The sequence below is a fragment of the Saccoglossus kowalevskii genome, chromosome 21 (genome assembly GCF_978046115.1).
Source record: "Saccoglossus kowalevskii chromosome 21, keSacKowa6.1, whole genome shotgun sequence".
Classification (NCBI taxonomy): Eukaryota; Metazoa; Hemichordata; class Enteropneusta; family Harrimaniidae; genus Saccoglossus; species Saccoglossus kowalevskii.
This window is the reverse complement of record NC_140661.1, coordinates 24979679-25051767: the sequence shown is the minus strand read 5'-3', so window position 1 is coordinate 25051767 and position 72089 is coordinate 24979679. Positions and strand designations below refer to the sequence as shown.

The following is a 72089-nucleotide window of genomic DNA, read 5'->3' as shown; positions in this document are numbered from 1 at the left end:
ATGAGTTTATGTGATTTGTTTCATTATTATTAATTGTATTTACGAAGAAATAGATTTGTTATTTTGGTCACTGTGGGAGAGCTGTGAACACTGGAAAAACGTCTAAAGCATTAATTGACACAACTGATTAGAATGTTTCGATTACAATGAGAGTTTTTTTTTTTACAGATCACTGAAAGCTGGGATAAAACGTACGGAAATTACTATCGTACCGGGGGATGACAGAATGGGGGAAATTGTTTATGTTCGGCGGATATTTTAAAAAGTTTAAATGATACAAAACGTGCATTTAGTACCAAAAAATGAATGAATTTACTGTGATATCCTGCATGAACCTCACTAAAATATTGATTTACCTTATTTGTCATTACTTCAATCCCCACGTGCTCATGTTGGCGACGGCGATAACGAGTGGTCATGTTACACTGTGACCCATACCGAATGAAGCTACAAGATTGTACCCACGAATTTCACATGAAATTGTTTGTTTTTTTCATTTTCAGATTTTAAATTAGTGGTATTTTATCGAAACTTTATCAAATATTTTCAGCGGAAACCAAATCCGCGCGAAAAAGTTGTGCACAAGTTTTGTTTTACTTTCGCTAATTTAAAAAATATGGAGCGTGTCACTATTCACAACTGCATTTTATCCGTCTTTGTTGTAAATCAGATTGAACGACTTCCAATATTAGTCAATGTTTTTTCTAAAAATGCCTTTCTTCCCACTGAATGTACAAGATATATACGAGTCGAATAATAATATTACTACTTTTCTATATGTATTCATTTTAGAGCTCTTTTCGTTTTGAGTTTGTTTTTGGTGTTTTATCAAACATCGATTTTCTTGTAATATTACCTGGGCAACAGTATCTTGTTTTATAGTCAAGACAGGTGTTATCTGGTTGGTCTGCCATTTTACATACAAATCCTACGTCTGGAGAATATTCAGCAATAACTTCACCAGTAGTCAATGCTGGAATACCATCCAGGGTCTGTGCCTCAATCGCGGAAGGAGCAGGACAGATGTTATGTTGGACGTGTACCGTATGTTCCCAATCGCCAGTGCCGCTAGGGTCATCTCTATCAAACCATTCGGTCCAATCACCATCATCACACTCTGTGTGTATAATTATAAATTACTAGGGATGAATCCCCCAAGACACATTTATTTAGTGGGCAAATGGCATAGTTATTTATATCTAAATCAGAATATCTCGAATAATAGGCCATGAGAACAAATGCATACAAAGCTTGGCGGAAGAGGAATTGCACAATCACAACACAAGTAGTGGGTTTATGCGATTTGTTTCATTATTAGTTATTGCATTTACTCTAAAATACATTTGTTATTTTGGTGCGCTGTGAGTTATAATGGGCATTGGAAAACTTTCAAAACTAGTTTTTTAACACAACTGATTAAGATGTTTCGATTACAGTGTGACGTTTCTACAGATTATTGGAGTTGTTTGTGGTACATGGTGACCCATGCCGTGGACTTCTTGTTTGTAATGCTATATGATAATGTTAGACCAACTAACACACAAAACCAAATGAAAATCATTATAAAATAACGCACTAATATTAATTCTTTCTGTAGTCGTTGACCTGAGAGACAAAAATTACCTTTACGATAAATATGCAAGGTTGATGAATAATAATTTTCAAGCAGGTTCGGATTGTACCATTGACGAAAGGGATGGCACGATTGTACCGATTTGAGCTACATGATTTTACTAACAAATGTGACATACCCAATTTTTATTTTGCTTTTTCTAATTTTAAAATATGTGGTATTATTACATGATATATTGCCCGCCAAGTGGATATTGCATGGGTATATCGCATGAATGACATCATTGAAACTACTGCGCAACGATACTGTACATATCGAATTGTTCTTGCACAGGTGCTGCCCCGTTCACTACCGTTTTCTGGGGTGCTTTCAAGGTTTTGAAGGAACTTTAGCCATCCGAAATAACCAGTGAACGTGCCAGAATAGATATTAAGTAAGATGCTCTGTTTTGATGTTTAGGGTATTTAGACCAGACTTTTATTATCCCTTGTTTCGCGAACCCGCCGAATGAACAGGAACCGAAAATGAAATAAAAAATAAAATTTTATTTCAGCGTAATTTCTCGCGCCCGCCGACTTGTAAGCGCAAGAAAATTGCTAAAAAATACTATTTTGATTTTCATTTTTTTACCGCCCGCCGCATAAGAAATCCAAGTTGCATTTTCGTGGGAGTATCATGATCAAAGTATGCCCCCGCCTTCGGCTCTGGCAGGCAACAAATCTTGATATTACATACAATTGGTAATAAAATATTATTACCTGGACAGCAGTATCTTGTTTTATAGTCAAGACAGGTTTTATCTGGTTGGTCTGTCATTTTACAAACAAATCCTACGTCTGGAGAATATTCAGAAAAGATTTCACCAGTAGTCAATGCTGGAATACCGTCCAGGGTTTGTACTTGTATCGCGGAAGGAGCTGAACAAATTTTATTTTGGACGTGTTCCGTAGTTTCCCAATCACCGGTACCATCGGGGTTATCTCTGTCGAACCAGCCAGTCCATTTACCATAATTACACTCTGTGGGTGTACATGTATGATTAATCATTATATAAAGCATGATTTTGTACATGTTTCAAGTTTGTTTTTTCAATGTATGATACATTCTGGCTGCACGAAGCACGTTTTATGCAGTATTCATCAGCTAAAAACACAAGACATACTTTAGTAGTCAATTCGCACCGGGTATTATCAGTACGCTCTTTACTAAGGCGAGGTTCGCAAATATTAATCCTGCAAATGATTGTTTTTAGCTGCTGATTTTAACTATAGCGTATATGTTTCATTAAACGATGGGTGTCCATAGCTTTATTTGGCTATAATCGTTCCATTAAACATCAAGAAAATTCAACTCGTAGAGACATGTACGTATGTATGGGGATGTTGTGATTAATTTAAGCTTTGATACCAGTTTTTCAACATATACCACTTATTACATATTTGGCATACATGTACCTATATAAAATATAGAAAACTCTTAATTCTACAGGATTGCCTTGGTATTTATCGGCCGTATGACAGTCTGGGGTGATAGAGGGCGTTTCTAATAGTTATCACCACCACACATCTGCTCTGTAAATATAAGTAGCTAGTTCCAGAAGGTTAACTGCAAGTATACATAAACCAATGTGTGAGTCTTGTGACACAATTAGAGGCTTGAAAGTAAACGAGTGCAACTGTTAAGAAACAAATTCTCGTGAATAGTAAGAACGAAGACCCGCCAAATATATCGTCAATTGCAGCTGCACCTGTAATAAACAATTCTACATTTATTATATATACTGTATCTTAGAACAACGGTAATGATAAATTATTTCAGTCCGATCATTTATCCATTAAACCGTTAGTAGTTTCAACTTATTACATCAACATTTTATAGGGGAGAATTTAAGGTAATTGGAGTCTCTGAAATATGTGTAATTGATAATTAAAATTTATTCAGAATTCCGCTATACTCTTTTGAACAAAATTGTAGGAAATATGGAAAGGGGAGGTGTTGTGGCGTACACACATTCGTCGATTGACTATAATATTATTCACCACGAATTAAAGCTTGATAAAACTTCATTTAACAAAAAGATAGTGGTCGCTGGCATTATATATCAAAAAACTAATATTGATCTGAATACATTTGAAAGCAGGCATATGCGAGTGCCAACACAAACTTGAAAAGGTAAAATGTGTTCTATAAATTATTATATAACAGACAATTCAAATCTTTAGAGTATTCTTTACAGAATCAGACAAACTCGAATTTACTCGTGTAACTAGCACAAGTAGCACCATTACTGACCACATTTATTCGAATATATCTGTGTTGTACTCAAGATGAAGTTATTACCATCAATATTTCATTTTCCAATATATGCAATATTTCAAATATGTTCTCCCTGGTCGCTAGGCATAAAGGGAAAGTTTTTTGTAGAGAACTTTTCGATTTAGATAAATTTAATGAACCTGTCATTCGATGATATGTATATGTGTGACGTATCTTCGCAATAAAGGGAAATATGTAACAAACATGTACCATGAAGTTCTAGAAACATCAAATTTAACGGTAAACGAGTTATAAAATCGCGGATTATGTCAGCAATAAAAAAGTCTATTAAAACAAAACAAAACAAAACATAAATTAAGTAAAAAAAATATTGTGTTATCAAAATATGACCAAACTGCGATTTAATACAGAGAATATAGGAATTTACTCACAACTCTTCTTAAAGAATATAAAAATGCTACTACGCAAAACAGTTCTCTAACTACCAGAGTGATTCAGGTGAAACATGGAGAATTATCAAAGACTTGATTGGTAATAAAAAGCTCCTAGTCCTAGAACAATCATTTAGGTCTTGAACAGTTATTTTATAAATATTGATTCTAACCTAGCATCAAAAATTGACAAAACAACCTCCATGTGTAGTGATTATATATGTGGCCTCCATACGTATTCCTTTTTACTGTTTACAGCACAAAAAAGTGGCTATGCTATTAAAAATGAATCACTTGAACCATCAGACAATCTACAATTATTCAACTGATTATTCCAAACTTGTTCACGGTTATCCGCCAGAGACTTGACAAATTTATCACATGTAAATCTTCACAAATAGAATTTTAATTAAAAGCGCTCATAATTACAATTAATGTTACTTTGTTTTCTGCAGGACTAGCCATTAAGCAATATCAGATCCCAATTACTCATCCTTTTTGTGGTGTAATTATTGTATTAACTCGAGTTTGAGTATTAAATAAAGCTATTATTAATAAATATATTTTGCATTGTTTTGTATTGTTTGTTACAAAAAACATTTGAAAATAAAGTTACACTAGGACCACGCATTATACAGCAATTGTATATTTCATTTTAAATCATGATTTCAATATTATTTTTACGTTGCTGTTTGCATTTTACCTTAAACTCGTTTGTAATTACACGTTATCTTACCTGGACAGCAGTATCTGACTTTATAGTCAAGACAGGTATTATCAGATTGAACGTTTTTTTCACAAACAAATCCCACAGTAGGTGAATATTGTGAGAATTTTTCACCAGTAGTCAAAGCTGGAATACCATCCAGGGTCTGCACTTGTATAGCAGAAGGGTCAGAACACATTGCATCTCCAAAATAACTTATGGCAAGTGATGTAGTTTCCCAATCGCCAGTAACGCTAGGGTTATCTCTATCTAACCATTCAGTCCAATAACCATCATTACACACTGTGTGTATATAAATTTGAGTTAGTGGCTTTCTAATTCTTGGGAAACTTTTTGTCACTAAGATAAGATGACATTATGACAAAGCCATATAAAGCATTTATATATTTCATTTTGACTATGAATTTGAATATTATTTCTGTACGTTGCTATGTGCAATTTACCTCTTAACTCATCTTGCAATCATGCAGTGTTGTCTTACCTGGACAGCAGTATCTGACTTTATAATCCAGACAGATATTATCAGGTTGGTCCATGTTTCTACATGCAAATCCTACATTAACGGAATATACGAAGAATACTTCACCAGTATCTGATGCTAGAGTACCATCCAGGGTCTGCACTTGTATAGCAGAAGGGTCAGAACACATTGCATCTCCAAAATAACTTATGGCAAGTGATGTAGTTTCCCAATCGCCAGTATCGCTAGGGTTATCTCTATCAAACCATTCAGTCCAATAACCATTGTAACACCCTGTGTGTATAATTATAAATTACCAGGCCATGAATGCATACAAAGTCTGGATAAAAAGGCAATTGCACATTCACAACACAAGTGGTTTGTTTATGTGATTTGTTTCATTATTATTATTCATTGGTGCATTGGTACGATTCTGTTTGCGAGAGTACATTGTGTTTCTTATGTAATGTCTTCAGCACATGAAAACTTATTTACGTATGTTGGATTTAACTCACCAGTGACAGCAGTTACATATCGTAGTAAATGGGTTTGCTGGTATGTTGAAAAGAAAACACGAATTAACATGATTAACTGACGACTGGGCACACTTCATGGGCACATACCATTAACTATATTGACATTTACTTAATATACAATTGATTTGGGTTGAAACGATAACAAAATGAAACATATTTACTTTTTTTAATATACTGCCAGGAGGGCTTATAATAAAGTGTTTTAGCCAACGTTGATTACATTAGTTGGCTTGTTTTTAAATACATCTTTTTGATCGCTTACCCAGAGGAAAGTTTAATACAACACAGTAACCCAGGTAATACTAATGATGTGGCGACTAGGAATGTGGGTTAGGAAGATATTGTATCATAAAATACTAACTATTTGTTATGTTCTATTTGATTTATAATTATAACTGGAACTAAATAACCTATGAATATTAGCCTCATGTAAAATAAGTGAATAATACAAAAGCTGATCGATGGTGAAATGTTTCAGAATCTTACACAAATTATGGCCGCGTAGACCACAAGTAAACCGGTTAACTTCATGTTGCAGAAACCTGAAATATAAAATATATATATTATTTTATAAAAACAACTATCAACATTAAAATTATATATTGACGTATTTTCAGATAATACAAACCTGTATGTAAATAATACTGACGTGTGGTTTAGGTAAGTAAGCACTGAATTGTCTACTGTGAAGAATCAAATAATAGTAAATAAATAAATAAATAAATAACAATTACATTTACTATTACTAAAATAGGCTCTATTATGCTTTCAAATATTGATATCAATTGTTACTGTCGAAAAAGTAGTGCCACATATATGAATACATAAATGTTGATAATTAATTATTTACATATTGGCGTAAAGCACTACCAAATATTTGAACCTCTCTTGACAGAATGTATTTTAAGTGTTGATGTGCGGGGGTCCTCATTTCTTATTCTCACTATGTGGCACATGTTTCTCCGACATTGCTTGCGTAAACAATGATATAACTGGAGTGGTTGACTTTATTATTTGATACTTAAGTATGTTGACAGGGACTGGCCAAATGAAATGAGTATGTGCATGTGGATCTAACAGTTGGCGCATGTTGACTATAAAAGTGAAAGAACTTTACAACGGAGCAAGACGAAGACATATTTACCGTACAATTGCTACGTAAAGCCATTCCAATACGAACATAAATTTATTAGTCAACTATATAGGTGAATAAATTGTGCCCCAATCATTAACAGAAAACACATAAACTTTTTTTATAATTATGGATGAAGACAAACAATTATATTAAATACACATGATGTTGAACTCTTTTCACCTCACGAATTGTATGGAATTTTGTGCTCAAACTACAACGAGCAACTGACTAGCAAAGCGGCTTTTCCCTTTGTCAGATACATGCAACGTTTGTGTTGTGGCTTAACTATTTATTCCAATAAACAAACGATCGAACTAACGCGACTGTAATGTAATAACGCGATATCCATTTTTATTCCATCAAACAACGCGAGATACGAAAACCCCTGTGTACACCTCTCTATATTAGTGGGATCATAGTTAATTTTCTTCGGTAAAATACTTTCCACAAATGCGACAAAACATATGCAAGTTATTTCTATGTTTATTCACAATGTTTCTGTAATTATACAAATAACAAGAATATAGACAATTAACATTTATGCTCCATTACAACACACAAATACAATTTATTATCCTGAGATAGACAGTACGAATACGAATAAAATTTTATGAACTGCATCTGATAGACACGTTTCTTCACATTTGTTACTCTGTGCATAAATAATGAACAATTATTTCACGTAAAATGAATAGATCTCAAAGTTTAATAATGGAAAATGATATCGATTACTTAAGCATGTTATGCGATTATTAAACAAGACGGTTGTTTGCTTAACATGTGTTACTGTTGTAATATAACAATGACACATAAACACGATTTAAATTTGTTTTCAAGTGGCGACACGTATCATAATTGATTGTTTTTGATTGACATCACAATCTTCTCAATCACAGCATCGGGGTAGTTTTTATAGTTGCTATAACGATTGTATTTATTATGAACTTGATACAAACCATACCAAGTATCGAAGTAATTGAGTTGGCAGTTCTCAAGGAGAAGTAGAACACAGAATATATTACTAAACATTTCGAATTTCGAATGAGCAGAAAGCTGGATCAAATTCCCAAAATAAAAAGTGGGGAACATTGGCTTCCACAACATATAACCTTGGAACAATGCAAGCATAAATATTTGTTATACAATGTAGTCTTATAGAGTGATAAATGGACAGATGTAATGAAGCGATTGAGATTATGATAGATAGACAGGGATAATATGTAATGGGCAGTCTGATAAATAGACAGAGATAATAAAGTAATGGGCAATGTGTTAAATAGACAGGGATAATAAAGTAATGAAAGTATGATAAATAGACAGAGAATAAAGTAATGGGCAGTATGATAAATAGACAGTGATAATAAAGTAATGGGCAGTGTGGTAAATAGAGATAATAAAGTAATGGGCAGTGTGATAAATAAACAGGGATAATAAAGTAATGGGCAGCGTGATAAATAGACAGGGATAATAAAGTAATGGGCAGCGTGATAAATTGATAGGGGTAATATAGTAATGGGCAGTGTGATAAATTGACAAGAATAATATAGTAATGGGCAGTGTGATAAATAGACAGGGATAATAAAGTAATGGACAGTGTGATAAATAGACAGAGATAATAAAGTAATGGGCAGTGTGATAAATAGACAGGGATAACAAAATAATGGGCAGCGGGATATATAGACAGAGATAATAAAGTGATGGGCAGCGTGATAACTAGATAGTAATAATAAAGTAATTGGCAGCGTGATAAATAGATAGGGATAATAAAGTAATGGGCAGTGTGATAAATAGACAGGGATAATAAAGTAATGGACAGTGTGATAAATAGACAAGGATAATAAAGTAATGGGCAGCGTGATAAATTGACAGGGGTAATATAGTAATGGGCAGTGTGATAAATTGACAAGAATAATATAGTAATGGGCAGTGTGATAAATAGACAAGCATAATATAGTAATGGGCAGTGTGATAAATAGACAGTGATAATAAAGTAATGGGCAGTGTGATAAATAGACAGTGATAATAAAATAATGGGCAGTGTGATAAATAGACAGGGATAATAAAGTAATGGGCAGTGTGATAAATAGAGATAATCAAGTAATGGACAGAGTGATAAATAGGCGGGGATAATAAACTAATGGGCAGCGTGATAAATAGGCAGGGGTAATATAGTAATGGGCAGTGTGATAAATTGACAGGCATAATATAGTAATGGGCAGTGTGATAAATAGACAAGCATAATATAGTAATCGGCAGTGTGATAAATAGACAAGCATAATATAGTAATGGGCAGTGTGGTAAATAGGCAGGGATAATAAACTAATGGGCAGCGTGATCAATTGACAAGGACGATCAAGTAATGGGCAGCGTGAAATATAAACGGGGATAATAAGGTAATGGGCAGTGCGATAAATAGACAGTGATAATAAAGCAATGGGCAGTGTGATAAATAGACAGATAATAAAGTGATGGGCAGCATGATAAATAGACAGGGATAATAAAGTAATGGGCAGTGTGATAAATAGACAGAGAATAAAGTAATGGGCAGTATGATAAATAGACAGGGATAATAAAGTAATTGGTAGTGTGATAAATAGACAGGGATAATAAAGTAATGGACAGTGTGATAAATAGACAGAGATAATAAAGTAATGGGCCGTGTGTTAAATAGACAGGGATAATAAAGTAATGAACAGTGTGATAAATAGACAGAGAATAAAGTAATGGGCAGTATGATAAATAGACAGGGATAATAAAGTAATTGGTAGTGTGATAAATAGACAGGGATAATAAAGTAATGGACAGTGTGATAAATAGACAGAGATAATAAAGTAATGGGCAGTGTGATAAATAGACAGGGATAACGAAGTAATGGGCAGCGTGATAAATAGACAGGGATAATAAAGAGATGGGCAGTGTTATAAACAGATAGTAATAATAAAGTAATGGGCAGCGTGATAAATAGAGAGAGATAATAAAGTAATGGGCAGTGTGATAAATAGACAGGGATAATAAAGTAATGGACAGTGTGATAAATAGACAGGGATAATAAAGTAATGAGCAGCGTGATAAATAGACAGGGATAATAAAGTAATGGACAGTGGAATAAATAGACAGTGATAATATAGTAATGGGCAGCGTGATAAATAGACAGTGACAATAAAGTAAAAGGCAGCGTGATCAATAGACAGGGATAATAAAGTAATGGGCAGCGTGAAAAATAGACAGGGATAATAAAGTAATGGGCAGCGTGGTTAATAGATAGGGATAATAAAGTAATGGGCAGTGTGATAAATAGACAGGGATAATAAAGTAATGGACAGTGTGATAAATAGACAGGGATAATAAAGTAATGAGCAGCGTGATAAATAGACAGGGATAATAAAGTAATGGACAGTGGAATAAATAGACAGTGGTAATAAAGTAATGGGCAGTGTGATAAATAGACAGGGATAATACAGTAACGGACAATGTGACAAATAGACAGTGATAATATAGTAATGGGCAGCTTGATAAATAGACAGTGACAATAAAGTAAAAGGCAGCGTGATAAATAGAAAATGATAATAAAGTAATTTGCAGTGTGATAAATAGACAGGGATAACGAAGTAATGGGCAGGGTGATAAATAGACAGTGATAATAAAGTGATGAGGAGCATATTAAATAGACAGTGATAATAATGTAGTGGGCAGTGTGATAAATAGACAGATAATAAAGTGATGGTCAGCATGATAAATATACAGGGATAATAAAGTAATGGACAATGTGACAAATAGACAGTGACAATAAAGTAATGGGCAGCGTGATAAATAGACAATGATAATAAAGTAATGGGCAGTGTGATAAATAGACAATGATAATAAAGTGATGGGCAGAGTGATAAATAGACAGTGATAATACAGTAATGGGCAGTGTGATAAATAGACAGTGATAATAAAGTAATGGGCAGTGTGATAAATAAACAGTGATAATAAAGTAAGGGGCAGTGTGATAAATCGACAGTGATAATAAAGTAATGGGCAGTGTGATAAATAGACAGGGATAATAAAGTAATGGGCAGTGTGATAAATAGACAGTGATAATAAAGTATTGGGCTGTGTGATCAATAGACAAGGATAATAAAGTATTGGGCAGTGCGATAAATAGACAGTGATAATAAAGTAATGTGCAGTGTGATAAATAGACAGGGATAATAAAGTAATGGGCAGCGTGATAAATAGACAGTGGTAATAAAGTAATGTGCAGTGTGATAAATAGACAGTGGTAATAAAGTAATGTGCAGTGTGATAAATAGACAGGGATAACAAAGTAATGGGCAGTGTGATAAATAGACAGTGGTAATAAAGTAATGTGCAGTGTGATAAATAGACAGGGATAATAAAGTAATGGGCAGCGTGATTAATGGGCAGTGTGATAAATAGACAGTGATAATAAAGTAATGTGCAGTGTGATAAATAGACAGTGGTAATAAAGTAATGTGCAGTGTGATAAATAGACAGGGATAAAAAAGTAATGGGCAGCGTGATAAATAGACAGTGGTAATAAAGTAATGTGCAGTGTGATAAATAGACAGTGGTAATAAAGTAATGTGCAGTGTGATAAATAGACAGTGGTAATAAAGTAATGTGCAGTGTGATAAATAGACAGGGATGATAAAGTAATGGACAGCGTGATTAATGGGCAGCGTGATAAATAGACAGTGATAATAAAGTAATGTGCAGTGTGATAAATAGACAGGGATAATAAAGTAATGGGCAGTGTGATAAATAGACAGTGGTAATAAAGTAATGGGCAGCGTGATAAATAGACAATGATAATAAAGTAATGGGCAGTGTGATAAATAGACAATGATAATAAAGTGATGGGCAGAGTGATAAATAGACAGTGATAATACAGTAATGGGCAGTGTGATAAATAGACAGTGATAATAAAGTAATGGGCAGTGTGATAAATAAACAGTGATAATAAAGTAATGGGCAGTGTGATAAATCGACAGTGATAATAAAGTAATGGGCAGTGTGATAAATAGACAGGGATAATAAAGTAATGGGCAGTGTGATAAATAGACAGTGATAATAAAGTATTGGGCTGCGTGATCAATAGACAGGGATAATAAAGTATTGGGCAGTGCGATAAATAGACAATGATAATAAAGTAATGGGCAGTGTGATAAATAGACAATGATACTAAAGTGATGAGCAGAGTGATAAATAGACAGTGATAATACAGTAATGGGCAGTGTGATAAATAGACAGTGATAATAAAGTAATGGGCAGTGTGATAAATAAACAGTGATAATAAAGTAATGGGCAGTGTGATAAATCGACAGTGATAATAAAGTAATGGGCAATGTGATAAATAGACAGGGATAATAAAGTAATGGGCAGTGTGATAAATAGAGAGTGATAATAAAGTATTGGGCTGCGTGTTCAATAGACAGGGATAATAAAGTATTGGGCAGTGCGATAAATAGACAGTGATAATAAAGTAATGTGCAGTGTGATAAATAGACAGGGATAATAAAGTAATGGGCAGCGTGATAAATAGACAGTGGTAATAAAGTAATGTGCAGTGTGATAAATAGACAGGGATAATAAAGTAATGGGCAGTGTGATAAATAGACAGTGGTAATAAAGTAATGTGCAGTGTGATAAATAGACAGGGATAATAAAGTAATGGGCAGCGTGATTAATGGGCAGTGTGATAAATAGACAGTGATAATAAAGTAATGTGCAGTGTGATAAATAGACAGTGGTAATAAAGTAATGTGCAGTGTGATAAATAGACAGGGATAAAAAAGTAATGGGCAGCGTGATAAATAGACAGTGGTAATAAAGTAATGTGCAGTGTGATAAATAGACAGTGGTAATAAAGTAATGTGCAGTGTGATAAATAGACAGTGGTAATAAAGTAATGTGCAGTGTGATAAATAGACAGGGATGATAAAGTAATGGACAGCGTGATTAATGGGCAGCGTGATAAATAGACAGTGATAATAAAGTAATGTGCAGTGTGATAAATAGACAGGGATAATAAAGTAATGGGCAGTGTGATAAATAGACAGTGGTAATAAAGTAATGGGCAGCGTGATAAATAGACAATGATAATAAAGTAATGGGCAGTGTGATAAATAGACAATGATAATAAAGTGATGGGCAGAGTGATAAATAGACAGTGATAATACAGTAATGGGCAGTGTGATAAATAGACAGTGATAATAAAGTAATGGGCAGTGTGATAAATAAACAGTGATAATAAAGTAATGGGCAGTGTGATAAATCGACAGTGATAATAAAGTAATGGGCAGTGTGATAAATAGACAGGGATAATAAAGTAATGGGCAGTGTGATAAATAGACAGTGATAATAAAGTATTGGGCTGTGTGATCAATAGACAGGGATAATAAAGTATTGGGCAGTGCGATAAATAGACAATGATAATAAAGTAATGGGCAGTGTGATAAATAGACAATGATACTAAAGTGATGGGCAGAGTGATAAATAGACAGTGATAATACAGTAATGGGCAGTGTGATAAATAGACAGTGATAATAAAGTAATGGGCAGTGTGATAAATAAACAGTGATAATAAAGTAATGGGCAGTGTGATAAATCGACAGTGATAATAAAGTAATGGGCAATGTGATAAATAGACAGGGATAATAAAGTAATGGGCAGTGTGATAAATAGACAGTGATAATAAAGTATTGGGCTGCGTGTTCAATAGACAGGGATAATAAAGTACTGGGCAGTGCGATAAATAGACAGTGATAATAAAGTAATGTGCAGTGTGATAAATAGACAGGGATAATAAAGTAATGGGCAGCGTGATAAATAGACAGTGGTAATAAAGTAATGTGCAGTGTGATAAATAGACAGGGATAATAAAGTAATGGGCAGTGTGATAAATAGACAGTGGTAATAAAGTAATGTGCAGTGTGATAAATAGACAGGGATAATAAAGTAATGGGCAGCGTGATTAATGGGCAGTGTGATAAATAGACAGTGATAATAAAGTAATGTGCAGTGTGATAAATAGACAGTGGTAATAAAGTAATGTGCAGTGTGATAAATAGACAGGGATAAAAAAGTAATGGGCAGCGTGATAAATAGACAGTGGTAATAAAGTAATGTGCAGTGTGATAAATAGACAGTGGTAATAAAGTAATGTGCAGTGTGATAAATAGACAGTGGTAATAAAGTAATGTGCAGTGTGATAAATAGACAGGGATGATAAAGTAATGGACAGCGTGATTAATGTGCAGTGTGATAAATAGACAGTGATAATAAAGTATTGGGCACCGTGATTAATGGGCAGCGTGATAAATTGACAGTTATAATAAAGTGATGGGCAGTGCGATAAATAGACAGTGATAATAAAGTAATGTGCAGTGTGATAAATAGACAGGGATAATAAAGTAATGGACAGCGTGATTAATGGGCAGCGTGATAAATAGACAGTGGTAATAAAGTAATGTGCAGTGTGATAAATAGACAGTAGTAATAAAGTAATGTGCAGTGTGATAAATAGACAGGGATAATAAAGTAATGTGCAGTGTGATAAATAGACAGTGATAATAAAGTATTGGGCACCGTGATTAATGGGCAGCGTGATAAATTGACAGTTATAATAAAGTGATGGGCAGTGCGATAAATAGACAGTGATAATAAAGTAATTTGCAGTGTGATAAATAGACAGGGATAATAAAGTAATGGACAGCGTGATTAATGGGCAGTGTGATAAATAGACAGGGATAATAAAGTAATGGGCAGTGTGATAAATAGACAGTGATAATAAAGTAATGGGCAGCGTGATAAATAGACAGTGATAATAAAGTGATGGGCAGCGTGATAATGTCATGGGGCAAATTCGTCTTGTCTCTATCAAGTCTGCTTCAGGTACAGGATCGGGAAAGTCACTTAAACTTTACAGTCAAATAGACACACACAACAAAATACGTTCTAATAGCTAGTCCTTAGCCACATCGTGAACGTCTCAAGGCAGACTGCCTCGTCTGAGACTCTGCCCAAGACGCTCTCGCCTCATGGATCTCTCTCTGCGATCAAGGAGTAGACAGTTTATCACGTCTCATAACTTAACCAATTACAGGGGAGTACAAATTCTACAAGGCGTAGCCTTCAATAATACAGCAAATCACACCAAGTACTGAATAAGTCATGTTTTTTGATTAATCGTTCACTATATTAATAATTGCAAATGCCAAACTGTCAGAAATAGTAGTCCGGAGGGCGACGGTTATATTGTAATTACTTCCAAATCACTGAGTGAAGCTCCGTCCGAGACCTCGCATGAGCCTAAATGATGACAGATTTAAAACAGCCATTCACTAGTAACCAGCTAACCAAGTCGGCCAACAGATACGCGAAAACTAATTCACGAAAATAAATTGACAAGGATAATCAAGTAATTGGCAGCGTGATAAATATACGGGTAATAAAGTGGTGGGCAGCGTGTTAAATAGACAGTGATAATAAAGTGATGGGCAACGTGATAAATAGACAGTGATAATAAAGTAATGGGCAGCGTGATAAATAGACAGTGATAATAAAGTAATGGGCAGCGTGATAAATAGACAGGGATAATAAAGCAATGGGCAGCGTGATAAATAGACAGTGATAATAAAGTGATGGGCAACGTGATAAATAGACATGGATAATAAAGTGATGGGCAGCATGATAAATAGACAGGGATAATAAAGTGATGGACAGCGTGATAAATAGACATGGATAATAAAGTGATGGCAGCATGATAAATAGGCAGTGATAATAAAGTAATCGACAGCGTGATAAATAGACATGGATAATAAAGTGATGGGCAGCATGATAAATAGACTGGGATAATAAAGTGATGGACAGCGTGATAAATAGACATAGATAATGAAGTAATGGGCAGCGTGATAAATAGACAGGGATAATAAATTGATGGGCAACGTCATAAATAGACAGGGATAATAAAGTAATGGGCAGCGTGATAAATATACAGGGATAATAAAGTAATGGGCAGCGTGATAAATAGGCAAGAATAATAAAGTAATGGGCAGCGTGATTAATAGATAGGGAAATAAAGTAATGGGCAGCGTGATAAATAGACAGGGATAATAAAGTAATGGGCAGCGTGATAAATAGACAGGGATAATAAAGTAATTCGCAGCGTGATTAATGGAAATCGTGATAAATAGACAGTGATAATAAAGTAATTCGCAGCGTGATATATAGACAGGGATCGTACAGCGTTGAACAACGTGATATACATGGATAATAATGTGATAGATAGCGTGATGAATATAGTAATGTTTCAGTTAGTTCATTTGTTCTGTGATATGTAACACTGACATTTATTAAGGTTATATCAGCTAAGGCTCTACATTTCAATAATCGGAACAGCAGTTTAAAATTATTACAGAAACACAACATTAACTAGTTTTACCTGAACAAATGTAGAATGTTTGTAACAAAGACCAGTGAGAAACTAGCATACTACACCTACAAAGTTATAGGGTGATGAAGTCATACTTTTACCGTGTGTTTTCAAATGGCAAATATTATGAATAAATCAAGCTTCAAAAACACCAAGAGTTACATGAAATCATAAAAATAGTTTTCGAAGTTTTTTGACTGTACATTATAAAGATCATGTTAGCTATAATACTGTTACAAACCACCGATCTGACAAACTAGAACATTGTACACGTGTCTGAATAATAAACACGACAATTGATCAATTTCGATATAATCAAGTAATTTGAATATTTTCAAGACACACAACAAAACTATTGTTGAAAGTCAAATGAAACCCAATTGCAAATTGTATATTATGACTCACCCGTTCAGAGATACTCGGGGTAACGTACATCCGCCACTCGGCAACAAGACAATGACGGAATTAACACTTGCAACCTAATATAGGGTCATAAATACCAGCATTTTACACGATTACAGATTATATGCGCTTTTTTTAATTTTTCAGTGAGAATGCATGGAGTATACCTTTTCTAGCTCACAATATTCAATGTATTGCGCCTGATATACAGAAGAGCTCTTAAAATACAAATGTGGCTTGTACGTAATCATAAACATTTTTTTCGTAAAAGAATCAAAATTTCTTGTTGGTTTTTGGAGACGTGGAATATTTTAAATTTGCTGTACAAATATGGATGTGAAGCGGGCATTAAAACAAGACATGATGTCACTGTGAACGAAATAATGTTTTGAGCACGGAATGAATAATAAACACAAACAAAATAAACATACCATGGGTGAATAATTTCTATGACCCTATTTTATACTAGCAAAATACTGAATGTTCTCATCACAAATGAAATGATCTACGAATGAATAACAAACACTTTTTGGTATGATCTAAAATGCTTATCTGTCTCAACAATATTCTATACATTGCATACAAAATACAGTTCATTTTTCTCCCTTAATTACGGTTGTGACATAAGTAATTAAATAACTGTTGCAATATTATCAACCAATCAAAATGTCTCGTGGAATAATTAAAAATTATATCAATTGACTAATTTTTTGTCATGCAGAAACGTTGTACCATTATGAGTGTGGATGCGGGATTATAAATCAGACATGATGTCATTGTAGACGAGTACTATTGTTAGCACAGAATATGCACGATAATGGCTACAGCACAAGAGAAATGAAAAAAAGGACAAACAGGGGTGAACTATTATGGCCCCATTTCTTACTAGCAAAATAATGAATTTTCTCTTCGTAGATCGAATACTTTACAAATAAACTACAACGGATACATTTGTCTCATGTAATTTGCTCTGGAATAGTTTCCTAACTCGCAACTTGATGGATTGAGTTTTATATACTATGAGCTGTGTCCTCAGATAAAGTTTAATTTACATTTATTATAAACAAATCAAAATGTCTTCTAAGTACATGCAAGGAGACATAGAATAATTACAAAATATATCAATTGAATAATTTTGTCAAACAGGCATGTTTTACCAATATAGGTAACTAGATCAGGGATTATAAACCAGACATGATGTCATTGTGGACAAGTACTATTTTGAGCACGGGATAACTAATAAACACAAGCAAAATAAACAACAAACATACCATGGGTAAACTTCTATGACCCTATTTTATACAAGCAAAATACAGAATTTCCGCGTTATGGATCGAATAATATAGGAACGAACAACGAACATACTTTCGTTTTATTTTTTTGGACCTAAAATATTGTTACTAGCTCACAATTTAAGTAATATTTTAGATAATGTGTATTCGTACTATAGAATGCGTGATCATATGCATAAAATAGTTAAAATAATTGTAACACTTGCATGTGAACAGCAGTGTAAGAATATGAAAAAAAAATAGAACAAGCCGAGACCTGAGAACAGAATATAGCTTTGTTGTACTCCACATTAACAATGGAAATATTTATTTGGGAGTATGTACACATACGGCAGCACGTGGATTTAACCACTTTCAACACTTAACACTCAACGAAATAATGTTTAGAGTATGATGCAATTGTTTACGCGTATCTGTTGATCGACTTAATTAGTTGATTACGAGTGAATGGCTGTGTTATGTCTGGCATCGTTTAGGCCATTTGAGGTTCTGGATAGAACTCGACTCAGTGATATGGAACTAATTACGAGATAACCGTCGCTATTCGGACTACTATTTCTGACAATTAATGTAGTGAACGATTAATCAAAAGATATGACGTGTTCAGTACTGAGTGTGATTGGCTGTATGATTGAAGGCCCGCCTTAGAGTCTTGATTCTGCTTTGTAATTGGTTAAGGTTTTGAAAGTGAATAAAGAGTTTTTAGTTGGTCTTGGAGAGTACACAATAACAGACGCAGTCCTGGAGAGTCTTGGGGCGAGTCTTGACGCAGTCTAGAGGCAGTCTAGAGGCAGTCTAGGGTCAGCCTTGCGATAGTCTTGGGGACTTTTCCCCAGGGCGCTGTGTCTTATAGAGTGCTCGACTGACCGACTAAGACGAGAGCTGAAACGTATTTCGTTGTGCGTGTCTTATTTGACTGTAAAGTTTAAGTGACTTTCCCGATCCCGTACCTCAAGGGGACGCGATAGAGAGACGAGACGAGATTTTCCCCTGACACGAGTGGAGAACCCCAGAGAGGAGAGATTTTTCCCTCTGATAAGAGCACGGAATGAATAACAAAACACATGCAAAATAAACATACCATGGGTGAATAATTTCTATGACCCTATTTTATACTAGCAAAATACTGAATGTTCTCATCACAGATGAAATGATCTACGAATGAATAACAACAAACACTTTTTTGGTATGATCTAAAATGCTTATCTGTCTCAACAATATTCCATACATTGCATACAAAATACAGTTCATTTTCCCCCTTAATTACGGTTGTGACATAAGTAATTAAATAACTGTTGCAATATTATCAACCAATCAAAATGTCTCGTGGAATAATTAAAAATTATATCAATTGACTAATTTTTTGTCATGCAGAAACGTTGTACCATTATGAGTGTGGATGTGGGATTATAAATCAGACATGATGTCATTGTAGACGAGTACTATTGTTAGCACAGAATATGCAAGATAATGGGTACAGCACAAGAGAAATGGAAAAAAAAGAACAAACAGGGGTGAACTATTAAGGCCCCATTTCTTACTAGTAAAATAATGAATTTTCTCTTCGTAGATCGAATACTTTACAAATAAACTACAACAGATACATTTGTCTCATGTAATTTGCTCTGGAATAGTTTCCTAACTCGCAACTTGATGGATTGAGTTTTATATAGTATGAGCTGTGTCCTCAGATACAGTTTAATTTACAGTTATTATAAACAAATCAAAATGTCTTCTAAGTACATGCAAGGAGACATAGAATAATTACAAAATATATCAATTGAATAATTTTGTCAAACAGGCATGTTTTACCAATATAGGTAACTAGATCAGGGATTATAAACCAGACATGATGTCATTGTGGACAAGTACTATTTTGAGCACGGGATAACTAATAAACACAAGCGAAATAAACAACAAACATATCATGGGTAAACTTCTATGACCCTATTTTATACAAGCAAAATACAGAATTTCCGCTTTATGGATTGAATAATATAGGAACGAACAACGAACATACTTTCGTTTTATTTTATTTGACCTAATATATTGTTTCTAGCTCACAAGTAATATTTTAGATAATTTGTATTCCTGCTATAGAATGCGTGATCATATGCATAAAATAAAATAATTGTAATAAAATAATTGTAACACTTGTATGTGAACAGCAGTGTAAGAATCTGAAAAAAAATAGAACAAGCCGAGACCTGAGAACAGAATATAGCTTTGTTATACTCCACAATAACAATGGAAATATTTAGTTCGGAGTATGTACGCATATAGCAGCATATTACTACACATGGATTTAAGCACTTTCAATATTTTACACTTCAGTTTTTCACAACTTGTAAAATGAATGTTGAAACTTATTTAATATCTGTATGTATTTATCACGCTGCTGAATACTTTATTATCCCTATCTATTTATCAAGTTGCTCATTACTTTATTATCCCTGTATATTTATCACGCTGCCCATTACTTTATTATTCCTGTCTATCACACTGCCAATTACTTTATTATCCCTGTCTATTTATCATGCTGCTCATCACTTTATTATCTCTGTCTATTTATCACGCTGCCCATTACTTTATTATCCCTGTCTATTTATCACGCTGCCCATTACTTTATTATCTCTGTCTATTTATCACGCTGCCCATTACTTTATTATCCCTATCTATTTATCACGCTGTCTATTGCTATATTATCCCTATCTATTTATCACGCTGCCCATTACTTTATTATCTCTGTCTATTTATCACGCTGCCCATTACTTTATTATCCCTATCTATTTATCACGCTACCCATTACTTCATCATCCCTGTCTATCACACTGCCTATTGCTTTATTATCTCTGTCTATTTATCACACTGCCCATTACTTTTGTTGGAAATCAAAATCACCGAGCTTGGTGACAGTTTAGGATTCGGCCTTCAGCGACCTTTAACCTCTTACCCAATCATATTGGTCCCCTATGTGACCAATCCCATATGGTCGGATGTAAAAAACAGCCAGTCATAGCGCATCCTTACTGACCAATGATAACGGTGTAATAGATACCCTTCCCGCCAAAATTAAGAATGTATACAAGTGTTGTATTTGTAGTGTCTCAATAGTGTTTCAATAAATCTGTTCAACTGTCAATAGCTGGTGTCGTTTTTGTATCTTGTCATCATCCGAAGAATCCTACTCCACAACTTCATTAAAACTCTATTTATCACGCTACCCATTACTTTATTATCACTGTATTTATCACGCTGTCCATTACTTTATTATCTCTGTCTATTTATCACGCTGCCCATTACTTTATCATCCCTATCTATTTATCACGCTGCCCATTACTTTATTATCCCTATCTATTTATCACGCTGCCCATTACTTTATTATCCCTGTCTATCACGCTGCCCATTACTTTATTATCCCTATCTATTTATCACGCTGCCCATTACATTATTATCTCTGTCTATTTATCACGCTGCCCATTACTTTATCATCCCTATCTATTTATCACGCTGCCCATTACTTTATTATCCCTATCTATTTATCACGCTGCCCATTACTTTATTATCCCTGTCTATCACGCTGCCCATTACTTTATTATCCCTATCTATTTATCACGCTGCCCATTACTTTATTATCCCTATCTATTTATCACGCTGCCCATTACTTTATTATCCCTATCTATTTATCACGCTGCCCATTACTTTATTATCCCTGTCTATCACGCTGCCCATTACATTATTATCTCTGTCTATTTATCACGCTACCCATTACTTCATTATCCCTATCTATTTATCACGCTACCCATTACTTCATTATCCCTGTCTATCACGCTACCCATTGCTTTATTATCTCTGTCTATTTATCACGCTGTCCATTACTTTATTATCACTGTCTATTTCTCACGCTGTCCATTACTTTATTATCACTGTCTATTTATCACGCTGCCCATTACTTTATTATCCCTGTATATTTATCACGCTGCCCATTACTTTATTATCCCTGTCTATTAATCACCCTGCCCATTACTTTATTATCCCTATCTATTAATCACCCTGCCCATTACTTTATTATCACGATCTATTAACCACGCTGCCCATTACTTTATTATCCCTGTCTATTTATCACGCTGCCCATTACTTTATTATCCCTATCTATTTATCACGCTGTCCATTACTTTATTATCACTGTCTATTTATCACGCTGCCCGATACTTTATTATCCCTGTATATTTATCACGCTGCCCGATACTTTATTATCCCTGTATATTTATCACGCTGCCATTTATTTTATTATCCCTGTCTATTTATCACACTGCCCATTACTTTATTATCCTATCTATTAATCACGCTGCTCATTACTTTATTATCCCTATCTATTTATCACGCTGCCCATTACTTTATTATCCCTATCTATTAACCACGCTGCCCATTACTTTATTATCCCTGTCTATTTTTCACGCTACCCATTACTTTATTATCTCTGGCTATTTATCACGCTACCCATTACTTTATTATCACTGTATTTATCACGCTGTCCATTACTTTATTATCACTGTCTATTTATCACACTGCCCATTACTTTATTATCCCTGTCTATTTATCACGCTGCCCATTACTTTATTATCCCTATCTATTTATCACGCTGCCCATTACTTTATTATCCCTGTCTATTTTTCACGCTACCCATTACTTTATTATCTCTGGCTATTTATCACGCTACCCATTACTTTATTATCACTGTATTTATCACGCTGTCCATTACTTTATTATCACTGTCTATTTATCACACTGCCCATTACTTTATTATCCCTGTCTATTTATCACACTGCCCATTACTTTATTATCCCTGTCTATTTATCACACTGCCCATTACTTTATTATCCCTGTCTATTTATCACACTGCCCATTACTTTATTATCCCTATCTATTAATCACGCTGCCCATTACTTTATTATCCCTATCTATTAATCACGCTGCCCATTACTTTATTATCCCTGTCTATTTATCACGCTGCCCATTACTTTATTATCCCTGTCTATTTATCACGCTGCCCATTACTTTATTATCCCTATCTATTAACCACGCTGTCCATTACTTTATTATCCCTGTATATTTATCACGCTGCCCATTACTTTATTATCCCTGTCTATTTATCACGTTGCCCATTACTTTATTATCCCTGTCTATTCATCACGCTGTCCATTACTTTATTATCCCTGTATATTTATCACGCTGCCCATTACTTTATTATCCCTGTCTATTTATCACACTGCCCATTACTTTATTATCCCTGTCTATTTATCACACTGCCCGATACTTTATTATCCGTCTATTTATCACGCTGTCCATTACTTTATTATCACTGTATACTTGTCACACTGCCCATTACTTTATTATCCCTGTCTATTTATCACGCTGCCCATTACTTTATTATCCCTATCTATTAATCACGCTGCCCATTCCTTTATTATCCCTGTCTATTTATCACGTTGCCCATTACTTTATTATCCCTGTCTATTCATCACGCTGTCCATTACTTTATTATCCCTGTATATTTATCACGCTGCCCATTACTTATCACACTGTCCAATACTTTATTATCCATGTCTATTTATTTATCACACACACTGATGGATAATTGTCCTCTCTTACACATACTCATAATTCTGTCTCACAGTCAATACACCCCTTTCCAAACAATTTTGCATAGACAATGTCATCCACAACTTGGTCGGTATGTGCACAAAAATGAATACGACCAACAAATACGCTGCGATCCCTCAGAATTCCAACTATTGACGAAACAGATAAAAACCTTGCCTTCGACTTCCAGACACCTATAATCATGTCTTTTCTTGAAATATGGATGTTGCCATCGACCAGCATAATATTTAACATTGTTTTCAGTTATTGTGAAGTTAGCATAGCGACTCAAGTAAAAATCTTTCAATTTATCCTTGGGTGTCAGACTTATTGGCCGGGGCTTAGGCCTCTAATCCTGGAGAAGAGTAAAAATAAAAATTGTTAATCAAGCTAGCCAGCCTACATAATTACATTATTTTATGAAGATTATTCGAATAAATACATGTACTTGAACTATTTTTCATTCATTCATTTATTGTCTTACATCAATAAGTAAGCGGTTTTTATTGTATCTTAAGATACTTCAAAAGCGCAGAATGACCACAGTTTGTAACAGGATCAGCGTCACTCTTTTCATTCTCTCTCTCTCTCTCTCTGGATTCTTCAGTTCAAAATTCAGACTTCTTGGAATAGCCTTTCCACAAAACTCGATAAGGTGTGAAATTTAGTTTATCTACAATCAAAATAAGGGACCGTGATAATAATTGAGACTAGTGCAGTTTACTTAATGAATGACATAGGTTGGTCTGGTTTACATGCGATAGGGTCCATACTTGCATGCGGAGATCCAAAATTGTTTTATTTGGGGGGTGAATATACCATATGTACAGAAACTAACAATACTACACTGCAGACATCTCAGGATACCTGTGACTTGACATTCTTTGTGTGATGAAATTCATAAATTTCTCAAACACAAACATGGAATGAGCCGACAGTGGTCCACATTTATCAATTTGATCACATAAGTGATGTGGAGGATGAAACATCAGAGACTACATAATAACATAAACACATAAGTGAAAAATTAATGTTATTAATAATTGAAAACGTCATTATTTAGGTATGCAAATACCAACAAATGTGATGAATTGAAGTCATTGCCACATTTGAACAAAATGATTTTCCAATATAGAATAAAATAATCACACAAATAGATGTCCTTTTGCTATCCATTTAATTCAAATAAAAAGAAATGCTGTAATTAATAGTTAGTGGTTTAAATTGTTGATGTTAAAATGTTTTCCAAAGTAACATTATAGAAGTCATTCATTTAACAAAGCTACTGTATTTAAACAACCAAGTCAATGTGACACTTTCTGTCGCAGTTGAGTATTGGCGTCAGACCCCCCCCCCAGGGATATAGATTTGTTTGCCTTTAGGTCAATTTTATTTTCTGAGTCCAGGTGATGAGTAGATTCAACCTAGAACTGAATAAATTTAGTGAAAATTTGGTCTCTGATATATAAATTACACTATTTGGTCTATAAAGGGGTATGGTTTTCCAGGTGAAATTGATCTATCGTAGGGTCTGGAGTTTTACTTCCAGGCCGCACACCTCTACCAGCCTGAAAGGCTAGTGACCCCCCCCCCCTCCCCGATGTCAGGTGACAAACTTAATTTTACCCAACATTTCACATGATTTCCTAATGTTAACTAATACAAGCATTACCAATTTAGGATAAAAAATTACCAAATTTTAGTTAAAAATTGTCATTTTAAATTAAAAAATTTTCAATTTAAAGTCGAAAATTACCAATTTAGGATCGAAAATTACTAATTTGATTTAAAAATTCTCATTTTAAAATCGAAAATTTGTACAAGACCTAAAGAATAAATTAGCCCTGCTAAACATTCAAAACTCAATTTTAATGAAACTGGAAGATATTTTTCCATTGATATCAGAGCAGCATCAATAGATTCTTTCAATTCTTCAATTTATTCTTCTCAACAACGGGCATATTTAGGCGTGACATTGCTGTGTAGAACTTAAAGAGAGCTTCTCGTTGTTGAACACGCATGCCCCTCAAACTGTACAGCACAACTCCATCCGTAAAGACCTGCACCAGGAGAGAAAAGTAATAAGTATTTTTGTATGTGCTTATATTGATATGATTTCAAAATGTCAACTTAGACTTCACACAAATCAGTTATATTAATACCTTAATCCACTCAACAGTTTTGAGAAGTTAAACAGTTACCTCGGTCTGTAGCTAAAGTTTAGTGGCACTTTAAAATTGTTGATTCTGAGATCTGCAATCTTCTTCTTCTCAGAAGTTAACAAGAATGGGACAACTGTCTAATTTTTTTCCTACTCCCAGGATTCTTATTTTTTTCTCTTTTAAGACAATAATATACGCAAGCAGTATATTAATAACACAGCATTCAATAATAAAATGAGAGGAATTTATCTGTTATTTTTTTATTTGTTTCCTTCTGTTTCAAATCATGTACCAAACCATGTTTCTATAAATAAAACAATTGTATGCTGTTTCTGCACCGCCAATTCGAGTTTGCATTTTTATTTGCAACCCCCCCCCCCTACAAAAATTCGAAGTCTTTGCACGCAAAATTAACTGATGTTATGGTTTACCTGTTGCTTAATGACACTGTTGTTTCCCCTGCTTTAAACACTAAATGAAATGAAATAAAAACTTTGTTTTCTTCACTTAGTTTCATGCAAATGTTTTTTTCCAGTCATGAATTTGCTTTCATTTTTGTTTTTGCCCTTAGAAATAAGCAGGCAGAATTGGTTGTCTCTACAAACAGACACAAAATTCTGTTAATTACCAGCCCAGATTATGGGCAGGTACATGGATATTGGTACAACCAAAACTGGGACACAGACTGAAAATTTATAATATTACAGTATTTTAAAAAATAAGATAAAGGGTTAACACCACGCACGCTCACCCTGAAAAACAGTTTTGACAATTATTCAATTCAACTTAAAGTGACAGAAATGGTTATTTGTTTAAACTTTATATGGACGAAATATTTGCCAGTGTAATTGAGGATGTTGTGCAAATGGGCGTTATTGTGGCATACCATATGCAGTGCTACTTTACTATGTGGACATTTGCAGCAGGAACTTATTCTAAATATAAAGTTTATAGTTTGCATGCAGTTACATTGCACACCAGCTACAGGAAAGCATTAACAATTATTGTTCTGTTGGTACAGGTCTTTCCTTAACAGTTTCCTATGACCATAAATTTCAAAAAATACCACATGGCACAGTTTGTGGTTGAATTATTCCTCAGTGTTGCTACACTATAAACTCATTCATATGCCTACAATACCTTTCCATCATGCATCCAGTCTATTGGCACACAATTCTGTCCGTTTTCCCTGTATGTGGGCAAAACAACAAAGCCCTCTTCTCCAGTGTTCCCAGAAATATTTTCAATAACTTTCTTTGAAGCTTGAAAACTCCTAAAAAGAAAGAATGTGCATGTGTATTATTGCAGACAGAACTATTTATACTAGCCATGTCTGTCTTGTGTGGTCTCATGGAATATTTATGGAAAATTAAGATCTTTAATTTTCTCTTATTTAATTTAGTGCTTTACTATATTTAATATCCTCAAGATTGGTGGTGCTGCTACTTGTATCGATAGTATGATGAAGTTTGAAAAAGGGTAATTCCATGTCATCATTCAGTGGATGACCCAGTTGGTAAAAAATCCTGACTTCCAATAAAAACAGTCTTGTCTAAGGCTTTTAAATGTTTACCCTCAATGATAAATTAGTGAAAGACTTAGTGACAATAAAAATAAAATTTCTGATTGTAAGTGCCCAGTTAAAACAGTTTCCAATACCTCCTGCAAACATAAATTACTTTTACAGCCTAATAAATATAATAACATAAATTCACCCCTGATTCTGTGGTAAGGGCATGCATTTAAATATGTTGCCGACTTATACTTAAAGCATTTGCATCTAGCAGGCCTATTCATTGTGTATATCTGCTTTCAAGAAAAACGATTCTTTTCAATATTCAGCCGACATTTCAACACCCTCTTGCTTGGACCTGAAATATATAATTAAACAATATTGAAACGCTCATGAAAGTATAGATGTTGTTTCAGGTATATTGTGCTTGTTTTCACATCACTAGTTAACTTACAGTGTAACTACTACTATAACAATTAAGCTGCATATAGTAAGGCAGTATGGGGTGGACCATTGGAAACTCTGGGGTGTAATATATTTTCAGTAAGAAATAGGCATGCAAAATATTTTTTTTGGTTAATTTAATTTTCCCAATGTACTTTTTTTTAATCTGCCATCGGCATAATAAAAATAGATTGAGCTGTGTGTTTAATTGCTTTTTCTGTCTCAACCATCTAGATTTCGCAACTTGCCGGCCAAATAGAACAAAAATCTAAATCATGAATTAAATCAAAACCTGTCAAATTAATGGCAAAATCATGGCAGTTAATTTTTAAAAGTAGAAATATTTAGTGTTTATTCTAATTTCACACAACACATACTTGCATGATTTGCATACATACCTGGTATTACTCCGACCAACATCAACATTTGCATTTGTTCGCGTACTGTTGGAGGTAAATTATATAGCTTCAGCACCTGTGGCCATATCGAGTATGGTATGTTCAAATGCTGGAATGGTTGAACACCATCCGTTGAGTAACTGAAGGATAGACATCTTTTCTCACCTTATAATAAAAGAAAAGTTGGAAAATATTGTTTCATTAATTTTTTATAGTTTTTATGACTGGAAGAAATACATCATAACAGAAGAAACATGCTAGATGCATATTGAAAACTATATTTTAAATCTTAATTTAATGTTCATAAGACTTACATTTCAGCATAGAGTTTCTTCCACAAATTGGTATCTCAAATATCAGTGTACAAATCAGTGGTGGAATGGTTCTGATGAAGTGCTGATAGAAGCTGCACACCATACATTTGATGCAGTCGCGGTATATGTGGGAGATGGTAATACATCTGCACCGGTTTACCATCCTCATTGTACCGTGCTTCACCACAATTTAGACATGCACTTTCATTAGCAAGGTTTCTCCTGAATAAAACATCCATTCTGACATGCCTCATTAGTTGTATATAGAGAGGCAGTATGTCATTCACCATAGACTGACATTCCCTGAAAGTGTACGGAATGTTCACTTGAAAGTTATTTTCATCAAATATATCCTTAATAAGGCCAAGGATTGACTCAAAACAGTTCTGACTTAACCCAGGGAAATCTGCCTTCATCTTCAACATAGTGGTGACAAACCCCAATTGTGTCCATGAAGACTGTCAGTGAATAGCGTTACTGTGATGATAATACAGAGGTTTATTTCTGTTATTTGTGAGGTCTGAAAGTACGTCATTCAGGTTTCTCCTGTCAGGTTTATCGCTAGGTGTAGTGTCTTCTGACTTTGCTTCTCTATCTTGTTGAAGATGCCCGTTTGATCTGCGTCGGTTTATTAAGTTACCACCACTCTGATGAGGCAATACCAGGACTAGATATGACACTGTTTCACAGTGCCAATAGATTATTACTGCAAAAAAAATCATTGTAAATCTGTGAGATAATATTCTAATTATTTAAGAAGAATGATAAATTATAATGAATAAAAATATTTGAGCACAGGAAATGTACTACTAAATGAATTCAATATGTTAGTGTTGTTTCGTTTTGGTTTTTGTGAAGACGCTTTTTCCATTGAGCTAGGGAGACTCTCGGGCGTTGTTTATCAAAGGATCGTAAGACTTGAATTAGTGGTCATTCATTACAATACCTCGCGTGGTCAGCAGGTGTGTCAAGGTTCTGGTGTCACCACATGGCGTGTGGGGTTGTTATGTTTGGTCGTTCGTTATGAATGTTGTAGTTCTGCTATGCCGTTCTCCACCGAGTTCAGCAACAACTTCAACTGCGCGTTCGTCGACTGACTACTGCAATTGAACTGAACAGCTAAAGAACCGTAAGGTGCGTTAACATCGCCGACTGACTAGCATTTAAATATTATAATTATATCATATTAATATTATAAAGAGCTTTAGTGTTCACCCAAAACCACGCAATTCTCCTTTCAAGATTGAGATATATCATGTCTGCTCCACCCGTGTACGACGCTGACAGCCTGATCCAGGACTCCAGTTTTGAAAATCCTTATGGCTATGCGGAACTGCATGCACATCAACCGGATTCTTAGTCCTGAGTTTACTACAACTTTTGGTTCAGCAGTGCAACCACCACCAGTACAAACAGATTTGTATACATATCCATATGGGTTTCCGCATACTCCTTACACAATCTTCAATACTACTACCGACACTCACTACCCGAGTCAGCATCTACAAACCAAAACAATCATTCCTTGCGACTTGATCAAGATACTCGCACTCGCCAAATAAACCCAAAGTGAAAAGTGAAGGCTGGAAATCAAGGTAAGCAATCTTATTAATTTTAAGTAATCTTGTTTGCATTCAAGCCATTTGAGCTGATTTCTGTGAATTAGGCGCAACTGCTTTTACTTCTTCATGTCACAGAAAATTGTGAACTCTCATATCAGATAAGGATGAAGCTGCTTTGAACGAAAAACCTTGTCAAACAGCGACTATTCAAGAGGTGAGTTATTGTGTTATTGCTTGTTACATGTACATGTAAAGTCCTGTTTTGACATTTTCTTATATTAGCAGCAGTGTCATATCATTTTGCTAGCTTAATTATATTTGTAAAAGCAAAAATTATACCTTATAAAACTGAATGTTAGTTCTTATTTATATGCACAAGGCAGAGTGAAAAAATGCATTTACAAAGCTTCATTGTCTATTTTCATAAACACTATTAGTGTCTTTATTTACTATTAAGTTGGTCTGAATTAGGTATACAACAGTGATCTCCCCATCACACTCCTATTTTGTATCTTTAAACAATAAGACATAACAGCACTCTCATCTAGAAACTTTTCACTAAATTGTACATTTTACCAAATGTTTTTTTCATATATCATTGCAGTTAATAATCACATACCCAAGTATTTAAACTGAAGATAAAACTGAAATTCTGAGAAGATTCTGTTAAGCTTTACAGAAAAAGGTATTTTAAGAGAGCTTTTATTATGTTAACTAGCAAACAATTGGCATTCTTTTTTTTAATCATGTAAAATGTAAATAAAGTAAATGTCAGCTTTTAATTTTGTCTTTACAAGAAGGTGATTAAGACAAATTAATGGACCAATAACACCGAAGCAAAGAAATAAAAGAATGTCTTGACAAAGAGCCTGATTCGGTACATTGTTTATTCATTAGTGTGGCAACACATGCAGTGCTACTGTCTAGGAAATTGGAAGGAGGAGGGTAATTTAACAATTAACAATTATTATGTGTCGCCAATCACAAAAGCGTACAACTCAATGGGAAAAAAAATATTCAGTATACACAGACTTTTATTTAGCTTAACTGTATCATGGCAGTCAGGGTTATCCAAGTTAAGAAATTGATGGGACATATTGTTACATTTCTTTAACAATGTGTGCGATATAACCGTCAACATTCTCAAAATAACGTCATGACAATATATGAAATTTGTGCAAACCAATAACCACCTTAATTCACCTTCCATTCTGTGATAGTTGTTACCTGTAATGGACAACACAGATTTGGACCATGACAATGATATACATCTGGGTAAATTTTCAAATGTTGATATTGTTATTTGATAGTTTTATTTTTTTATTTTAAATATTTTGACATAAATTGTATTTATTCCATCCGTAATATTATATTAACAAAAATTATTTTATTCATTGAGACAGTTCTAAATGAATCTATTCTATTCTTTTCTTTCTTTCTTTTTATTCCAGCACGCTTGTAAGACTGCTGTCTGTCAATAAGGTGCATATCGCTGAAGCCAGTATTTTGAATATCGCAGCTGAAGGTTGGTATTTTTCTCATAATAACAATATTGAAAGAGACAGTATAAAAAAATAGTATAATAATTATTATAGAGGAAAAAGTAATGCCATACTATTGAATATTGTAGATTGTGACTGATATACTGTTAAACCTGTCGAAGTCATTTTGGCTTATTTTAGATCTTCCCAGTATTTATACTGAAACATTTCAGACACCTTAATACATGGTCTGGATTATGATTATAACATATCTACATTTCAGGAAGAGAATTCTTCTTTGTACAAATCACTAAAATTTTACTGAGAAACGTTGATGAGTCTGTGTCACATTAATTGGGCACATGTACAGGTAAAATGTATTTGGTTCTATTTCCAAAAAAATACCATTTCTGTTTGCCTATAAATTGTTTTTTTATTTAAACAATACTTTATGTTTCAATCAAAACCTCTTGGTACATTATAATGACCCACCAAGGTTACGCTATGTTGTGATGTCTGTGATTTGACTATTTGGTTGCGAGTCTAATTTGGCAGATATGTATCTAAAAACTATATTTTCTATCAACAGTTTGATTTTTGTGCATTTAAATGTAAAATCATATGTTTTTTCGTATTCAGATTAAAGATGATGTTACTTGGCCAGGAAAAAAGATTTTGCCTGTCATCAACACTGATAACTCAAATTTACCGAAGATGCAAACAATAACATGGGCCAGTACGTTTCCAAACTAAGCAGACAGTGACAACGACTTTGCAAATTGTGATGAGACTGACTGCAACAGTAACTCGACAAATTGTGAAAAGGACAACAGCAACAGAGACAATACAGACAGTGACATAGTTGAGCGGAGCGCCAGCAAATATCCTGTGGGCATATGGATTGCCACAGCTTTCCAAGACAAATAGTGAAGCCAGGGCATGGTGACAGTGTGTTTGTAGATTAATGCTATTGCATTTTGTATATTCTTTGTAAAGAACCAAAGGCCCTGGACATATTTTGTACTAATGTAAGGTACATTATAAAAACTGATGTGGAAGTTATTGCAAAGAAGAGAGGCAGGTACTTAGTACCGGAATATATCTCTATAACAAGTGCTTACAATAAATTTAAAAAACTGTTGGCACATATCCTAGTGAATGAACAACTTAGATGATATTTTTGTTATGGTATGGCTGGTAGCTTTTATAGTACGAGTGATGTCCTTATGAATTTTGGAAAGTTACTATTTCAGGCGTGTTAGTGCAGGCGTGTTCTTGCTCGGATAGTTTTTTGGGGGGTAATTTTTTTCAAACTGTACTTCATCATTACATAATAAGCAAACAACTAAATCAAAATGAAAATATAAAAATTGCGCAGGAATCTCGTATACTTTTACTGTATAATATGTATTTTTCTTGCTGCATTACAATAATTTATTCATATCATGCTTTTTAATCGTAAGCTGATAAACAGACTTTACAGTAATTATTTTTGTATTTAACTTTATTTTATTAAATGCAGTTCAACTAAGTATAAGTAATTAATTTTATGTATGAAATAAATGAATTTATCATACTTAATTGTGTTGACTTAATTTCTGGTCCACCTGCATATTCATGGTGACAAGTTGTTTTTATGGTTGTACCACCTCGTGTGCGGGTTCTTAACCAATATAAAATTACACAATTCGTCTAACACGGGTATAATTTAGATTGATGGGCTTCAGTAGAGTTCAATATAACTATATGCACATATAAGCAGCAATAATGCACACCGGCCAATCTTGCACATACGACACTCACGTGAATTACCATAGTTTATTAGGCACCCAAAACATATGCTTGCTACAGTTCTCTTCGTCAGTATCGCCCGCCCCTGCAGAGGTTGAGCACTACACGCGGCTCTCACCACGCACCAACGCAACTATATTATTGGTAAGATGTGGGGGTTACGAAATTTCGCACTGTAGACACCACAGCAAAGTCGGTAACGACCCTATGGAGGAACGGCATACCCTACCTTACCCTACTCGTCACGTATATCGGTGCCATGTACTCTTAGGAAGAGAACAATTCTAGAAATTAACAATATAATACAATAACTCAGAGCCCAGGAATAACTAGTGTGTGTAGGAAACCTACCTTCTCATCCAGTGTCAAGGCTTCCTTCCCAGTTAGACTTCAGACTGGTGTCCAACGCCGGGTTCAACTATGGTAGTATGTGTGGTGGTACTGCTCGCCACTTCTAGTGTCGTACAAAGCGTAGATCGTTAGTCGAAATCTCCAGCAGCAACAACCCAGCACCACGCTGTTTTAGTCGGTAAATACCGTGCCATCACATGGCTAATTGTGTCAATCGCTAATTGGTTCGTGACACCTGTTAATTCATCACAGTTACTTGTACAGCAGTGTCCATGGGCGACTTTGAGGTCACATAATAGGTACTTTCTATACGTGTAGTGACAAATGCAGCTACCTACTGGGCTATAAAACCTATTTCTGGGCTGTTATCAATTTATACTATAACAATGAATTAATAAATACAAAATTACATCTTGCGTGTATAACGCATAGCAACAAGTGTGAAACAATCAGTTGATATTTTAAAGCCCAGTGAATTGGAGCAAACATCATGAACAATCAGAAGCAACATACAGCATACACAAGATGTTTGCTTGAAATCAAACTAGGTGGTGCCAACAAAATTATCATCTATGTATGTGTCTGCCTGTTTTACTAATATATAAGAACCATGTGATAGTTTTTGATTTTAACCGTTTCACAATGACGTGCTGTGGAAATGTGCATGAGATAAATATACTCCCACAATATTTGTTCTACAAGTGAAATCAGCATACACTTGTATACAAAATATGTTGATTACTTGTGTCTGTTGACATTAATCTTAAGAAGAAATATTGTTGGAAATTAAATGTACACAAGTACTGCTGTATGTAGCATATGAGCAATGCTGCAGTACTAAAGTAAGTTTGCTCGCCCATTACAATTTAGCTTTCAAACTAGTATGAAAGGATGGGACTGATTTGAAGCTACATTTACATGGCAAATACGTGATCAAATTTTGCTTTAGCGAGTTGCATTGGTGATTTATTTTATGTTGCATAGTCTATCACCTTGATAATTCCCCTGTATCATTCTTGAACGTATGCTGATATGAGACTAAGGGAAAATTACACAACCAACAGTCAACCGACTGAAACCTGTTATATTCCAACTGTGTTGGTTGGCCAATTTAACTATATCGGCAATTATAATCAGCGTTTATTATAATTGTTTGTGACAGTGTATGTTACTTTATTTTTGGCCATAAAATATGCAATTTCTTACATTATTCTGAGTCAAATAAAATATTCTATTATCTATTATAATCATTCGACTACAGTACATCATTCAGTGGTTTTATCTGAGAGTGAGGCACATTTTTTAGACAGTTAGTACTGTGCGAATATATTGCGGTCATGGTTACAACTTGTAAACCCATTCAGCATTAGAGGAAAGTTGGATTAGCATAACCAGAAATGATGTGAGGCTTGGATTGATTGATTGTTTGAGGGCGCTAATCATATCGAGTCATACTATGCTAATCGGTGATGATAGCGAGGTTGTTGCAAGGAGATATAATCTCATTACTACTGTTGCGAGGTGTTGTCGCCTTGCTATTACAACTGTGAGGTTTTATCACCTCGCTATTATGGCTGCGAGGTAAAATTAACCAACCCCAACCACACTGTGGTCTAAGAGAATGAAAACAGTCCCTCGCATTTCACGAGGAAGTGACCTATTCTCGTAATATCCTCGCAAAAGTTCCACATAGTGAATAAAATAATGGGCACCGTGATAGAAAGACAGTGATAATAAATTAATGGGCTGCTCTTATACAATGCTATTATTACCAAGTAGCGAAAACTAATTGTGTATAACTGTGTATAGTGATGTCATCAACATGTATTGACAGTATAAAAAGAAACAGGAAACAATGCCCGCTATAGTTACCCAATTGTTTTGTGAATGACTGTCATGGTACATTCAAATTTATTTCACAATACAGGCAATCTGATATGGTATCCTTCAGGACAGCACTAACAACTACATGTATCACTTCGGTGTTTGTCGCAACTTCTAAAATACTTTGTGCTTTTTTTGTTAATTACCTCTATGTTTTTCGTATGTACATTGCTAAACATTTAACAGAACTGTCGCAAATCTCCTTAGCAAATCTCACAGAAACTGCATTTGAAACGCACATTATTCCTGACAGACTATCCACGCTGAACAAGTCATAGTATATATAGCTGATAAGGAAACACTGTCTCCACACCTGAAGCAGATAAACGGTTAAATATTACTGGCAAATTCCAAACCACTGGGAATTTGCTAGTAATATTGCTGTACCACGCTCGTCTAGTCTCTTCGTAGTCAGTGTAAGCCGGCTAGGTCTGGGACCCTACCGACGAAAGCATATGATATAATTGGTTTGTTTTCAGAGGCTACTGATGGTATTTTACGTTGATGTTCCAGGTAACTATTATATGACAGCACTCCACTCAGATTGTACAGGATAAGGGTTGAACGTCATACCCTAGACCAACAATTTCTTAAACAGAAAAAAACAATGTTTAATAAAATAAAATAAACAGAAACTACAAATATAATAACAACTCCTGATAGTCAGTTGTGCTCGAATACACCTCAACACTGTGCCGTGGCAACGCACAATACACATTGTACCTACACTTATCAACTAAAGGTAAAAATATAGCTATAGTATAATTGTTCCGGCACATTAGATATACATACCGAGGTTTCAATAATTGTATATTAACAAATTATTATATCGTTGGCAAGCAATATTGACACTATTAAAATAACACACTATAAATACCAGTTCAAAAAATGAATATATGAATAATTGCAGCTCGTTTCCATACACGCCAAAGCACGTTGTCTATCACGCGATTCCAGGCTAAAGAAAGGAAATGTTGAACATAGACACAAGGGAAATTAGGAATAAATGCAAAAAAAGATGTAATTGAAATATGCACAAAACCTCTGCCAGGCAACAGTCCAGAAAACAGCCTGGTATCACAACTTGCTAGTACTGTATAGTGCGAATCAAGTCATTTGATCTCAACGTACGAGATGCCCTTTTGATGTAAATGGAGTATTTGATAGAAAACAAATATAAGCGATTGAAGTTCAGGATCGCATCTCTTTGAATACTGAATCAGAATATCAAAATAAAAACCAACCTATATCAAGAAAAATGCCCGAGTTCCCAAACTTTATTCTACGATTAACACTAATTACAGAGTGTGTTGTATGTTGATGTTTACGTATTATGTCACTGACTTAAGATTCTCCACAAATTCGTTTTAACTGTGCCAGTTGAGCATATGTCCCATCGTTTCCAGCTTGAAGAATTTTACAATAATGATGCTTTTTATTTTTCGCACAGGCCTCCTTCATCTCCGATTCTCTGGTACGGAATTTCCGTAGATCTTTATCGAAGTCACCATCATAATTCTGTATTTTCTGCCACAAAGTCTTGTTAAAATGGTCGTACAATCTTATGTCTTCTTTCATAGTTTTTGAAAGTATTTCTTTCATAACTTGCGTCGTTTCCATGCGCTTCCTGTTAACCACTCTTCTCGACTCGTACACAATATCATCAATTGTCCAACACATCATCTTCTTTAAGAGAATCAGAGATTCGTCCATGTATTCAGTAATCATCACTAAATCCAGGTCCTCATCCAACTCTTGTAGTTTTTGAATAAATTCAGTCTCAATTATATTTCGCCTTATACGATATCCAAACCAGGTTATCTGATTGGAACTAATCCTGAACATTGTGGTATTTCTATACATTCCGCTTGCAAGGAAGGTTTCGAATGCGTTGGTGTGGTTTTGTAAGCCAAGTTTTTCATGAATTCTCTTTTTATAAAATTTTGATTCTATTTGCTTATATGGCATGCGAAGAATGCTTATAAATATTGCCTTTGGTATAAAATGTTTCAACCGACTGTGATTATAACCTGATAGGTGACTAGAAATATAATCGTATCCAGTGAAATTGCTTACACAAGGATATTCCACGACCTCATTAATTGATAGCTTGGACCCTTTAGTTGACGAATACGCTGCAGTTAATTTATTCGTTTGTCCATACCTGTGAAGAACAGATGAAACGGTGGTGCCACCAGTTTTTTCAGTTTTCACGAAAATAAAGTTGTTTTTTGGTTTGCAGGTGTTTGGTTTATTCCTATATTCGTTTCTCTTCATGTGGTCATTATGCTTGTGCAATTGTCTGTTTGCTTTTCCCCGGCTGGTATTCGACTGCAATATAGTTGCGCTATATTGACTTGAATGTTGCTTGTTTTCTTGACCAATAGACCTATGAAATAAATACAAAATGAAAATTTACATGTTACATGTGAGTATATTCTAGTCTAGTCCTAGACTAGACTTGGTATTCTAACTGCGTAGTACAGGTCGAGAAATGCGTATTTATCTGGTACTCACTTTATCCTTGCAAAAAAAGAGAATTATGCCAGTGGGTATAGGTCTACTAAATGAAAGTGTTTCATTAACATAGAACACTATATTGAAAACAGTTGTCAAATGTTCTTATTCTAAATACCATGTGTAATATCCTGTCACTGGGAAGATTGAAAATATGTGTAAACCAACAACCTTTCCCACTTACTTTTAAATTATATTTATCCACGTAGCATGGACACGTATAATATAAAATGCCTGTAGACATTTCGGTCCATTTAAGTGTGTATTGTTAAAAAATATGGTCTTGATCTAATAGCTTGGAAGATGTATTATGAGAGAAGTTCACAAAATGTGGTGTTTACATGGACTAACTCAGTGCATACCGATACAGAAGTTAATTAGATCAATTCAATTCTACGATTATATAGTGCTTGGTAGGCAGTCTCGACATACTGTATTAGTATTCGAAATACACTCAGAACTTTTCCTTGACAACTGCCGCGATATAAACAGATACTGGTAATAAACAGTTACAGCTCACCCTTTACGTTTGAAAGATATCGCGATGGGAAATCTGTAAGTGGCATTCAGGTATGTGACGTCTATATACACATAGAACATACAACAACATACAGCGACTGGAATAAGGTACGTAAATCTCTTTGCTGACATTGTAATCTGTGTGAGGATAAAAAGAAAGTTGAATAAATCTTCTATTTCATGGAACTGCTAATACGTTAACAAAATACTAGATTGTTGTCCAATAACGCTGTTTATATAGTACATTAATGACTCATGGACGAATATGAGATATATAAGTTTTTGTAATACAAAATTTGAAACGATAAAGCATTAGTGAACGCTGTATAGGTAATTTACAAGGGTTAATGTTTTATTGCAGCATATGTGATGTCAAGAATAAGTCATATTATATTACCAAAGGTATGAATGTGATTATTATTCATTATATATGTTTGAAAACTAATGTCAAAATACTATTAGTTTGACATTTTTGATAGGCCATGCTATTTTCAGGTAGTAACATCGTTACTTAAATTCAACGCTTCTACTACCGCATAAATTGCTGTATAATGATAGTTTGTGTTGTTTGATGACACCCCTCCCAACTCCATCATGTACACACACATTTTAGATGAGCCAAGCTGAACAAATATCAATAATTATACATTATCAAGTAGAGAATAATTACCTGCAATATATGCGAGTACCAGGCTATAGGTTGCTGTATTATAATGTGTGGGAATAAATGAGAGCAAATAACAGGCTGGTAAATTATAATGCGACAAATATAAGAGTTATTCACGTAACCGTGTTATTTAGATAGATTTAGATTGTAACAGCTGTCCCTTGGAAAATCACTTTAAAACATTGTAGCCCACTCGTAGTATATCGTATATGTTATTATTAGATGAGTTTAGATAACAAATCTAACCAAACTGTATATTCAATCAGTGGTCAAACATGAAGTTACATATACAGACACTGTTCCAAACCCACGGTTTAGTCGGAAATGGGAAAGTGACATTGTTTCATGGTGGTGAAAAAAACGGAAGTTTGCCGTGTCAGAATAGGAAATGACGTACTTGTATTTTCGGTGGTCAAATTGGGATTGTGTTAGTGAACTTCTCTTTGACAGTGACCAAACCAGAAGTGGTATAATAAGTTGGCCTTGAGCAATAACGTTAGTGAATTGCTCAATAATATAATTGGAATGTACCAAAAAGATGAAACACTAGAATGATATTTGCATAGACATCAACACTGATGACGGCAACTGACATGAAATATTAAAATTAATTCCGGAGCAGACATTTAGTATTATTTACGATGTTATAGCTACTGTTAACAATGAACCACATACATTGTAATATATTACATTTATCACATCTCACTTTTGTTACGCATGGCGTGATTGGTTGAGACTCGGTCACATGACATTCAATAAAAATGGATATTACATGGGTATATCACATGGATGACGTCACTGAAACTACTGCGCAACGATACTGCGCATAACAAATTGTCGTTTGCTGCACTGGTGCTGCACTGGTGCTGCCCCGGCCGCTGTTGTTTTCGGGGTTGCTTTCAAGGTTTTGAAGGAACTTTAGCCATCCGAAATAAACAGTGAACGTGCCAGAATGAATATTACTCTGTTTTGATGGTTATGGTATTTTTTTATATGAAGCAAAAATGTACGGCAAAGCCGCCACTGAAACGTCGCAGCCTGGGTCGCTGCAGCGCGTTCTACGCTGTAAGCATTTCTACGCGTTCCACGCCGATGCTAACCGAAAACGCTCTAAACAAAGCTGTGTGGCTTGTGTATAGGTGTGGTACGTTGGTGAGAAAGTAATTTCAGTCACTTCCACGGCACTCTGACATTTTTATCTGTAGTGTGATCAAATAACTTGCGTTTGAGAATTTCTCAATTCATTTCAAAAATGTTATTCTCGATAATTTGAGTGATTCACACTGCTGAAACACGGTTACTAAAAAGAGTATCCGTGGCTGATTAATAACATTTACTGAGTGTATTTTTTAGCAAATAATATATGTATGTTATTGAGTAAAAATGTGAAAGTTGTTATAATAGATAAAATAAAATATTGCGTACTTCAAATATACGTGTTGTTATTTTGTGGGGGAGCGGGTATGAGTGATGTATGGTAGATGTGATTGTCATGGTGGATGTCTGATCGATGTGATAAAATAAATAACACATGGTTATTCGGGCAATATCACGATTTGTTGTCTGCCATTGGGTTGTTGGTCATGACCACCATCTCTTGGGCAGGCAACAAATCGTGATATTACCCTCACAAGCATGTGTTATTATTTAAATATTGCTGCTACAAATGTGAGTAACAGCGTGAATTGTATTTATCACATCTTACTGCTGTTACGCATGCTATGATTGGTCGAGACTAGGTCACATGACATGGAATAAAAATGAATATTACATGGTATATTGCCCGCCAAGTTGATTTTACATATAGGTATATCACATGGGTGACGTCACTGAAACTACTGCGCAACGATACTGCGCATAACAAATTGTCGTTCGCTGCACTGGTGCTGCTCTGGCCGCTGTTGCTTTCGGGGTTGCTTTCAGTGTTTTGAAGGAACTTTAGCCAACCGAAATAGACAGTGAACGTGCCAGAATGGATATTAAGTAAGATACCCTGTTTTGATGTATAGGGTATTTTTTATATGGAGCGAAAATGTACGACAAAGCCGCCACTGGAACGTCGCAGCCGGGGTCGCTGCAGCGCGTTCTACGTTGTGAGCATTTCTACGCGTTCCACGCCGATGCTATAACCGAAAACACTCTAAAGCTGTGTGGCTTGTGAATAGGTGTGGTACGTTCGTGAGAAAGTAATTTCAGTCATTTCCACGGCACTCTGACATTTTTATCTGTATAGTGATCAAATAACTAGCGTTTGAGAATTTCTCAATTCATTTCAAAAATGTTATTCTTGATAATTTGAGTGATCCACACTGCTGAAACACGGTTCAAATAAAAAAACTATCCACGGCTGAAAATAACATTTATAAATAACATTTATAAATAACAGTGTATTTCGTTGTTTTTCAGCAAACAATGTATGTATGTTATTGAGTAATGTGAAACTTGTTATAATAGATAAATAAATATTGAATACTTCAATATAAGTGTTGTTATTTTGTGGGAGAGCGGGTGTGAGTGATGTATGGTAGATGTGATTGTCATGGTGGATGTCTGTTCGATGTGATAAAATAAATAACACATGGTTATTCGGGCAATATCACGATTTGTTGTCTGCCCTCGGGCTGTTGGTCATGAACAAAATAATAACTGCCACGATAACATCGTACTCGTTCCAGGCCATTATATTCACTTCAAATCGAACAACTGTTACCTGGCAAAATGTTGTCTGTGTTGGTTGTATGTACACAATGTCGCTTCACGTCGGCCATGGAGGTCACATTTTAAACAGGCGAGCCTTTTTTTTCATATTCTCACGTCATATACTTCACAAGTATTAAGCTGTGTATTTTAGTATTAGAAGTAAACGTGTCTGAATAGTAATAAAATATCAATGGGATTAACTTCTGTTGGTATACATTGTACAACTGTGTAATATTGTATTAGACTTTAACATAGCACGGTGATGTTTTGAATAAAGACTGAATGCACTCTTTATAGATGACATATTAAAATAGTGTATATTTACACTTGATTACGTTTGTATGATAAACGAATACTCCTACCTCAAGTAAAGTCTCCTCCCCCTGAACAAAAGATAACAAATCACAAAAACAATAAATCTGTTTATTTTATTGAGGGTTAGCATAGTATCGCAATGAACTGACCTGAGCATATCGGAACATGCGGACTTTAGCAGCGCAATAGTCAATCACATTTGTAGCCTTTGTTGATGTATTATTTGACTCAATATAAAGATACTTAATTTATTTCCAATGAACTAGCTGGTCATCATTTAAATTGGCATCAATTAATGTTTATCTCCATGTCAGAAAATTCAATGTCTGTTGAATGCTGTCGATAAAGAAATCTACGCAATGAGATCAGCCTCCATGGATTAACAATACGTACATCAGTTACTTATCTGTCCATCTGTCTGGTAAACAACCACCAGAATTAAAGAAATACGCAAATTAGAATTCAAATTACATTCAACAATTCAACACTAGAAAAAAAACGCCAAACACCAAACTCAATGCGAGTCATTTTACTACAGAACCTTTTTTCTAGGGTAACGTCCCTGTAGTTTTGTATACGCAATGTTTTTACAGGTCAAAAAAAAAACCACAACATTAAAGCCGCGGTCACTGAGGGCATAGTTCATTATGAACCGCTAAACAATGCCCCCTTCTTGTCTTGAGTGATAGAACGAAAACAGATGATCAATAACAAAGGGTTATAATACTGCGGGAACTATGCACAATAAGGAGTATCTTTATCGGAAGTAACACAGATATATACATATGCTGTATTGCATTGCTTGTTAGTTTATAGAAATACACATGATAGCGCTGCAACACATATTCAAGTGGTACCCCAGGTTCAAAGTTTATCCAATGTGTTTATTATCTGTCTATGTAAATATGAACATGAACTTCAGCAAAGTCACGAAGAGTTCAGAAAGCCATTGCCAGGTGCTTCTAATGACAAAACTACCTAAAAGATACCCTGTTCTGACAACATGGGATTTCATACTGTGTAAGGTCCAGCTCATTTGGTGTGATAACTTGATTTGATATTTTGCCATGTATCGACTGACAGGGCTGTGTATGTTCGTCTTGCTTTGCATAAACGCGGGTGAGTGTTTTCAGTTATGCTATGGCAAATCAAACGTGCTGCACGAGGGTGTCAACACTGTGCGGTCGTATTAGTGTGATGTTATATCTAGTAGAATACGCGTAATTTAAGAACGCAACCATTAAAGTCGGATCAGCAAATTCAATGGCTAGAAATATTTGAATTTATTTGTTATTTCAACAATATGTCTACTTATAAAGTATACGCCATACCACTCAATATACGCAAATACACGTTCAGAGATGATCGTGTTAATCGTTCTTAATCTCGTATCAACGCTTCAAGCCTTCAACTACGATCGACCCTAAAGATATACTTTGATTTGTACGACGTATTAGGTATCATTCACAACGGCATAAATTCGTCTTTTTTAAGTGGTTACTAAGTGCGCCAGTGTGTTAATTTAGATGTGCACTACGTGCACATGCGCAATCAACCATGCCGGGAAACCGAACATTTCTACAACACAGTGCTTATATTGGCGCTGGCGCACAGCTAAATAAATCCGCTACCAATCATACAAATTAAAAATCGGCTAACATTATCATACCAGTTTTACAGTGCTTAGAATAAATTGTATGTACCAGTCATTCAAAGCGCTTTCATATTCAAATGGTCATTAATTCATCAAACGAGTACGACTAATCGTAATTATAATGAAAATATATTACATATTTCTCTTGCTTTTTATAATTTCCAGTATCTTGCCAGCGATGTCCAAATGGGTGGTTGACCCATGAACAGCGATGTTTTTACATATACAGCAGCGACGGAACGAACCGCAATAATGCATGGGAAGCAAGCAATAAGTGCCAGGATTTAGGAGGATCACTTGCAGTGCTGGATACACAAGAATTGAACGTAAATATTCAGCTGTCTGAATATATTATTCACATCGAAACAAAATAAATATATGCTTGTCCAATCAGTATGGCCACGTGAATTGCAAATAGCGCTCATTGACACACTTCTGTGATTTAAATAAACCATGCGACTTTCGGTTACAATGTATTAAATCAAAATAATCATTTTGTGGTAATTTCACTTGCCATATTTCACATGTTGTTGTACCGTTGTTATTAACTGTGTATCAAATTATTTATTTTCTACCAAACACGAAATATGTTTAAAATATTCAAGATGAACTTGCTGTTTTCATTTGCAATTTTAGTCTGTTTAGTATAATTTATTTTTATCAATTTCTATAACGTTACAGCAATCGGTCTTGACTTTTACTCACATATCATACATCTCAATCCGATTTAATAAATAAATAATTTATTGTCGTAATGCGCGATTCAATAACAGAGAACACTCTCTAACGTAGCTCCGCCACCTGAACAAAATTTATATTATTGTCTTATTTGTTTGTTTTCACAAGACGGTGACGGTGGGTATCAGGAACAAACTTCGAACAAGACTACGAATTGATGACGTAATCGAATATACGTCACATACAACAGAAATCTGTGAACAATCTGTTGGCTTTGATGCAGTAATGATAACAAAACCAGATGTTTTCTCCTCTCACTCATTGTAGGATTACATAGGAGCATACCTTAATCCAGAGATCAGAGCTTATTGGATAGGATTACACGATATTGCAGAAGACGGTGTATTTGTGTGGGTGGATGGTACCCTCTTAGATGAAAATGAGGCGTAAGTAATGCGAGAACCCGGATAGTTTAGTAACACTGGACTTGATGATAGCTAATGTCGTCACTGTAAGTTGATGAAACACTTGTATATATCTGCAGATGCTGGGAAGAGGATGAACCAAATAATTACGAAGGATCAGAGTCATGTGTTGAAATGAAATCAATTAATTCCCGATGGAATGACCAATGGTGTAAGGGGAAGACAGAGGGTTATATTTGCCAAGCACCAATGAGTAAGTGAATTGATTATGTCTATATTTATTAAACATAATGACACATGACAACAACAAGAATAACTGCATTTACCACAACGACAACTTTTTACCACAACTTTTTTAACCACACCGACCAACAACAACAAAAAACACGACCACTAACAATGACCACAACACCAACTACTAGTATAACGACCACATCCACCACTCCTAACCGCAACGACCAACAACAACCACCACCATCCACAACAACCATAATAACCAACAATAACGACCTGCAACAACGACAACAAACAACAAGGACAACAACCACAACAATCACCACCACCAATATATACAATACTTGCAGCTGTTGATGTAGCATGTGACGAGGATAATGGTTGGGACTCGTTAAATGGAAAATGTTATAAATTCTACGATGAGCTCCGATCATGGGATAATGCACGTCTGTACTGCGGACGAGTCGACGGAGAACTGGTCGTGGTTGAAAACTACATCGTGCAAGACTTCGTCAACCAAAATACAGATGAACTTGATACATGGCTTGGTCTGGCTTACAGTGAATTGGTATGTCGTGATAAGTTGTTACACAACAATGTTTTAATGTAAATGCTTGGCACATCATCATCATAATCATGATGACGTCACATAACGATAATGCGCATAACAATTAGTTATTCGCTGTAATCCCGCTGTCCCGGTCCTGTTGCTTTCGAGGTTTAAAATAAACTTCGGCTGTGGCATTGTCAGTAGTATGGTCATGGCCACCATCCCTTGGGCAGACACCTAATCTTGGAATTGCCCTAACCAACACGTGTTGTTATTTGAATGTGTCATTTTGTCCGGAATATTGTGTGCAACCACTGAAACACTGAAATAGCGTATAAAAAGACAAAATAACACATGAAACAAAGTAGTATGCTTGGTGCTATCAAGTGTGAACCTCGATGACCAACTGTAAAACTCAAATTGGACCGCTGTTGTTAGCATATTCTAATTGTGGTAGAGTTTTTTTTTAACGCTAAGACGATCTATATATGAAGTCCACACCTTAACTAAAAGCAGGGGGTCGTCATCTGCGGACGCGCATGAATTGTGTCCCAACCGATGATAATAACACACGCGTAAAACGCAAAGGCCCGCGGTAGACGCTTATTTGTAAACGGAGACTTGCTATGGCAGTCTGTCATATGCGCATGAGTCGATTCTGCTGCTTAATACTATTGATTGACTTTTCCATTTAATTCTACCAATATGATGAGATCGTATTTAAAGAAAATACAACATAAATACGATATTTGTAACATAATATTAATATCTGACTTTTCTTGCATGTTGGCAGATAGGAGACTTTCAGTGGATTGATGGAACTAACGTTACGTACGAAAACTGGGGAAGTGATGAGCCTAATGCAAAGTAAGTACGTAATTTTTCCGGTTGTCCAATCACAGTTATTCGTATGGTACAAACGATTCGTCCCGAAAACACGAGATCCTTCCTCTTTGCATAATTTATGGTTGTAGAAATATATTACGTCATAGCGCGAAGCAGGTTCTAAGCAAAACGACCGTGGTCTAAATATACATTTTTTCATAAAACATAGTTTCATGATAGCAATACGTTTGTGTTGTTTCGAATACAATTACAAACTTTATGTACAATTTCTCCCCATAAAACTTATAGACAAACCTTTATGACGCTATCAGCGGTGTCAACAAGGACCGGTCAACACACAATCGCATGTAACCTTTCTGCGTTTTTGTTTCTTCAATTAAGTCACCAATTATCGTCTCATTATTGTTTCTCCGCAAACACATACACACAAGAATTGAACTTACTGACTACTGCGCTTACCCCTCACGTCCACTGCAATGATTGACTATTCCACAGTAACGGCGAATGTGTTGAAGCCTCCAGTCCCACCGGTGAATGGCGAACACAAGACTGTGACAAAGAAAGTGCTTTCGTATGCAGTACTCCTGAAGGTAGGTATATTTTATTAGCATTCACTACCCGGGTCACAATACGGCAGTTCAGGTGAATATAGTAGTTACCAGTACGGCACCACACAGCCTTGATAGGTTAATATGGGATCGTAATAGTTCTTCATTAATCAATCCCTGCCTTGGGGATATAATCTCGTCCACTCCAATAAATACACACAACATGATAATTCAGTCTAATAGTCATTGCTGGAAGTGCAGTGTCTGAAACCTCCGCCACAATCCCCAACATCTATTCAACTATATTTCAGCAAAAGCGAATAATGGTACACATAGGGATTCTGACACCCTCAAAATTCCACTAATCAATCATGCACGTGGTAATGACCCATCATACTCACTTGCGTTACAGTATTAAAATGAGATGCTGTCACCCCGGGGTTGGTTTGTTTCTCTCATCAGTGACCTTGGGTTGCCACTTGTCGAATTGCATATGTCAAGATTATAATTAATGCGAACATTGGCGCCCAATAGTTACAATTGCGGATCGAAATAGCATTTCAACCGAATGTGACACGTGTATCCGGCGTTGTTAACTCACGATATTGCTGACATTATCTATGATCATCAAAATAATCATCACACAAATATCACAAAATATTTGTTTTACTAGTAATATTTGTTTACGCCTAGTGTCCGCGTTCGCGTGCGCGGTGATTGGTTGGCAAGAACTGGTTGTTCGCTATAAAACAGCGAGAAAATAGACGAGTGAACTGATGTTAATAATGCATGTACGTTTACCTGATAATAGAACTGTCCATGGGTAACGCTGTCACACCACCTATCGAGCTAGTTCTAATCAGTGAGTGTGATTTGTTACTAAAAATTGTCATTCTTGGGAAAAAATCATTTTCTGTTAAATTGTACATTTTAGGATGCGTTTACTTTGATAGTGCTCGTTGATGTTGACCTTCACTCTGTAACTATTGACAACAGCAATGATCTTCTTCTGTTGTCGAGTATTGTTCACAGGACGTCGAGAAAAGAAGATTTAAACACTTCCAGTGAACCATTTAATTTTGCAAATTTACATATGTATTAGCTGTGTACACTCGGCAATGTACCACGTGATTATATTTATCTCAAAGGTTGGGCTGCATGGTTACCACAAACCACTATAATAACATTTAGATAAAGTAAACACGAGTAACTAAAATCGTTAACTCACTGATTTTATAACGAATGTAGTATACAGCATGTGTTTTAAATTTTCAAATGTGCCGCTGTGCATTTTTGTTTCATCTCCACACAGGGTCTTGTGCTCCAGGTTGGAAAATCAATAAGAATTCTTGTTACCAGTTTAATACATACTTTCCCGGAACGTGGTTGGATGCTAAGCACACGTGCGATGCACAGGGAGGATATCTTGTGACCATTGATAAGTAAGAATTAGTCGTATAGCATGTCAGTATTACCTAATCATACTCTGCGTACCACGTCACTGTAGCATAAACATGAGGGTTTGTTACACGTCACTCCGACATAATTATACTTCGCATAATACGCATACACATTGTGTTGTGTAACGTGTCATACGTTGCGTACCACGTCACTGTTGCATACGCATAAGTTGTGTGTTACGTCACTGCGAAATGACTATATAATATTAACCACACACGTCACTATATCGTGAATACGTGTTGCGTGACTGTGCGTTTAGTTATTATTTCATATTGTTCAAATGCACCCAATATATTATAAAATAATAGTTTTCTTCATAGTCAGGAAGAAAATAATTATCTAGTAGGTGAATTTGGGTATCTGAGTGATGCTGGAATTATGGATATCTGGATCGGGATTTCGGGTAAGCTATATGATGACATTTACAATACACCCAAGACTAATGCTTAGGCGGACAAGGCTTACTCGGGACACACGAAGGAAGGAAATAATCGAAATCTGAATTAAAGTGTCCGTGTGAAATACATGGCGCATCAATAATGCCCTCTTGTCGTGATTGTCGTAATAATAATGATTTTAGGCAAACTAAGAATTTTGCAATATATTTGTTTTGTTTTTCTCTCAAGCAGAAATGCACAGTAGGTATTGTTCTTTAGTAAATGTATTTAGCTTTTAAAAACGATGATATTGTACATTTTACTTCTGATTCCATTTTCAGATACTGTCGAGGACGGGACATTTATTTGGGCAGATGGTTCAAATACGGTAGCCTACACCAACTGGAATGAAGGTCAACCCGTGGACACGGAAGGGCAGTCAGACTGTGGAACAATACATACAGGTTTGGTGTTTAGTATTTACATTGATAATTTTAAAATAATAGCTTTGAAATTTAAATGAAAAATGCTTCAGTTATTGCGAATAAAATAACTTTACAATTCTCGGACCGTTAGCTGAATACAGTGGCCCAAAGACGTGGCGGGACGATGCGCGATGCGGCGATGACTGGCCTTTGGAAGATGGAAGCCCGTCGGAATGTGACCCTGGCAGTGGATCGCCATGCTGTTCAAACTACAGTTGGTGTGGTAATTCCGTCGATCACTGTGAATGTGAAGGATGCATAGACTACTCAGATAAATACGGTAAGATATGTGATTATAATGGTGTGAATAATAAGTTGATAAAACCCAGGATTATCATCAATTGTCATTAATCTTTGTCTAATCTGTTTTATTATGCAGATCTTGGCCGCTGGGACACTCAAAACTGTTTCCAATTACAGGCCTTCGTTTGTGAGATTTTAGCAGGTAAGGGTGTATATGTAATATATAATTTCTAATGCGATTATGGAGAACTATATTAGTGATAGTATATAACAGTCAGTTACGGACGATGGCGGATTTCGTGAAGTCCTAGGGTGCAAATACTTAAATCCGTAATGACACAATAGTTATTATCATGTATATAATTATACGCTCAAATAACAAAACGGAAATTGTGGGTCACAATCGACGTAATACAAGATGAAGATCAATCGAATTATTGTTGACTAAATTCGATAAATCGTGTTGTACTTCACAGACCAGCAGGTTGTACCACTCGAACCCAATGTTGGTGAGTTGAATGTCTTCATGCTTTTAATTGTTTACATATCGTTGCTAATGCCATAGACAATCGGTGTTATCCAATTAGAAAGCTTCTCTCTGAAAACATATTACAGTATCGGTGCATATTCGATTGATGAATATCAGAAAGATTGTAGCGTGTGTGAATTCCACTTCAAGACAAATAGTTTGACTTACTTAGACGGAGTAACTGCTCAGAACAGAAATACAATATTTCACATACAACACTGAAATCTCACCAAACGGTGCACACATCTTCCAAATACAGGTTTCCACTACAACTAACGTGTAGATGCTTTGCCATGGCACTGTATGGAATATATATTAAAACACATGACAGTTAACCCCCATCACAGAGATCCATTGTCTCCATCCCTAGGTATCGGTAGCTGTGACGTTGGCTGGAGTCTACACGGCAATTTCTGCTACCTATTTGTTACGGAACCAAAAACATTCCACGAGGCACAAGACATTTGTATATCGTACGATGCCTCCCTAACCAGCATCGGCGATGCAGAAGAGCAGAGTTTTCTTACGGGTAAGCGTACACCTATATCTTAATAGTTTGACTATTTAAGATACTATTGATCTTTATCATAGTATGTTGAATGAGAAAAGTATTTGTTGTAAGTGAATTATTTATCTTTGCATAAACTTAGCATAAACTCATAATTGACATGTTATGATTACTTTAAATATTGGAACACATTAGACATTAATGTTTTACTTACCCAATTCGGAAGTACTAATTGATTGTCCCACACTGTTAACAATATTATTTAATTTTTATTTAGTTATATATTAAATCTGTGTTTTGTCCATGAAGTTAATCAAGGTCAAACGTAAATAACTTTAATATAGTTCAGTTCAGAGTCAGAAACACTAATATACCACAGAAAGTAAATAGAAGACTTGACACATATTGAGTATAGACTAATAATACTACCGAAGTTAGCAAGCTGAAGAAGTATATTTTAACAAGAGTTATGTGTGATCTACGACACCATCGTTCGAAGAACCGAAAGCATTGTCATGCCGACAACATTACATTAGATCCTCTAATTTGTCAGTGTTAGCATTGGTAAACTCTCCCTCACTGTACTATTATTGCGAATAAGCATGTTGTGCATATGATTGTGTATATGTAAATGTTATAGGCTGTATTTGTCAACGGTTTTGTATATATACGTTCCACCCGTATTATTTGTCATAGGACGTATTTATAATACTGGATGGGATTTTTGGATTGGTCTGCATGATACCAGTGATGAAGGCGAGTTTGAATGGCTGGATGGCACTACGGTAATTAAATATGTAATACATTTGGATGCAATATAATGCATTTCAGTGAAGCTACCATTGAGAAACAATAGAAAATGATAAACACTAAATAACAGGGAAAGTCGGTCGAGTGTTCAATATAAGAAGTACAATGAAAGCTTGATCTGGGTGTCTTTTCTATTCGTAGTATGACTTTCATAACTGGGCACCAAATGAACCAAACAACGCCGGCGAAGTGGGTGAAGACTGTGTTCAAATAGATGAACATGAGGCACAACTTGGTCAATGGAATGACTTGAGTTGTAATGTTTCGATGGGATATATATGCAGGAAACGGAAACGTAAGCTAAATTAACGTCTATATTTATTTCTATTGGAATGACGTGCACGTGATTACATTTCAATTCATAAATTACGATTCTTCTTGCAGATTACTCTGGTATCGTTACGGAAGCGCCGAAACCTACCCGTGAGTAGAACGTAACACAGTCACTCAAAATATGAGGAATGAAAAGTCAACATTACGATAAAGACTCTCCACTACGACATAGTGAAATTCTTTCGTCTTTATCGGGAAAAATATTATTAATTTTTGAGCATACTACTTATTTTGTAATTTCATTCACTTCCATTCAGTAATATGAAAAATAGAAACTAAAGCAATAAATTAATAAATACGTATAATCAGTAATTATTATTTGGTTTGCGTACAGAATACACTTTGTTATGTATGAATCATTATCATTTTCTAATATATTTCTGATTTATGGTATCAAAAGCTTTTTTTAAGGATTTTACAATGTCGTAAATTGAAAGTCTTTATCGTTTTGTTCAAGTATAGTTTGATTTTAAAGTCGATGCCGGAATCTCCTTGTAATTTACTACAATCTAACTTTTACAAATCAGTAATTGGAGTTATAACCACTGTAGTATTATACGTGTCTTTCAATTTGCTCTGGTGATTGATTATGCAAATTAAACATTATCCCATTTTGTTCTTATATTTTGTCAGCGAAGTTCAAACCTAGAGCGGGAGAGTCGTCACCTGCGCATGCGTCAGATGGTCATATCGTGTCATGTTTACAAACAAGGGTCTACCCATTAGCCTTTGCGGTTTTAGCGTGTGTTTTTATCGTTGCTTTGGACTTAATTACCACGCGTGTGCAGGTGACGACCCTTTCGCTTTAAATTGCACTCCGAGTCTTTTTTTGTTTTTCTTGTTCTGTGTCACGAAAACATAAACACGTCACATAAATAGGGTGAAAACTTCAATTCAAATGTAAATAGCTCTCAGAGAAAATTAAGTTTGAAAAATGACCTTTTTTAAATATCATGTCTAGTTTTTACATGCACATGTTATATATTGTTATTTATTGAACAGCGGTTTTTGACCCACGATGTGGAAGCGGATATGAATTCGACCCATCCACATCCACATGTTATAAGTATGTTATCGACGAAGCCCTCTTATGGGATGACGCGGAGATGCAGTGCAAGCTGGGAGGAGGACATTTAACGAGCATTTCGGACGATGATGAGCAAAAATACATCAATGGTGAGTTTCTTGAAGTGTTGTTCTACTCATATGGTGTTACTACTATTCCGGGTTGAGTGTCCCGTTTACCGCAAGTAAGCAGTTAGTGATAAACGATACCCGACGACCAGTGTGTTTTGTATATGTCATTAAAAGTATCAATATTGTGAAAGGCGCGCCCCGGCGAGTCAAAACAAAAAAACACTTCTACTCACTGTAAACATGACAAGACATCGAAATACACTAAACGGGAAATGGGAACACAGCACACTGTGATTCAATTATTTCAGTTTTTATTTTTCCTGGTAATTGCATGCTCAGTGAATACTAATGATATCTCAATGATGGCGGAGGCATATAGTGAACAGGGGCGCATACAGGATTTTTTTTTAATCGGGGGGGGGGGGGCAAACTTTAAAATCGCCAGACTAAGTTAATGATTTTTTTATATTATACAAAAACAAATTGAATAAATTTTTCAACGGGAGGGGGATTATGACCCCCAAACCCCCCTCCCCTAGATCCGCCACTGAGTGAAGTATAATCACATATCTGTATTGTAGATTTACCTAAATTTATAATTCATAGACATAATTTCAGTTCACCAGTCTACGTAGCACAGACTTCCAACGCCATGTAAAATGTGGTACAATCATTGCTTTGTGTGACATAACATAGTGTTATCGTGTTAAGTTCACATTTGAAATAGTCCAACGTGATTCATAAAAACCGTGGCATTCGGCTGTGCCAATGGTCATCAGTGCATGGATTACAGCAACCTCTAAATTGCGTCGAAGCATGTCTTTGTAATGTGGGGCCTTTAGTCGAGTATTCGAAACATTGAACAGGCACTATTTTAGAAATATGGCGTTGTCAAAACCAGCTTGTGATGACGAACTTGAACTCATCATTTATTATTCTTACTATGGTGAGGCCATTGATACGGATGGGTTGCTGTGGCCTCCAGTTGCGGCTACGACAGGTAATAAGGTACATTGGTCGCATGGAATGTATTCGACACTTATCGCAATGCCGATGGACTGTGGATTGTTACCGAATTGTTGTTTCCACGATTAATGAGGGTTGCTCGCCGTACATCTACGTCTGATGTGACAACGATTCATATCCGTGTAGTGGATGGAACGGTCGCCGTTTACAAAGAAAATGGAGCAGTCCCATAATAGTGATCAAACGTATAGTACGCAACGTGGCTTAATATTTTCTGGAAGTGAAAGTCAATTACTATCAACAAAATATTCATCTATTGCCAGTCCTTGCAAAACGAAATGTAGATCAGTACCAGGACTATGCAAATCTACCAAAAGACGTAGGACAAAAGTACGTCTACCGATTGCCAATGGAAATATACATAGTTATGAAAAAGAAAGAGTTATGATGAATATGATGAGTACAAGGAAATATATTATAGTCTACAGGAATGTTATGTAAAAATGAAATCATACGAAATAGTGAACAACAATTTCAGAAAGAGTCACATTTTATTCGTTCTAATCCCACTAAGTACATGGTCGATGCAACCGGTAGACGACTTTATAATTTACAATTGCAGACTGACATCAGGATTCTGAATAAATACTACAATCTACAAAGGGAAACTACCAGCTAACTTAGAAATTGCGTACAAGTCGTTCAAGACCATAATTGGCAATGGAACTCGCCATTTAACTGAAGTAGCCGATGCAGTAGCGTTGACTAAACATAGAAAAAGTACACCCGTTGAAATGTTAATAGCAAAAAATCCAACCAAATACAGACTGCAGTCGCCGTCCCCTGCTGGTGTAAATACAGACCAACGAAGTGCGTCGATGTCTCCCGATGTTTCCTTGTCGTCGCCACCAGCCATGCAATAATATCCACAATCGATCATGTACCCATACTACCCCTATCAATATGGATGGACTCGCCTACACTATTACATCTACCGAGAATGCAAGCTCCTACTAGTACAGCCGTACTACCAATTTCTACCATTGCCACTAAAACCACCCACAGAGAAACCACTATAAATAACACCCTATACTTGTGTCCAGTTCTGTGTTACTTCTTCTCATGTAGTTATTTTATAACGTAACATAACATTTTAAATTATTTATTCGGAGTTTTATATTGTGTTCATAGTTATAATTAGTATCAGGTGTTATTAGTAACATTCTTTGAAGTGATTTGAAATAATGAACAGATATAGTTCAACGTTGTGTTCCGTGGAGAAGACAGTAATATTCAAGTTCTCGTTTAAAATTCTGTGCTGTACAAATATTTCATGTACTTTCAAAGTTTTGTTTCAACATATAAAAAAATGAGTATGGCGAAATATACATGTTTCACATTGTATCAGTGTTACAATGTAGTAGTCGCGTACGAGGCGCGGAATGTAAATTTATTATTTTTTGTATACTAGAAGAAAACGTACTAATAATTCAAAATTACGTACGTATTGGAGGCCGTGGCGTGTGTATTTTAAAATGATGTGTGCATTTTAAAAAAACGACGTGACTGTGCGTTTTAATGGTATGTGCTTTAAAAAATCATGTGTGTATATTAAATGGCGTAGGTGTTTTAAAAAACGTGTTTTTTCAAAATGACGCGTGAATTAAAAATGATGTGTGTCTTAAAATGACGTGTGTGTTTTACAATTATGTGTATTTAAAAAAACGTGTGTGTTTAAAAGAACATGTGTATTTTAAAAATAATGTGTGTTTAAAATCATAACGTGTGTGTAAAAACGATGCGTGTGTTTAAAAACGACGTGTGTGTTTTTAAAAATGGCGTGTGTTAAAAAATGACGTGTGTGTTTTTAAAAATGGCGTGTTTAAAAATGACGTGTGTGTTTAAAAATGACGTGTGTGTTTTTAAAAATGACGTGTGTGAGGTCGAATGAAAATTTCGTGTGTGTAAAAAGAAAAAAACGCGTGCATTAACTTATTTACGCCTGTGGGGGCGCTGTTTTGAATAGATTTTTTTTTCGTGTGTGTGTGCAAAAAAAAACGCGTGCGTTAACTCTTTTGCGCCTGTGGGGGCGCTATTTGAGAGATTTATTTCGTTTGTGTGTTAAAAAAATCGCGTGCATTAACCTATTCACGCCTGTGGAGGCGTCCTCTCAAGTGGTAGCCATTTCGTTTGTGAATTTTTATAACGTCAATAAAGAAAATAAAATTTCTATAACGTCAATAAAGAAAATAAAATTTCTATAACGTCAATAAGGAAATAAAAAGGAACTTGTCCAGCACGAACGTTTTATTCATTTTGCCCTATAAATTTACCGACACTGTATACCTCAGAGACCTGGTGATTTATTCGTGTGGTTGGTTGCTGAAGACAATGCTTGGACGTCTGGTACAATGGGGCAGAACAAAGTACTCATACTGGTCTCACAGGCGCTCGGAACGTTTCTTGGATGACCTAAAGTAGGGTCGGCATAGTTAATCAGTCGCCGGTACATTCGCCTACTACTCATATGATAACACAATGTAGGAAAGCGTTTACACCATGACACCGAAATTGTCCGAAAATAACACGATTTTCAAAATTGTATCTCGAAACTTCACACAACTCAAGCATGATATCGGTAGAAACAATCGATCGACTGTTATTATATGAGTGGTAGGCAAATGTACCGGCGACTGACTAAATATGCCGAGCCTACTTTAGGTCATTTTGTATTATCCAAGAAATGTTCAGGGCGCCTGTGAGACCAGTATGAGTACTTTGTTCTGCCCCATTGTACCAGACGTCCACGCATTGTCTTCAGCAACCAACCACACGAATAAATCACCAGGTCTCTGAGGTATACAGTGTCGGTAAATTTATAGGGCAAAATGAATAAAACGTTCGTGCTGGACAAGTTCCTTTTTACGTATCTTATTGACGTTATAGAAATCCACAAACGAAAATGGCTACCACTTGAGACACGGGCGCTTGCAACAGGATTTATGGTTAAGGGAGATAGGCTTGTGTAGGGTTATATACTAGTATAGAAATAAAGACAGGGTATGAAACGTCCGCACTTAGAATCGCTGTACACCAAACGAATACGGCTGGTTTGTGAATAAACTCGCACACTACACTCACCAAAAAAAGCAATCCACTTGACTATCAGACTCTTATTTATCCAATTTTGTCATACGTTTGTAATAATTTGTCTGTAAATTCGCAAAAAAATGATAATTTCTGGCGCTATGGAGCGTCGCGGCGTGAAAAACACAACTACTCCCTGACAAGCTCCTCCCATCGAACGCTCATTGGTAGAAAGGGCTCGGGTCAAAGGATCACCCTGATTTCAAATACAATAGCGGTCACCTACGAATGCAAATACGGGAGCCAAAATCCGGAAAAAATGGGCGTTTCATGTCTTATGAAAGCTGGAAGATGGCATTTTATAGTTATTGGTAGGTACTATCGCATATAACATCAACTATTTTACACCAATCTCAACGCGTTGGTAAATGCTTTTTCGAAAATTCGCTGCTTTACAGGGGGTGCCACTCTTAAAGTAGCATTTCGTCGAACACGGTCTCGCGTTTGTACCGATTGCTTTAAAGTTAAAACAACACTTGTAAAACACGTTTAAAACGCTATTACATGTATATCTTATAATGAATAGATGATCGAATATGACTGTAATCGTTAATATGAATAAATTAGAATTTATTTTTCACCATAAGTATACATCAATCTACACAGTATATACACTGCAAGCTAGTTCGTCTCCTTTTACTGAAATTCTGTTTTTACATGTATATGTATATACAGGATTTTGTCAAACTTGAGAAGTGCAAATGAGAGTGATTGTATTGTGTGTGGGTCAGTTTACAAAGTTTACAAAACGTATTCTACGTCATTTGCGGCCACCACTGGGAGCGACAAGATTGTCAGTAAAAAGGTACGTAGACTAGGACTTTGTTTTTTTTAGTAATGTATAATATCATTATTTTCCGATTTCAATGGCAGGTATTTTCTAGAGCTCTGAAATGTCTTGTACCAACAATATATAGGTGTAACCACAATAGACAACAGTAAGACAGAATATATACCGAGAAGTGAAAAAAGACACGTTGAAGATGTGTAAAGAACGTAGACAAACCGGTCACACTGTTCACGCTTACGACTGGTCACAATCACCCTCGTTACCTTAGCTTGTGTTTCCAGTCAAACTCCAATCACAACGTGCCTGAGTCGTTAACGTCACTGGATTTGTTCGGCCTCTAGGGGGTACTCCCGTTGAAAAGATATACACATATGTTCCACCAGATGGGGTCCCAAATTCAGCACTTTTATATGGAAAGAGAAAATGCCATTGCATAGCCATACACAAAATAATCTGATTGTAAGGTGTCCGGTCCCTCGTGAAATTGAAATATTATGAGTTTATATTAAACTTGTATCGTCGTCATTTTTGCAAGCCTTTGTAGCTAATTTAGAAATCAATGTATTCAATCGGTTAGTATGCGTGCGTGTTGATTTGCCCATCCTTCTTCGTGCACAATTCCAATGCGAAATCACAATCGGGTATTTCGTTATTTAAACAATAATTGCAGTGGCTAATTATTATACAGTTAATTTATTACACGCAATTATTACTCGCAGTATATTTTTCAAAGTGTTTGAGGCTTTCACAAATTTTCTTCATGGTCCCTGTCATAATAATCTGACTGTATTTCTAGTTGAGTACGATGTGTATTTTCTTTTCAGAAATATACAGAGGTATGACATAGTGCCACAATAAGGATGGATATAACGAATTACTTGACATATGTTAAATCGCAACATTAATGTTGAATAAAAGGTTCTTTCAGTCTGATATTACCAGTAACACTGTGACTGTAACCTTGTGAAAGCACATTATCCGAGAGAAGCTGATTGGTATCAACATTATGTCTGTAACGTTTACCAGTGATGACTCCTTTAGTGTTAAGATAAATGATACGGCAGTTGATTTGAAACAGTATGGGTTTCCAACAGCCATGTTTTCTACAGAATATAACTTAGATATTCTAGTACTCTTCTTAGACAGGATAAAACTATGCACTGGTGTGACCAAACCATGTAATATTACTGTCACACAAAACCTACTAATTGAATCTAATCCAGTAAATGGTAAAACTGTTCAAAGTGTGCGTGATATAAAGTATTGTCGCATATTATCATAGGCTTCTGCTTCCGATATTTGTCGAAGCTGTCAGCAAAGTTCTGCTATCAGAAGAGCTACCAGCCAAAAACTGTAGATGAGCCTAGCCCTGACAGGAAGAAATGTGTCGTTTCGGAAATTAATGTAAGGGATGTGTTAAACATAATAGCACCGAACGATGATTCAAACATGCTTTCGTTATTGACTCCAATAATCAATAATAGTAAAGTGCAACCCAAAGAACGTAGTTGGGACAGGGCAGTAATCCAGTTTGCAATTCAACTTTGGTGCAGGAGTTCAAAGGTTACTAGGATATCATTGACAACAAGTACTTGATTCTGCCGTCCACGAGATTGTCAATGATGTATAAAAATGTCATCAATCAAAGGCCTGGATTCAACCCAGATGTGTTTAGGTCACAGTCACTTGGGGGCTGAAAATCAATAAATACTAATTTTCAATAAAAATCATCCGCTATACGTATATAAATAAACAAGTTGTGAAACACCGCACCGAGTAAATCGACACCCTGTCGGTTTCAAATGTCGATTTCTTACCTTAAAATGCGAAACAAAAATTTTAGAGGGGATCAGGTGTTACGTTAATAACCATTGTTCATAATCGCTAACTTGGTTTTATTCAGAACTGCACGAATCCCGCGTTTTCTGATGATATCCGACGATTTCATGAACGAAAATGGCCAGCAGCCAGAATCAAGGGGGATTCGCATAGAGTTCTGGGTAAATCAAGGAAATACTCGCTGTTACGGCACGCCTGATTGGCTGAAAATGAGTATGCGCACTTGATTTACCCAGAACTCTGTACGAATCCCCCTTGATTCTGGCTGCTGGCCATTTTCGATCATGAAATTGTCGGATATCACCAGAAAACTCGCGATTTGTGCAGTTTTGAACAAAACCAAGTTAGCGATTATGAACAATGGTTATTAACATAACATCTGACCCCCTCTGCACTTTTTGTTTCGCATTTTAAGGTAAGAAATCGACATTTGAAACCGACAGGGTGTCGATTTACTAGGTGCCGTGTTTCACAACTTGTTTATTTATATATGTATAGCAGATGATTTTTTTTTGGAAAATTAGTATTTATTGATTTTCAGCCCCCAAGTGACTGTGGTTTAGGTGGATGTACGACAATATAATAATGGATGAAATGAGCATATAAGAAGATTTGCAGCTTGAAAATAAGGGCGGCAAAATCAATATGTCGGTGAAATTGACCTGGGCGAAGAATTCAATGACATTGACATCATTAAGCATCAACGGCAAGATGCCAGACTTGCGACGAAGCGGAGAGAGCACCAACCACTGTCAACGAAACGAGTCAACTTTTGATTATATAGGGTGATATCCCCCGGTGAGGTGAGCGAGAGTGTTACCCTTTGACCCGAACCCTTTCCACCAATGAGCGTTCGATGGGCGGAGCTTGTCAGGGAGTAGTTGTGTTTTTCACGCCGCGACGCTCGATAGCGCCAGAAATTATCATTTTTTTGCGAATTTACAGACAAATTATTACAAACGTATGACAAAATTGGATAAATAAGAGTCTGATAGTCAAGTGGATTGCTTTTTTGGTGAGTGTAGTGGGCGAGTTTATTCACAAACCAGCCGTATTCGTTTGGTGTACAGCGATTCCAAGTGCGGACGTTTCATACCCTGTCTTTATTTCTATACTAGTATATAACCCTAAACAAGCCTATCTCCCTTAACCATAAATCCTGTTGCAAGCGCCCGTGACTTGAGACGACGCCTCCACAGGCGTGAATAGGTTAATGCACGCGATTTTTTTAAACACACACATGAAATAAATCTCTCAAATAGCGCCCCCACAGGCGTAAACAGGTTAACACACGCATTTTTTTTGCACACACACACGAAAAAAAATCTATTCAAAACAACGCCCCCACAGGCGTAAATAAGTTAATGCACGCGTTTTTTTCTTTTTACACACACGAAATTTTCATTCGACCTCACACACTCCATTTTTAAAAGCACACGTCATTTTTAAAAACACACGTCATTTTTAAACACACACACCATTTTTAAAAACACACACGTCATTTTTGAACACGCACATCGTTTTTAAACACACGCCATCTTTAAAAACACACACGCCGTTTTAAACACACACGCCGTTTTAAACACACACGCCGTTTTAAACACACACGTCGTTTTAAACACACACGTCGTTTTAAACACACACGTCGTTTTAAACACACACGTCGTTTTAAACACACACGTCGTTTTAAACACACACGTCGTTTTAAACACACACGTCATTTTTAAACACACACGTCATTTTTAAACACACGCCATTTTTAAAAAACACACACGTTATTTTTAAAACACACGTTTTTTAAAACACCCACGCCATTTAATACACACACATGATTTTTTAAAGCACATACCATTAAAACTCACAGTCACGCCGTTTTTTTTAAATGCACTCATCATTTTAAAACACACACGCCACGGCCTCCAATACGTACGTAATTTTGAATTATTAGTACGTTTTCTTCTAGTATACACAAAATAATAAATTTACATTCCGCGCCTCGTAGTCGCGTACCCAATGAGTTGATGTGTCTTTGTTTTGACTCGCTGGCGCGCGGCTTTCTTTGTTGCCCTGATTTATTGATACTTTAGGCGCCTTGTTTATACACAGCTGGGTTCTGCGCGTTGTTTATCACCAAGTGGGCACTTGTAGTAAACGGGGCACTCAAACCGGAATAGTAGTACAGACCGTGAAATGGATTGGTGCATCTTTTCTTATTACTGATACTGTTTTTCAAAGCAAATATTGTATCCCATCGATTCATAGGTAGGTTGTATGGTGTGAATGCGCCTGTTCTCTGGATTGGTGCAAATGACAGGACCACAGAGGGGGGTTGGGAGTGGAGTGATGGATCAGCGTTCGCTTATTTTAACTGGGCTCCTGGTAAGTTCAAGTGTTGTTGTTCACCTCTTGTTTTTTGGGGGGTTTTTTGTTGAAAAATCACTAATATCACTACATAAATTCACATATAGTATAAGTGTGTTGTATTCAATGTATTTAGCAACTATTCATGTCGAAAGGTCATCGGTGATACTAACGGTGCACACACACACACCTTATCTCTATATTTGTATTATAACAGAAGAGCCGAACAACGTAGACGGGGAGCACTGCGTAGAACTTGTTGTCAGTGATGGGAACTGGAACGACCACAAATGTGATCGAACGATTGGCTATATTTGCAAAAATAAAGGTATATTGTGTAATTACTATTCCATATTTCGATCTGTTTACTATTGGTCTTTCTCTTGTTGTTTTGAAACACGAGCATGAATGGGTGTATTTATAGTAGGTAAGTAAAGTCAAGAAACAATTCATCAATTAATATTGAATGAACAGATGATTGGACAATTATTTGACTGATTAATATACCAAATTTATATCTATTAAAACACATGGCGGTTAATATACGAAATATATCTAGTGCATTGATTCAATATTTATCTCTTTCTGTGTACTAGGAGTGCTTGTAGATCATTTTAATGTACATCATGACGCAGCGTTGGACGGACAGGATACTTTACATTTAGAAAATGTGTACCCAGAAGACTGTGCTACCCGTTGTTTAGAAGAGTTGTCATTCGTGTGCGAATCATTTGACTACGACAAAGTCAACCTTGCTTGTAACCTGAGTTCATATGATCAACATACCTGTGACTGTCTAAAAACTGACTATCCTGACAATCCATATGATTACTATGAGGTCGGTGAGTATTTAGGATTAGATATTTCCTTGAGGATATATGCGGATGTGTATTGCTACCATACTGTGTATGTGTGATGTAAATATATAGCCACCAAATTGAAATATGTTATGTTATGTATCCACAATTATCATATCTACGCGAAATTACAACACAGGAACGCAATATCAATATACATGCATAACTTATAACCATATAAAACATATAGAATCTATTGAAATGAAAAATTACATTTTTTCAGTTTCTAGACCAACACCTGACCCCACTACGACGGCTGCGCCCGGTACCCGGTGTTCATATAGCTGGCATGGCTTTGGAAGTGAATGCTACTTTTTACAGACCGTGAGGATGGGCTGGGCCGATGCTCGTGACTCTTGCGGTAGAATGGATGGTGATCTAGTGTCTATTCATGACGGTGCTGAGAATGACTACGTCTTGTCATTAATACATGCATGTAAATATCATTTTAATTTAGTACATTGATTATTTAGTTATTTTTATTGAGCCATTTTTCTGACAATCTCTGACAGATCATTAGATTTAGGTCTGATATGAATAATCTTAAAAAAAAACATTACCTACCGCCTTACTTATAGCATGTGAAGATTCACATTTCCTCTCGTCTGAGGACGATTACACTTATGAATACGTGGCTGCCTCGCCAGGAGTGAGTCGTACAGATTTCGAAGTCAAGGCCAGTAACGATGCCCTTATCGGACTGTCAGAAGAAGGCCAGGATATGCCAGATATGTATGAGATCGTCATAGGAGGTAACAAAAATACGCAATCGTTTATACGCCGATGTATGCTATGCGAGAATGAAGTAGTTGAGGAAACTCCCGACATCCTCTCTGCTGACGAATTCAGAGCTTTCTATGTGACGTGGTACGATGGGTATATTAAGGTTGGTAAGCGCAGTGAAGAACCATTTATGGAGTGGCAGGATCCAGACCCACTGCCAGTTAATTACGTAGGATATACCACTGGATGGGGCAGTGAGGGAGAGTTCCAGTTGTGCTCAGAACACGAGAATTCAGGTAATTTGTTGTTCCCGATGACATATGACACTTTTGTTAAAACGTATTTATGTAGTATGAAATGGCATCACGTGACTGATACGATTCCTTGAATCGGACTGAACCAGTGACAGTTTTACCCTATATGCACGTGTAAGCTACACACACAGTAACGGTAGGATACAAGTAATATTTCGGGGCAGTGGGCTAAATGCGGTCGTGGGGACTCGGGTTCGATAACAAAATACCCAGCTCAGTGTTGCATGTAAAGTTAGAATGTTGTATTAACGCTGAACAAGCAAAAACACAATCGTGGTTATCGCTACTTGGATACAGTAATACACAGTAATGTGTCACGTAACGCAGTTATTTCTCAAAAGTCTCAATAAAAAGTAGAAAATACAATTACAAGTATTCTGTAATGTGCTATGAAAATGTATTACAATATACTACTCATTACGTTGTTACTATAATGACTAACAGGAATATCTATGCACAGTAATGTATAGTGCCACTAAGTGCTACAACCATATAGGCCAACACATCAGTCCAGAGTACTGAAGAGAATGTATGGCATACACAGTAATCCTAACTTACTCAATACAAATGGCTACCACATACACAATACAGTATTTACTAACTAGAAACACTGAATGCAGATAGATACTACGTAATAGGTACTAAGGCTATGAATGCCTGAGTATTCCCTCAGTACATAGAAGTATATACTAGTAACAACAGAGATCAGCACTCGGATACTAAATACAGGTAAAATAAAAGGAAAATACTTCAAAGTTACTATAATTGAAAAGATTACTAAATACAACAGTATGCATTAGCTTAACTGTAAAATACTAAGGCTATCGTAATGCAACGTATGCTCTCAAATAATACACAACCAAAGCGGTCATCTACAATACCGTAACAGTAGGGAAGTACAAATAATTCCCACACAATCACTGAAATAGTATATTCACAGGTTTATATAAACAGAAAATAGTTAACTATTCAATAATAAAATATTGTTTGAGTTCAACTACTGAATACTAAAGACATCCAAAATACAAAATGTTTTAAACATGCAAAGCAGACCAAAGTTCCAAATTATGCATGTAACACTACAAGTATCAACTATAACAATAAGATACCTCAGAAATAGTTTGGTTTAAGTGAATACCAAAATGACACAATTTAAGATAATTATTCAGTAATATCACTCACCAGAATGGTAGTCACAATATGTATGTATAGTAAAATACACAAATCCAGGTAAAGCACTCTGGACTAAATAAATGTATACGACACAAAATAATTATCGGTAAAGAAATATCATGCAAAATGCAAACTACACACTGGCTTACGCAATGCCAGAGCAGGCGAATTACACTAAATGCAGACTAACGTTATAGAAAATAATAAGTTTGATCACAACGTAGGTCCGGGAAAGGCACAACAGTAAAATGTCACAGTCAATTTATGCACTTTCTACTTGATGCTGAATGTCACACGAATCAAAGTTTGGTAGATGTCTGGGACGGTAAACAAGTCAGTCCAACTGGATGACGACAACAGAAAGTCACGTGATACGAATGGCGGGAATTTCCACAACGAAGAACAGTCTTTACTTTAGTTGAAATCTCGACGGGACAACATAATTGGTCGAGTCGATCTACTGGAAACAGTTAATACTGGCGTACAGAACTCAAAATGTCAACGATTGTACTCACAGGAACCTGGATACTTGGTTCAACCACGGTTTCGTTCAACACAATGGCAACAGCAGACTGCAACCTCTGCGGTCGATCCACACAACCACAACTTTCGGAAAAGACTTCTGCCAGCCACTAAATTCCACGCAAACACGATTTCGCCTGTCCCAAGCGTTCCACGACATCCATAACCACTTTAGTTCAGCCTTTGGAAGGTATTCAGTCGATTTAACAGGAAAATCGACTTGCCCACACAGACAGAAACAATTCGAACATGACACACTAACCCGCCATGTTGACCGACACCTCGACGCACAGACTTAAGCATAAACAAAGTTATTCGCACACCATACTATAGATGGCGCTCTCACTATAGACCGCCACACACTCCCCCACTAGGAGAAATGTCGTCCCGACATTACATCACCAAATTGCAAGAAGACACCAAACATGTCAAACAAGGTTTACCCTTTAGTAACAATATCTATTATAGCACTGCACAGATCAGCTTCAGAATTCTTAGAAAACTGATTCCTCACTGCAATAAGAAAGTCTGCTTTCGCCATCCAATCAGACGTTGCAGTCACCATTTGTTGAGAATAGCCATAACGGTCAGGAGGATTAATCGTTCTCTTTGATCTTCTCAACTGAGTGTCAGACACCTCTGGCTCCAATACATCAGATTCTTTGACCTCATCAGGACTGCCACTGCACTCAAGTGATTGACGCTCTGAGCTAGTTTCTAACACTGGCTCCGTGACATCCAATTCACTTTCTTGGTTCTGTTCAACAACTACTTCATCTTGGCTATTAGATTCAGTAGGTTCAGGATTAGCAGTACCCTCACTCTCAATCCTATCAGGTTGTCGCACACATGATTCTGCAGTTGGAGTTAACATGCTCAGTTCAGGTAGTGCAGACTGATCATCACGTCCATCAAGGATGATTGAGACAGAGTCACTTGTGTTGTGAACAGTGTCAGGGACACTAATCTTCGGGTCAGGTTCTGCAGCTTCAGAAGTTGCATACACTGGCACATTGATAGGAAAAGTTGGTAGAGATATATCATTATCGTCCTCCTCAGAATCAGAACTGTCAGTAGTAGTATCTTTATCTTCTGACTGTCGACGCTGTATACGTGGCAGCCTCCTGGTTCTACTTGGTCTACTGCATGTCGGTTGTGGACATGGCAGAGCTGTACATGGAAGTAGTAAGTTACGATGCAATGTGCGTAGTTTACCTCCCCTGCTATTCTCAGGTTGTACCACATATACTGGTATATCATGATTGGGTCTCTCAACCACTTGATAGGGTGTGCTCTCCCATAGATTTGCTAATTTGTGCTTTCCTCTAATCTTAACGTTCCTAACCAATACCCGGTCACCTGGTTCTAAGATTGACTCATGTGCCTTGAGATCATATCGTTTCTTGTTACTACCAGCAGACTTCTCTGCACCTTGGCGTGCCAATTCATAAGCAAACTTTAACCTGTCCCTCAGTGCATGGGCAAACTCGTGATGACTTCTACTTTCTGTAGTCTCAGGTTCTATACCCAAATACAGGTCAATCAGTAGTCTAGGGTGTCTCCCAAACATCAAGAAATATGGCGAGTAGCCCGTAGTGTCATGCCGGGTGCAATTATAGGCATGAACAAGCGGCGCAACATACGATTTCCAGTCCTTCTTCTGGTCATCACTGAGGGTACCTAACATCCCTAACAATGTGCGGTTAAATCTCTCCACCTGTCCATTACCTTGTGGCCGATAGGGAGTTGTTCTGGTCTTCTGTATGCCAGAAATCTTGCAGAGCTCACGAATCACCTCACTCTCAAAATTTCTGCCCTGGTCCGAGTGCAAGCGTTGGGGAAAACCATAATGGATGATGAAGTTTTCCCATAGGTGCTTAGCAGTAAGTCTTGCCGTTTGGTTACGAGTTGGTATGGCAACTGCATATCTCGTAAAATGGTCACTTATTACCAATATATTACAGATTCCGCCCTTGGACTCTTCAAGTGTTAAATAGTCCATGCACACGAGCTGCATAGGTTGAGAACTGTGAATACTAACCATTGGCGCTATTGTTGGTTTACCCGAGGAGGCCTTTCTTAAAATACAACTCGGACAATTTCTGATCTTCTCATCCAAATCATGTGCCATGTGCGGCCAATAAAACCGAGAACGTAGAAGATCTAAACCCCGTTCTTTCCCAAGATGACCTATCTTATCATGAAGTCCCTCCATGGCTACTTGACGATATTCTGGTGGGAGGACCAACTGCTGGTGTTTTTGTCCATTACTATCAGTACGTTGACGATATAATACACCATCTCTAAACAAGAAGTGGTCCCATTCCTTCAGCATTAACTGCACATCTGCACTCTCATTTCTCCTTTCTGCAAAGTTAGGGCACTTGTTCTGTTTGAGATAATGGATGAGTCTCATTATCGTAGGGTCTTTCTGTTGATGATGTTGCCATTCTTTCATGGTGATAGATGGTAAGGGTTTTGTGCCTTGAGGTGAAGGTGGATCCTCAACTGTTCTGGGCACTCCATCAGGATCTCTGCACACTGACTCAACTAGTGGTAGCGACTCTTTTAGAGCTTGTCTGTAGTTAACGCTACAAATATGGTATTGGCAAATCGCTTTGATGGCATCCTGTAGAACTTCTTGACTGACCTCTCTGTGTTGGTCACCAGGATGAGGTCGCCGTGAGAGCCCATCTGCATCACTATTTGTCCTTCCTGGCCGATAGTGAAGAGTAAAATTGTATGTGGACAATGCTGACAACCATCTATGACCGGTTGCATCCAGTTTAGCTGTGGTCATCACGTAGGTTAACGGATTGTTATCCGTAACCACCTTGAACTGGTTACCATAGAGATAATCATGAAACTTGTCTGTAACTACCCATTTGAGGGCTAAGAACTCCAACTTGTGTGCTGGATAATTTCTTTCTGATTTTGATAAGCTTCTGCTGGCATAAGCAATGACTCTCTTCCTTCCCTCTTGTTCTTGACATAACACCCCACCAAGTCCTGTGTAACTGGCATCTGTGTGGACCTCAAACGGTAAATCATAGTCAGCGAATGCCAAGATTGGAGGTGATGTCAGACGATCTACCAGCATGTCAAAGGCGTGTTGACATTCCTGTGTCCATTTGAATTCTGGGGGCTGTACGTTTGCACCCCTAGCCTTTTGTCTGCTTTTGCCTTTCCTACCATATGGTCCTCCCGTGAGAGCATGAAGAGGAGCAGCAATGTTTGAAAAACCCTCCACAAAGCGCCTATAATATCCGGCAAATCCCAAGAAAGATCGAACTTCTGGTACATTCTTAGGTATAGGCCAGGTCTTCAAAGACTCAACTTTCTCCGGGTCAGTCTGGATACCCTGTGCAGAAACAATGTGGCCAAGGTACTTTACTCTCTCCTTAAAAAAATCACATTTAGAAGGCTTAACCTTCAGGCCATATTCATGTAGACGAGTGAGGACAGCTTCCAGTCTTTCCATATGCTCCTCGAAAGAGGATGAATAAATGATGATATCATCCAAATATACAAGACACAACTTCAAATTGTAATCACCCATACATTTCTCCATAAGACGCTGAAACGTACTCGGACTATTACATAAGCCCATGGGCATTCGGCTACACTCGAAAAAACCTACAGGTGTTGTGAACGCAGTCTTTGGCTGGTCTTCTTTGGCCACTCCAATTTGCCAATAACCACTCTGTAGATCAATGGATGAGAACAAACGAGCCCCCTTGAGAGCATCCAAGGTTTCCTCAATTCGGGGCAAGGCGTAGGAGTCACGGATAGTGCGTGCATTTAACCCACGGTAGTCAATGCATAATCTGGTAGAATGGTCCTTTTTCTCCACCAGAACTATGGGTGCTGCCCAGGGACTATGGGACTCATGGATGACCCCACTGTCCATCATACTCTGTAACAGTTCTCTCAACTCTTTGTACCGTGATGGTGGTATTCTGCGGTGACGCTGCTTGATAGGTGGGCCTTCAGTTGTTGGTATTTCATGTTCAACAGCAGTTGTAAATCCAAGCTCATTCTTATGCTTAGCAAATACAGGATCCATTCTCTGCAACAGCTCCTGTGCTTGTTCACGCTGACTGGACGTCAATGGAGACTCACTCAAATCAAAATGCAATGGACCATTGGGAGTCTGACTGTAAGCACGAGCTCGGGAAGTAAGCCCTGGATCAACCCCTCTCGCACACTGACCATAGGTCTCATGGTGAGAGTTGACCGTGTTCATCTCTACTTTAGCAGATTGTCTGTGGGACACTGCTTCATAGTTCACTGGGTTTCCAGCCCAAGTGACAGCATGTATCCCACCGATCACATCACCTGGTCGGATTGTTATCTGTTTGGATGATGCATTGTGGATGTGTACCGGGACAATTGATTTCCTACCCTTACACTTCAATGTAGCAGCCACAGGGGCAACCACCAAACTGCCTGACAGCCTGGAACACTCTGTTGATTCCACCACCGTAACATATTGATCACCAGATGGACCACCCTTAGTTTTACCACTGATGATAGTTGACATTCCTGGCTCAATTTGAACAGGTCGCCGCAAGTTGGCTCTCACATTTCCCAAGTTACCATCACTGCCTAAGTATTTCTCTCTTGCACACATGCGGCGATAGGCAGCAGCCCATGCCAAGGATTCGGTTTGCTTTCTGGTTGATCCTCGCTGGTTCTGCTGATACTGATGACACTGATGGATGAGGTTAGTACCAATAGTCAAGGGCACATGCTTATTGTATCCGTTAGGTGGAACAACTAATGCCAGGACACTAAACACCTCATCACTTCCAAATACCTTAGGTGGAAAACTAATATCAATTCCAACGTAACCTAAGAATGGAACCTCTTGACCACCAGCACCCTCTACTTTAAGTTCTGCAATGGGCCTGATTGGACAATCAAACAGATGCTCCTTGTGAAATGTCTCACTGATTGTAGTCACCTGTGAGCCAGTATCAACTAGACTGGTACATGATACACCATTAACAAAGGCAGTCTCTTCATTTGGATCACCAACAATCTTCCCCAGAAGAGGTCTGACATTACCAAGCAAAATAGGTTTAGTCTCAGGACTGTTGGTACCCTGGAAATTACTTGTTGACTTAAACTTCTTACTTTGTTGCTCTGTGGTCGGGTTTCTACAGCCGGTAGATACATGCCCTTCTTGACCGCAATTGAAGCATTTGATGGGTCCACGCAGCCTTTGCCGTCGACCCTTCTCCCTTTTATGGTCAGAAACATTCTCTGCACTCTGTCCCTGCCAAGGTTGAGGATTCTGTTTCCTATCAGATTCTCTAGCACTGTCTGGCTCCTGACTGCCACTGAACTCCAACCTAGTCAGTCTATCTTGCAAGGCCTTCACAGTAGCAACCAGTTCCTGGACCATTGTACTGTCCTCAGACACCATGGAGGTGGTGGTCTGGTGTGCTTGGCTCTGCTGTCTTTTGGCAGCAATTGGTGCACTTGGTTGCTCACGAACTTCTTGCTCGGCAACTCTGACAATTCGTAACAATTCATCAAAGTCCCTTGCTGCCTCATAACGATGTCTGGAGATATTTTTAATTCTCTCATCTTGTATGCCTTTCCAAAAAACTGTTCGTAGTGCATCATCAACTGCCAATGCAGCAATTCCACCTCGCTCACGAGCTCTGTGGATGTCTGACTCAAGTCGACAACCATACGTAGCTATGGTTTCTCCCTCTTCCTGTCTGCTATTGTAGAACTTCTGTAGAAGTGTGGCTCCGGTATCTACAACACCATATATACCTTCAAGCTTGTGTACCATTGCTTCTATGGTAGAGTCGGTTCCCATACGCATGATAACTTGTCCAGCCTCACCTCTCACTGATTTGCGAATAATAGGAGTGAGCAGTTCCTGGCTGTTTATGTATGCCTTATCTTTCAATAAACAATGTACCTCATGTTTCCAAGACTCAAAATTTGCATCACCCTTCGCTTTAGGATCACCCGAAAAAGTAGATACTCGTGGTGGGTGTATCAAACTAGCTGGGAGAATAATAGG

At 36.5% G+C, this 72089-nt stretch overlaps 3 protein-coding genes and 1 long non-coding RNA gene across 5 annotated transcripts in view; 2 read left to right on the top strand and 2 right to left on the bottom strand.

The window, feature by feature from the left end:
- Window positions 1–17051, bottom strand: part of LOC100377545 (mucin-5AC-like) — an 18170-nt gene extending 1119 nt beyond the window's left edge. Inside the window, exons 1-8 of one of the 2 annotated variants that reach the window (XM_085494806.1) lie at window positions 16984–17024; window positions 6633–6687; window positions 6491–6546; window positions 5984–6020; window positions 5490–5762; window positions 5018–5290; window positions 2332–2592; window positions 857–1117 (exon numbers count right to left, since the gene is read on the bottom strand). In XM_085494806.1, coding sequence (XP_085350932.1) covers window positions 857–1117; window positions 2332–2592; window positions 5018–5290; window positions 5490–5762; window positions 5984–6020; window positions 6491–6535 — 1150 coding nt within the window. In that variant the 5' untranslated portion in view covers window positions 6536–6546; window positions 6633–6687; window positions 16984–17024. Of the gene's footprint in view, window positions 1–856; window positions 1118–2331; window positions 2593–5017; window positions 5291–5489; window positions 5763–5983; window positions 6021–6490; window positions 6547–6632; window positions 6688–16983 lie in introns of both variants that reach the window. The other variant, XM_085494805.1, reaches the window with a different exon arrangement.
- Window positions 17052–30456: 13405 nt separating this feature from the next.
- Window positions 30457–32565, top strand: LOC146729818 (uncharacterized). Its single transcript, XR_014927999.1, has 4 exons — window positions 30457–30522; window positions 30913–30993; window positions 31760–31833; window positions 32429–32565. It is a non-coding gene; the product is annotated as an uncharacterized LOC146729818 (long non-coding RNA).
- A 4594-nt stretch (window positions 32566–37159) lies between these two features.
- On the bottom strand, window positions 37160–38092 carry LOC144364053 (galactose-3-O-sulfotransferase 2-like). Its single transcript, XM_078014364.2, has one exon. The coding sequence runs from the start codon at window positions 38090–38092 to the stop codon at window positions 37160–37162; it is 933 nt and encodes a 310-aa protein (XP_077870490.2).
- A 5352-nt stretch (window positions 38093–43444) lies between these two features.
- Window positions 43445–64422, top strand: LOC144341898 (macrophage mannose receptor 1-like). Its single transcript, XM_085495100.1, has 23 exons — window positions 43445–43553; window positions 44353–44513; window positions 45193–45311; window positions 45410–45543; window positions 45875–46092; window positions 46868–46941; window positions 47416–47510; window positions 48781–48910; window positions 49250–49332; window positions 49648–49770; window positions 49883–50071; window positions 50171–50236; window positions 50511–50543; window positions 50934–51092; window positions 51768–51856; window positions 52023–52176; window positions 52266–52304; window positions 53217–53390; window positions 62356–62472; window positions 62672–62782; window positions 63051–63296; window positions 63535–63747; window positions 63890–64422. The coding sequence occupies exons 1-23, from the start codon at window positions 43445–43447 to the stop codon at window positions 64420–64422; spliced, it is 3369 nt and encodes a 1122-aa protein (XP_085351226.1).
- Window positions 64423–72089: the final 7667 nt, after the last annotated feature.

What these genes read in the sequence shown, in the direction of transcription:
- LOC144341898 (XM_085495100.1), top strand. Translation starts at nt 43,445, where the DNA reads ATGAACTTCAGCAAAGTCACGAAGAGTTCAGAAAGCCATTGCCAGGTG. An exon ending in AGACTACTCAGATAAATACG is followed by an intron (nt 50,072 to 50,170) that starts GTAAGATATGTG and finishes TTTATTATGCAG; the next exon opens with ATCTTGGCCGCTGGGACACT. An exon ending in CTTGTCATTAATACATGCAT is followed by an intron (nt 63,748 to 63,889) that starts GTAAATATCATT and finishes CCTTACTTATAG; the next exon opens with CATGTGAAGATTCACATTTC.
- LOC144364053 (XM_078014364.2), bottom strand. Translation starts at nt 38,092, where the DNA reads ATGAAGAGAAACGAATATAGGAATAAACCAAACACCTGCAAACCAAAA.